This window comes from Helianthus annuus, chromosome 2 (genome assembly GCF_002127325.2).
Source record: "Helianthus annuus cultivar XRQ/B chromosome 2, HanXRQr2.0-SUNRISE, whole genome shotgun sequence".
In the NCBI taxonomy this organism is placed as follows: domain Eukaryota; kingdom Viridiplantae; phylum Streptophyta; class Magnoliopsida; order Asterales; family Asteraceae; genus Helianthus; species Helianthus annuus.
In genome coordinates, this window is record NC_035434.2 from 72455845 (window position 1) to 72527933 (window position 72089).

A 72089-nucleotide genomic window follows, 5' to 3' on the forward strand; every position below is an offset into this window, starting at 1 on the left:
TGATTAGAGTTATTACCCTAATAACGAGCAGAGTTTTGGGAATTTAAGGCGTTGATTGAAAGAAACGGAGATACAAGGAGTAGGACGACGTTTTAGACTGTCGAACTGAGCAATTTGATCAAATGCCAAACCCCTGGCTTTATAGCCAATTTTTGTTGCCTCCCGCGGGTCGCGCCAGGTTCGGTTGTCCCTGGCGCGTGTCGTGGGGATAGTCGGCCTGGTTTTGACCGCCACGTGTCCCACGTAGCTTTGACAAGTGTCGCGTTCGCGTGACGCATGTCTTCGGCCGCTTTTCTCATCCAATCGTGCCTTTTCCTCGATTTTCGTGCCGATGCTTATTGCGTATGCTCGGGTCTTGACTGCACTTGATTTGGTTTTTAATTGCGAATCTAATAGGACTATTTTTATGCGATTTGGTTCGTCGAACGCCAAGATCGCTAAATTTTCCAGATTGAGTATACAAGTTTTATCTCGTGCACTTCTGGCTTTGATTACGGTTTGTTGTTGAGAATATTTTTGGAGGGTTGTTACATGCGAGCTCCACTTTCTTCCCGATACTAAGTCCTTCGACTAATCAACAACCATTATTCATAACGCTAGCACATGTTAACGAGAACCACTTCATACATGTTAAGCTGGAAGGGGATTATCCAATGCCACCAGCACACGGGCTATAATTGAACCACCAAAGACCCCATAATGGGAAGATATGTACTTGCCACATCTAGAATGGTATACATCGATAATGAATCCTCCACCAAGATCAAACCCCAGTCTTAACTACATCGACAGTGATACGGAAGAATGATTTTTGTAATTAATAGTATTTTTTGTATCGATAATTATTCTTATTGTAATTAATAAGATTTTTTGTATTAATTTCTATAATTTTTTATATAATTAAAATTGCATAAAACAATTTAATAACATTTTTATAAAAATTTCTATCATTTTTTTATAATTAGAATTGATTAAAACAATTTTATAATATTTTTGCTCATATTTTTATCATTTTTTTATATTACAAAAAAAATTACAAATATACGCCTCGTATAGACCTAGACGGGTCGTATACGTGTGGTCAAAAGACCATTTTGCCCCTGATATGCCCACAATCTAGGCTTAAACGAGGGGCTAAAAGGTCATTTCACCAAACACAGACACCTCGTATAGAGTTAGACGGGTCGTCTATTTTGAGCGGCATTTTGGGTTTTTGAATTTTTAAAATTTGAATTTCAAAATTTAAATTTAACAAAAATGGACGCCTCGTATAGAGCTGGACGGGTCGTCTTTTTGGGCGGCAAGATTTCTTTTTTTAAAACTTGAATTTTGAAAATCTTTTAGTTAATTACCATTATACACCTGAGAAGCCCCTAGTATAGGCCTTAATCAGGGGCATAAAGGTAATTTAAAACACTAGACGACACGTATAGGTCTATACGCGTCAAATATGGTGGGCGGCAACTGTTGGGGTTTTTTTTTAATTATTAAAAAAGTATTTATTAAATTACCATTTTACCCCTGTAAAGCCCCCAGTATTGGCCTTAGTCAGGGGTAAAATGGTAATTAACCATTCCAGAAATATCTTTTTGGATTGGTTAATTACCATTTTACCCCTGATTAAGGCCTATACCGAGGGCTCTACAGGGGTGAAATGGTAATTACATAAAAAGGCTAGACGGGTCATCTAGCTCTATACGAGGGGTCTATGCCTCGTATAACAAGGGGAAACCTAGACGACCCTGGTTATCACCCCCGAAATACAAACAACACATACATACGGATATACGCCCCGGATCGTATTTGGACCGTTTTTCGAAGATTGAAGCATCCCTGGTACGTATTTCAGCCCGTAGTTTAGTATTCTTGCTTCGTTTTCGCCTTTAGACCATAGGTTTCCCCTGAAATTAGGTTTTTATTGGGTTTGGGGGTTTGAAGTTGAGGTTGAAGATGAAGGACATAGAATAGGACGCCCCGTATACCTCTATGCGAGGCAGATACGAGGCAGTGTTTTTTTTTTGTTATTAATGTTATTATTATTATTATTGTTATTATTATTGTTTTTATTATTATTATTATTATTATTATTTTTATATTAATATTTTTCTTATTATTATTATTATTATTGTTATTATTATTATTATTATCATTGTTATTATTGTTATTATTATTTATAATTATTATTAATATTATTATTATTATTTATTATTTATTATTATTATTATTAATGTTATTATTATTATTATTGTTATTATTGTTATTATTGTTATTATTATTTATTATTATTATTATTAATGTTATTATTATTATTATTTTTATTGTTATTATTATTATTTTTATATTATTATTATTTTTTATTATTAATATTTTTATTTTTATATTATTGTTATTATTATTATTGTTATTATTATTATTATTATTACTATTATTTATTTATTATTGTTTTTATACGTATACGGTATTTATTTGCAAATTGATTATGAAGGACGATGAGATTCAGATTGATATTGATGGGCACCGCCGGGGGATCAGCCGGTGCCGCGGGGTCCGCGACGGAGGCGGCTATCGCCTCCGGATCCGCTGCACGATCACCCGTATCTAGAGTTTCCCGACGGCACCCCTGCCGCCCGTCATTGCCAGAAGCTTAGAAGGATGCACATTGGAGCGCATGTAGCGATCGACTTGGATGCGATAGATGAGATTAGTGAGACAGCTAGAGTGCGTTGGTTTATACCTGTCGATTCCCCGTGGCATCGTCTTTTTGAGTTGGCGCACACACCGAGCTACAGGGAGCTGCTGGTCGAGTTCCTTTCGTCATTCACATTTCACCCTCCTGGGGTCCCAGTGCCGCTTCCGCACCCAGATGCTCCCCCTCCGCCTGAGGTTTCTTTCAGGCTCGCTGGCGTTTTGCGTTTCGATGACGCTAGCACAGTTTGCGGTGCATTGTGGTTTATACAGGCAGGAGGAGATCGAGACTAACTTTTACACAGCGGGGCTAGTGGTGGTTGATAGACCCACTCTTTTAGGGTTTTGGCAGGTGATTGCGGGGCCAAATACTGGGGAGCACGACAAGTCGAAGGGAAGGGTTTCATTTATTAGAGACCCATTGTACAGGTACGTATGTTTATTACAGCAATTATTGTGATTATGTGTATTGTTTATTAATCTTTGTTTCTGTAGTTCGCTAACACTATCTGCAGGTATATGCACCATATGCTCGCTACTTCTATTGCAGGGCGCGACTACAGCCGTGAGTGGTGTACGAGCACAAATCTTTTTTTCTTTTATTGTTTGTTGTACAGGAGGCCGCGCGCACTAGCACACGGTATAGCCCAGTACTACGTCTCCGCCCATCACCGGCAGGAGCGCGGATTTTTGTATGGCGGTGCGTACGTGACCGTCATTTCCCGTTCATTGGGCAACGTACCGGAGCAGGACCCACATTTACGGACGCCGCCAGTCATGCCGACGCGGATGGGTTTTCCATCGCTGAGGGGATGACACCGATCAAGAGGTTCGTCGTTGGCCCGCGGTTCAAAAACCGCAACGGGGGCATATGGACAGAGGAGCCCCTACCAGAGCAGTTCGAGCTAGTCCATCCTCCGCCAGATCCTGCTGCAGTGCCCGTGCCGAACCCTCCGGTGGATTTAGATGGTGCAGCGATGCCACAGTCACCGCCACCTCCCGGGGCGTCTCAGTTTCCACGTCACGTTATTCCAGGTCATGCCCTAGGAGCTGCGCTACATCCGGAGGTACGAGCCGAGCTTGACAGGCTCAACGATTTGGTAGGTTGGTTGGTACGGACCGAGCAGGATAGACGAGAGAGAGAGGGATTACCCACGATACCGCTTCCACCACCTCGAGCACCACATCAGCAGCAGCCGCAGCAGGCAGATCCAGATTCGGAGCCTGATGCGTAGACCAGTTGTAGTTTTTATTTTTGTTATGGATGTACAAACTTATCTCATATATTTTTGTTATGGATGTACAAAAGTTATCTTATATATATGTCATATTTACGTTTGTTTTCAGTTATTCGGTTACTTAATGATTGTTGTCTTAAATTGATATAATACGGAAACAATATATGTTTTGAATATAATACGGAAACAATATTTAAACGAGATACAATTTTAATCGGAAGAATAATATTTAAAAAAGTAAAATGTCAAAAATATTATAATATTTAATCGATAGAATCTATTTAAAGAGTCGATCTCATAAAGCGGTTAAATTTTTTATAGTGTAAAAAACAAAAGTTTTTTTAAAACAAAAAAAAAAAAATCGCTAAAATAAAACTCTTTCAAAAACTATCAAAATAACCACATCAAAACCCACCAAAACACCCCCTCTTTCAACCAAAAAAATACCCAATGCCTGGACGCGTCGTATAGGCCTGTATGAGGCGTCTAGGGTTTCTTAAACTTTGTGCCTAACAACCTCTGAAGACCCCCTTAAATTCAGTGCCTAGACGCCTCGTATAGCCCTATACGAGGCGTCTAGGGCACAAAAAGTGTCCAAATAGTGTCAGAAAGTGTGTGTGAATAGATGCAGCCTTGCTAAAATAAAAACTAAAAGATAGATGTTGATAAACGTACCTCTAAATTACAAAACATAGGGGAAGGTCTACCATTAGAAATTAATATCATTCGGTATCTTTAGCTAGATCCTTAAAAATTTAACAAAACTCTAACCCGTCCCTTCGCTTGATCTTAACCTGAGCGAGAAACCATCGATCGACAAATATACAGTTAGTACCATGAAGGCGATAGCCATGGTCGCAACAACTGACATCAAGTGATTATTGTGATGAAGGTGTTACAATTAAGCCATTAAGACATGAAAAATATACTAATTTTGGCATACTCAACCCGTTGTGGTGGACAGTGATCAAGGTGATCGATATAAGCGTTAGACGTAGAGCTTGAATTGAACTCAAGCATAGCATAAGCTCCGAGTTTAAACCGGTAGTTTGGCCCTTAGATCGTAGAGCTACAAACAAGCCCCGATCAACTTGATTCGGTTCGGGCCAAGTAGGCGTAACCGGTCTCTTGGGCAGATCTATTTGTTTAATATATTTCTTTTATTGTGTATGAAATACTTTTGTTGAGCCGTAAGTAGCATAAAACTTGATTGAATTGAAGTTGTAACTAAAAATTAGTTTTAAACTACATTACATAAACGATAAAAACCATTGACAATAACCCAAAGATTTTTAAACAATACAATAAGAAATTCCATAAATAAAAAACTTACTATAAACTAGAGGTGCACAAGTCATGTTTTTGACCCAAACCAGTTCGGGTTGATACCGAGTCAGGTTGGATCAAAGAAAGTCAAAGCTGGTTTTTGGTGAAATTGGTTCAGGTTCCAACCCAGTTTATAAGAGTGAAATGATCGGGATTGACCGGTTTGAACCGCTTTGGTTTGGGTTTGACCAGGTTCAAATTGGCTTCAAAGTATAGGTTACAACCCTACGGTTCGAGTCGGGTCCAAACCAGGCTCGGTTCCCAACCCAGTTTTTTTTTGCACCGCTACTATACACAACATCGGCCTTTTTGGGAACCGTGCCACACGAGCTGCTAATCGGGCTATAAACCATGAACCGGGCCTAATTAATATCATTTAGGATTATGCATTCCAATACATGGACCGAGTTGAGTTTTGGCGCGGAGCCGGGTCTAAGACTGTGGTAGGCCCGGCCCGTGCAGTTTGTTAACCTCTGCTTAGTAGACAGTGTTAATGGGTGGAAAGTCAGATCAGTGTAAAGGAATGGGAGATAATGACTTTCCATCACTCTTAAACTCTTTGCAAGTGTTACTTAATTTTCACACCTTTGCTTGGTATTTCAGCAAGCTGTAACTCATTGGATAATCAGAACAATCTAAGTAGGAATGCAACAACTGTTAGGTAAGATATCTTCATGTTCTGCACCTTATTAATGCCTCACTTCTGTTGCTAAATTAACTAAAATAAAATAATGGTTCTAAAGTTCAGCTTATGGGCTATTCTTCTTTTTGTGTTTTCTCAAAACTCAGGTATGGTAAATTTATCAAATCTTTTGTAATGAAATAGTATATAAAGTAGGGGTGTAATCGAGACAAGCCGCACGTGACCTCCTTGAGCTCGGCTCACTAAAAGCTCAAATAAAGTCGAGCTTCATTTATCGAGCTCGAGTAGGCTTGCGAGCCTGAACTATTTATTTTTTATTTAATATGTAAAATATACATTTACATAATAACTATTATAATATACACAACTATTATAAAATAACTAAATAATATATATGATGTTATATTTTAAAAAATTAATTTATATATATTTACATAATAGTTATTATTATTATTATTAAACGGGCCGAGTTCAAGATTAGGCAAGCTTGGGCTGTGCTCGGCTTAGCTTGTTTACACCCTGTTGGATAATCTTGATGGTTTGGGTCAAGTACGGGTCAAGTCGGGTCATGAAGCGAATATGGGTCGAGATATGAATTCGGGTCAGTAGTAGATTGGGTCTAAATGGGCTGAAGAAATGGTCTTTGTTGACCGAATTGCATGGGAAGTGACGTTGGAGTGTAGCTAAAAAGAAGGAGAACGTGATTTATTTAGCATGTGTTTAATTTATTTGTTTGCTTTATAAATAGGTCTAGTATTTTATGTTTTTATTCACCCCTTGTAATCATCTTCATTAGTGAGAGATACAATAGAAAGAGTACGTAAAATTAAGTGTGTTGTGTGTGTTCTTGGGCCTGAACCAACATTTGGTATCAGAGCAGAGTGCTCGTGAAGAAGACGGTGTTCGCCGTTTTGAGAGTCGGTTCGGAGAAGAGGGGAGTAGCCCTCTAAACTACTAGGCTGAGAAGAGAAAAAGAGATCGGTGTTGAAGGCGGTGATTACCGTTGAGAGGAAGAAAGAAGAGCAGCAGGTTCTGTGTGAACCGAACATGTTTCTTAGTGAGCCATGTCGAGACGAAATCGAGAGATGAAAAGAGTTTTTAGTGAGCCAAACACGGTCCTGAGTGAGCCGGCAGAGACAATGAAGAAGACAATCTTTGTGATTGCGGAACGGTTCTGTGTGAGCCATAAGAAGAGTTCAGGGGTGAACAAGAAACCAAGAGAAGAAGGGTTCTACGTGAACAAAAGGAAGAAGATGATCTGTGTGATCAAGCGTGCTCTGTGTGTCGTAGGCGTGAGAAAGGAGGACCAGATCTTTGTGATCAAAAAGATCGAAAACCTTAGTGGTGCTGTGTGAATCGATCAAGGAAAAAAAGGAGAATCTTAGTGATTCCAGTATCTATGTGAGAAGTTTGAAGAGATCTGTGTGATCCGAAAAGGAAAAAAATATGTGTGATGCGAAGACGACCGTTGTGGTAAACGGAAGAACGGTGGATCTGTGTGATCAAGATGTTCAAGGTGAACTGACAAGCGTGATGATTTGTGTGATCAGGAGAGAGTTTTGTGTTAGCTATACAAAGAATCTGTGTGATTCATCGAGTCCGTGAAGAAGGTTTCCGGATGGTGTTTAAGAAAGCTGGTTGTGGAGGATTTTGGATGGTGTTTGGCGGTACGAACAATAGCAAACTGACTGACTGAGAAGTGGTGACAGGGATGTCTGGTAACCATGGGATTTTATAGTTGAACTGGGGCTGAATCGATGTTGAATTAGTCTCGGAGGTGAGATGGTGACGAAAACCAAAGCCGGCATAAAGCAAGAATGAAAGTTAGCAAGACACTGGATCCATGCGGTTCGCAAAAGCAAGATCCGAGCCATGTATGGTTTGTAGTTGGTATATAGCAAGATCGAATCTTTGTGATTCGGGTAGCAAGAAGATCAAGAACGGATGCAAAGAAACGAACAACTAGAAAGATCCGAGATCAAGATTATGGGGGTGAATGTTGGATAATCTTGATGGTTTGGGTCAAGTACGGGTCAAGTCGGGTCATGAAGCGAATATGGGTCGAGATATGAATTCGGGTCAGTAGTAGATTGGGTCTAAATGGGCTGAAGAAATGGTCTTTGTTGACCGAATTGCATGGGAAGTGACGTTGGAGTGTAGCTAAAAAGAAGGAGAACGTGATTTATTTAGCATGTGTTTAATTTATTTGTTTGCTTTATAAATAGGTCTAGTATTTTATGTTTTTATTCACCCCTTGTAATCATCTTCATTAGTGAGAGATACAATAGAAAGAGTACGTAAAATTAAGTGTGTTGTGTGTGTTCTTGGGCCTGAACCAACACACCCTTGTATTTTTTAACAGTTTCGTATTGTTATTTCAGTGGCGTTTGACCCGTTGGATCCTTTCGGGAACATAACAATCAAATGGGATGTCATATCTTGGACACCAGATGGTTATGTGGTGAGCTTCATGTAGCTTTTTACGCAACTTGGCAAAATGGACCGGTTAGGGGGTAACACGTTTGGGTTGTGTTGACCAGAAACATTTTCAGTAAAAGATAAATAGAATAATTAAAAAGTTGGTATGCATTAAATATACTTTTTTTATAACTTTCAACGCAACCCATTATACGGTTTTCTTTCTAAAACACAGCTAAAATCAACCCATTTATAAGTAAATTAAACTGTGTTGTAGGCATTGGTCACAATGAACAACTTCCAAATGTATAGACATATAATGACTCCTGGGTGGACCCTGGGATGGAACTGGGCTAAGAAAGAAGTGATATGGTCAATGGTGGGAGCCCAAACTACAGAACAAGGTGATTGTTCCAAGTTCAAAGGAGGAAACGTACCGCATTGTTGCAAGCGGGACCCGGTAGTTGTCGATTTGCTACCTGGAGTTCCTTATAACCAGCAAATCGCCAATTGTTGCAAAGGTGGTGTGGTGTCTTCATATGGCCAAGATCCCTCTGCTGCGGTTTCGGCTTTTCAAGTCAGTGTTGGCCTTGCTGGCACTTCAAATAAAACTGTAAAACTGCCCAAGAACTTCACTTTGCTGGCCCCTGGCCCGGGCTACACTTGTGGCCCGGCTACGATTGTGCCATCTACCGTCTATTGGACTAAGGATCGGAGACGGAAGACTCAAGCTTTAAGTAAGCTTCTATCCCTCTTTTAGACAGTATAAAAGACTACCAACAAAACTAGTTAGGGTAAGCACATGTTATGAGCCTGTTTCTTTTAAGTAGAGGTGGCAAGATGGATGAGTCGGGATGACTTGGTATGGTAACTAGATCAATACAATTTTGGTTAACGGGTCATAATTTTGTACATGTCAAAATGGTTCGGGTCAGTTCTAGTCGTGTTGGCCCGTAAACAACTTTTGTGCATATATTTTTGTAATGCTGTTAGTGCATTGCTTATGATAACAAAGACATATTGAAATGAAGACAACTTTCTAACATGTTTGTGGGGTCGTCTTCGCGGGTTTGTGGGTTGACCCAACATAAACACGAAATGTTGTAGGTTGATACGAGCTGTACCCGTTTAACCTAGAAATTTTGTTTTGTTTTTTTTACATAGTAATAATCTAACTAGAATTTAATTACCGCCAAAAATATCGATGTATATAAAATATTACATTTAAACTATGAAACCGAATGCTAGTTTCTTTTATATCTTTTAAATTTTGGTATAAAACACCCAACCCGTTTATTTGGATGCAGTGACATGGAACGTGACATGCACTTACTCACAGTTTTTGGTATCCAAGCATCCAAGCTGTTGTGTATCTTTTTCTTCCTTCTACAATGAAACCATCACTCCATGCCCATCTTGTTCATGTGGTTGCCACAACAAAGACAAATGTATCAAGTAAGAGTTCGTTTATCAAAATGTGCAAACGCGAGTTATTAAATTATGTCATGATTGATATGACCCTGCTAACGATGGCTTAAAAAATGTAGGAGCGGTTCAAAGAGGGCAACCTCTGTTGGGGTTAACACACCAAGAAAAGATAATGAACCATTGCTACAATGCACTCATCATATGTGCCCCATACGGGTGCACTGGCACGTCAAGCAGAATTATAAAGATTATTGGCGCGTAAAGTTGGCTGTCACTAACTTTAACTATCGACTAAATTATACACAATGGACTCTCGTTGCACAACATCCGAATCTGAACAATGTGACACAAGTTTTTAGCTTTGATTACAAGCCTTTAGTTCCCTATCAATCCATAAGTGAGTCAAACTATCATCCTTTGGGGAATGTAATGGAATTCTAGATGGTTTGGAGAATAACCAAGCATTTTTATAAGCTACTTGTACAAATAGGGAGTTCGCTAGCGAACTCACGCAAAAGCTTTGAAATTTCATGCGAAGCAAGTTTACCTTCTCACGAATCGTTCGAGTTTGCATCCCCCTCCAACATTTCAATGTGAGCTTTTTCATGAGTTCGCTAGCCATGGTAGCAAACTATCTATTTGTACAAACACTTTCAGGAGACGTCTGCAAACGCATAGCCATTTTCCAAACCACCTAGAAATCCAAAAATATCACCTTTTTGAAGTCTTTGGAAATTAAAGATTGTTTTCTTGATGTGCAGATGACACGGCGATGTTTTATGGTATGAAGTTTTATAATGATTTGTTGATGGAAGCTGGACCATTTGGAAACGTGCAATCCGAAGTGCTCTTGCAGAAGGACAAGAACACTTTTACATTTAAGCAAGGATGGGCTTTTCCTAGGAAAGTTTACTTCAATGGGGATGAATGCATGCTTCCTCCTCCTGAGGCATACCCTTCACTACCAAACGATGCTAAAATTGAAGCAATCACGATTTCAGCAATCGTGGCTTCTGTGATTTGGTTGATACATCTTTTCATTTGGTGACAATGTGAGTGAGACTTATGTAGTTCATGCCAGATTTTGATGTCGTTTATGTTTGCATCTATTTTGAGTGGTATGGTTTCATTTTCATGTGTAAACAATGAATGCACTTGTCACCCGGATGTAATATCATAAGCATTTTATTACCCTTGATGTAATATCATAAGCATTTTATTACCCCATGATCGGTTCGATACCGGAAGCTTGTCACCCGAATCTGGTTCAATACAAGAAGATTACACAATAATATTCTTGATAGGCCAAGTTTGGATTTCCCTTATTAGTATATATGTGGATTGTTAAACACCATGAGTGTACTAATAACCTTCACCTCTCAAGGTTATTAACAACGCCGGATCTGATTTAGGGTACGAGAACCTGTACGCATACCTTAGTCAAGTTAAGTTAGGTTAAATTAAGTGGTTAAGTTAATTAGTTTCAAAGGGGTCATGCAATCATGTCACAAAAGATAAAAAACCAAGAGTTAATAAAAGATAAACACATTAAATCAAATAAAGTACTAGATTAATAAGATTAACTCATCCAAGAGTATGAAAAGACATAGAGATTACAACCATATGAAGATTTTAACACTCTCACCGATGGCGATTACCACTCTTCATGATCTTCAAACTCTAGCTCAAGTGCAAGTGCATATACGTGTGCAACAAAGTATCTCTCGTCTCTCATTATTACATTTCTAGTGAACTAAACTACTTGGTTGCTTATTTTGGAGGGATAGTGTAAAAGGGAGAGGCACTAGAAACCTTCGGAAAGAGTTCTGGTCGGACTTAGGAGGCCTCTTAAGAAATGGCACACTTTGGAATAAAGACTTGGGGCTCTATTTATAGGTTGGTTGGGTGCAGGGGAGCACGTGCATGCCTGGGGTAGCACGGTGATGTGCCCTTAGTTATACATATTTTTAGTGCATAGTTACCCCCTAATTCTAAGTACTTTTCTGACCTTATAGTTGGAAATGCTACCTAAATGGTTCATATATGACAAATATAGGTTTCTAAGGTCTTGGGACGAAAGAAGTAAAAAACGAGCATAAACGAGTTGATATAAATTCGCATTTCAACGTAAATTTTTTCTGAAACGAGTTGGGGAAAAGATAATGTGTTTTCATACTTATTTTTATGTACAATTTCAGTCAGTCTATGTTTTGACATTTTAATTTATGTGTTGGTATAAATTCATCACGTTTGAACGTAAACGATAGAAATTCACGTATTGAAATATTTTTTTCTCGGAAACGAGTTCGGTTAAACATAATACATTTTCATGCTTATTTTTGCGTACATTTTCGGTTGGTATATGTTTTAAAGTAAACCGTGTTCAGAAACCAACCAGGACAAATATAATACCTTTTCATTCGATGATATACATTCGAGTTATTGTACATTTTGATACCCTAAGTCTTGATGCAAAGGCAATGGTGTTGTAGGGGTTAGGTGAAAACCTCACTAAACGAACTGACTTGAGTTCGATTACATTTCTTTTGTAGCCGTAATGCTTGGATCAGATACGATGAAACACACATTTTCATATGGTTAACACATCTATAAACAAATAAGACGTCGTCGCTGCAACACGCGATGTGTAGCAACAATCTAGTTTTATATATGAAGAAAAGGGATTTTTGTCTATATAGATTGTACTAGGTTATCAACCCATGTAATAAACGGGTTGAACAGTTCAAATGATAATAGTTATAACTCTATTAATAAAAGAAATATAAATGAGTAACCATGTAAGAATGCAAATTGGATAGATAAACTAGCACAAAGTGATTGATTAGCTTACAAGATGGAAGTTTGAGATAAACACTACAATCGGACAACATAACCTTTAGATAATAATTCTAGATTGGTATACTGAAAGAGGAGATCAACAACACACAACAAAGGAACCTTATATATAGGGAACTCCCATTCACTGGATCTAACCTTGCAAATACTAGCCCATTCGCCAAAACAAACTAGCGAATGGCACATTCGCTAGACACATCTAACGAATGGCAACGGGTTATTTCGTTTAACAACCTACAATCACATATTCAGAAAATGTTTGAATCCAGTTTATTTGTACAGCTTAGGACACACTAATATGCACTAACAAACTCTAAATATAAGAATGCTTAAAACTTACTCTTACATCATAGAGTAACCCCAAGTGTTCGATACCCATAACCCTTAATGTAAAATGCTAAAACCACACGGTGTGGGCATGAAAACCAGCGTGGTTTCCTCTCCACACTCTGCACACTGGCCCGCCAACGGCGTGGAGGGCGTCGTGGGGCTTGAGGCGGTAAGTTTTCCACTAGCGTGGAGGTGTTATGTGGGTTGACGTGGCACATTTTTAGTGGGCGTGGGTGTCACACCCTCAAATTCCACATGCGGGGTTTTACCGCGAGGCGTGCGACTGACCAGAATCTATCCACTAATCATGTTGAACCAATCATTTAAGTTGTAAAATCATCACAATCAACACGATTAGTGATCAGTGTTTAAAAGTCCAAAATACAGTTTAAGTGAGCAGCGGAAAATAAAGTAAACCCATCATAAACTTAAAACCACAAGTTTATTAATTATACAAAGTTTAAGGCTTTACGAGCCACTCACTCCGGTTGATTGCAACGTCCGTCCATAACTGTACCTAACAACCTGCAAAACATGCACTAAGGTGTCAAAATAAAGTTGGCGAGTTCACAGTTTTTCAGTGTTGTTTCAAAATCAGGTTATTAAATTACTTAGTTTATAAGACATGTCATGGGGAGCCACCCCATCCTTAGCTACTAAACTGTGTGGTACCGAAACTTGACCGTTTAAGTTGTTTGTGCCCCATGTCAATGTCTATCATCAATGACCAGTTGTCCACGGCAAAAGTTCACTCCTGTTCTCCTCGACATGGTGTGAGGTTTGTCAAACCTAATAGCGCTGTCAACTAATACCCATCGCCAGGCCCGACGATTAATCGGTATAATGTGTGGGGACTTTCAGATAGAGTTTGTTTAGTCCGCTAAAAACATGAAGTATTTAACAGTGTTTCTAACCAGGAATACTAGGCAATCCCAATCCATGGAAAGTGTAGTCCACCTCCAGTGGATAGTTTGTTCAGTAACTCCAATCTAGAAACGCCCGTGTAGCCCCAAACTAGGGGTACTGTATGTATTTCCCAAACCAGGGAAATAAGTGTGTTGTCCCAAACTAGGGAAGCATGCTTTTAGAAAAAGTTGTGAACTCACCTTAGATTAGCTCGGCAGATTAAGTTATGCAAGCTAGTATGGTCAACCACGTCCTATTATTGTTACCAAGAGTATTAGGGGCCGTGCACGTAATTCACGTAAATCCTACACGTATCTAGCAATTAACATGCGTACAAGTTGTCACATCATATTACCGAGTAGTTTTCAAGTATATGTTCATAATATACACTACGACATGTCATTCATCAGTTATACAACCATTAGGCATATGCGGACACTAAAAGTAGCAAATTCAACACTTTATAAACTCATTAGCATGCATAACTCAATTCACTGAAAATAGGCTGTTTTGGGATGTCCGTTTACCGTACTTACGAGATTGCAAAAATTACGTCCTTTTTGTGTGACATGCCCCTCGGAGGGGTTGGTCTTGTGTTAAAATTTTGGAGTCCAACTCTATACCAAAAATTTATAAAAAATCATTTACTAAGCAGCAATCAGATTCTTCATTTTCTGACTGCAGTTCAAGGAAAAATTCATTTAAAAATGGTTATTCGATTGACGAAATTCCAGTTGGAGGTTCGCACAAACACCAAAGACCATCAACAGTATAACAGTATAAAGTGTATGGTCTAACTCTAAGTATTCATCAAGTTGTGACATAAAACGTAACATGTAAAATCGGCAGAAAAACATAGCTTTAATTGCTGAAACAAAATAATTATTTAAAATAGCAAACAACGTCCAAAAATCATGATTCCTGCGCCATTAGAAGCGTATTTCGATATATCACGTTATAGACTCTAGAAAATCCAGTTTCGTCAGGTTATGACCCGGTTACAGCTGATTATAGTCGGTTGTAACTGTCGATCAGATTCTGATTTCGCTTCCCAAACCCGCAACTGATTATTTAACAAACCCGCGACCCATAAGTATTAATCCCGGAAGGTTACAAGTCATTTATATCAGAGTTAACATGTTCAACATCAAGAATTTAACCCTAATCCATTTATATATATATATATATATATGTATATATATAGGGGACCGCTAAAATGAAAACCACTCCCAGTTGTAAGAACCGCGAGAACCAGTTCCTAACCATTAGATCAAAAATATGGATGGATGAGATTAAAAGTAACTAAAATGAATATTAAATACATTTTGTCTTATTATATCTTTAATATTTTAATCCAAAAGGGTACTTTAGTAAAAATACTCTATTTTGTCTTTTTATCTTTATTATTTTTTATTACTTTTTTGTTTTATTATATTACTTTTTATTTCTTAAAAAGAATTTTTTTATTAACAGAATTTTTAAATTCAAATTTTTTTAACAAGGCAATTTTTTTTGCGCACCGGTTTTTGCACGTCGGGCTTTTTAAAGCGTCGTTTTTTTAACGCGTCGTTTTTACACCGGGCTTTTTCAAGCGTCATTTTCTTAACGCGGCGTTTTTTCAAGCATCGTTTTTTACACGTTTTTTTTAACGCGCCGTTTTTTAAACCTTTTTTACACGCCATTTTTACACGTTTTTTACACGTCGTTTTAAGGCGCCGCTTTTTTAACGCGCCGTTTTTTACACTTTTTACGTTTTACGTTAAACTTTTTAAACTTTTTACGTCTTACGTTAAACTTTTTACGTTTTACGTTAAAATTTTTACGTTTTACGTAAAACGTAAACGTAAAATCGTTTTACGATTTACGTTTTTACGTTTTACGTTAAAAAGTTTACGGTTTTAGAGTTCTCAACCAATTGAAGAAGCATCATGGATAGATACAATACAAGCTAAGTTATCTTATGGATGACATATTGACATGCACTATCTTGTAGATATCTAGTCACTAAGATCCACAACCCTTAAAGACAAGAAAAAAAGATAATCTAGAAAAGCAAGATCCCTCAAAATGGATACATATGTTGTGACCTTTACCCATAATATGATGCCACTTTCAACTATTGTAGCACAGAAGTTTCCGTCTTTGGTTCAATGATTAAGATTGTAGTACTACTAATGAAATGTCTAAAGTGCCCTTTCTTTTATACCAGGACCAGTTTATTGACCCGGAACCGACTGAGCCTCGAAACCCAATCCACCCGAAACTAATCCGAATGCCAAAAATACCCATCACCATTAGCGATGCCGTCGGCACATCGTCGCCGACCGATTGCCGGCAGACTTCGCTGCCACCACGTCTACCGCCGTCAACACCCCATACATCATCGGCCACCACCAAGTTCCACCTGAAACCACCACCCACTGGCCGAAGCATCATCAGATCTTAAAAAAAAATCAAAAGAAAAGAAGAGTTATGAGGAGTTATCGGAAAAAAAAGGAACCGTCGGAGGATTATCACCACCGTCAGCAACATCATCATCATCAGACATACGAAGAAGGGGGTGTTCGCCAGAGAAATGAATGGCCTGTAAACGTGTCGTTGTTCTCCGCCGTCTCCCTCTCTTTCCGAACTACCTCTCTCTCTTCTTATATACTGTGTGCCGCCGTACGCCACCACCGAACCAGGTAAGGCCCCAGCAACCGCACCACCACTAGACTCTGAGCCTCTAACCAACGAACCATTGCGCCCTAAATTTAAAAGAGAAGACAAATCAACAAGTTAATACACAATTACTGATAATATGAGCATACTATTTAAATAAAGTTCAGATATACCTTGATCGGGCACAAGTTGAACCTGTGCGTTCTTTAATAAAGCTGAACTCGATCCAGCCTTTTTCTTTTTGAAATATCCGAAATAAAAGCATCCTGCAAGTAACAGCAGTACAGCTCCGCCGGTCTTGTTGCCGGAGAAGGATGGGGTCGCCGGATTAGGAGGGGGATCGCCGGAGTAGTAGGGTTCGCCGGAGAAGGAGGGTGTGGGTTTCATCAGTGAAGATGATGAAGACTTATGAGTGAGGGTGTGGGTTTCAAAATGAGGAGATAGACAAAGATGAACTTAAATGAATCTGACATATCTAATAGTTTTAAATGTGGAGAGAGGTAGGAATTTCACATTTGGGGTAAATGACCAAATTATCCTTTTGGGTGGCATAATATGATTGGTGGAGAGTGGTTCTCGCGGTTCTTACAACTGGGGGTGGTTTCTATTTTAGCGGCTCCCTATATATATATATATATATAGGGAGAAGATCATGCGAGAACCACCTATTATTGCGAGAACCGCGGGAACCAATGTGAACACAACCAAAAATGCCTAAAAATAGCTAAAAATACACAAAAAATATTTTTTAATATTTTTTATATAAAAATCGCTACTTTTCGAAAAAAAAAATTTGGCCACTAAAGTAGCGATTTGAGCATAAAAAATATTAAAAAAAAAATAAAAAATTACTTATAAAAATAGCTTATACATCTCCTATATAAAAAACATCCATTTAGTTTACAAACTCTCTCATCATTGTGTGCCAACGGTAAAGTTTTAAAATAAAAAATTACTTATAAAAATAGCTTATACATCTCCTATATAAAAAACATCCATTTAGTTTACAAACTCTCTCATCATTGTGTGCCAACGGTAAAGTTTTAAAATAAAAAATTACTTATAAAAATAGCTTATACATCTCTTATATAAAAAACATCCATTTAGTTTACAAACTCTCTCATCATTGTGTGCCAACGGTAAAGTTTTAAAATAAAAAATTACTTATATGAACGACACGTCAGCACGCGTAAGAAAAATAGCCATTGTGTGCCAACGGTAAAGTTTTAAAATAAAAAATTACTTATAAAAATAGCTTATACATCTCCTATATAAAAAACATCCATTTAGTTTACAAACTCTCTCATCATCTTATCTAATTTCCTCTCAATTTTTACAATTTTACTTCACCCAACAAAATGACAAGGATTCCATGGACTGAAGAAGAAGACATCGCGTTGTTTGAATCGTGGGTCGAAGCGCTAACCCACTATACACCTCGTAATCGCTTGAGTGGTCTTTTTTGGGGAGAATTTTCCAACAATTTTGCATTCGTAGGGGTGACACACCCAAACTGTGGATGCACTTTCTTCTCGTTTTAGTACTATCCGTTTGGATAATGAAAGATTTGATATGGTGCACAACGCAGTGGAAAATGGGGTTGGTGACCTTGTGGAAGACGACATCATACAAGTCGCCCTCATCAAACACAGGCACGCCTACAACCATGACTTTCAACATGTTCAGCGTGACCGATAATTAGATTTTTTTTATCTAATTAAGTTTAGGTTTAACGATTTATTTTAATTATGTAATCTTTTTTTTAGTTTTTTTTCATGTGTTTTTTAGGTTTGTTTTTTTAGTTATGTAGTTTTTAAATTTTATAATGTTTTATTATTAATGCTATTTTTTAATTATTGTTAATGTTTTTTTAAATTAAATAGATTTTATATAATTTTAAATAATAAATTAATAATAAAAATTGGGTGTCACGTAACGAATAACGCCTCTCTTTTACGCCCCGTTCCACTCCTCCCGTTTTTGCACCATGCCATTTTTCTTACGCGTGCTGACGTGTCGTTCATATGTTGCATAGAGCCACATTTCCAAGTCCCCACTCAAGTCTAAGAAACAATAAAGGATATTTCCTCATGTAGATATAATAGGCTCCTTGTGTAAGTGCAGCTCTTGCCGGGTAACTGTACTTTATCAATTCTGGTCAAAAAAGTCAAAGGTCTAAGTCAAAAGAAGTCAAAGATGATGAAGCAAGAGAGGAGTCCGAATTTACTTGTAAATTCAAATGTTCTATTATGTTTCATGTTTGAGTTTTTCATGTTTGGAATATTGTTTAGTTTGTCCGAACCTATGTTTATATTCGGATAGAGTTATCAGGACTTAGAGTAGTCTGAGTTTGTTAGGATGTTTGTAAGTCCGAGTTTGTTATTTCCCAGACAATATGTTTTGTCCGGGTTTGGTCCCTAGTCTATATATATGTGTTGATAGGCTAGATTAGGGTAACTCTCACAAACTCTTGTAATCCATCAAATGTATGTGCACATTCTAGATAGGGAAACTATGTGTTAGTTAGAGAAAGCTAGGTTTAGATCTTAGTGATCTAAACCAGCTTGTAGAAGATGTATACATGTTCGGTAATGTAAGTCTGTGTTGATTGTTATGAATGAATGAGTTTCTGTTACATCTTATTCTCCATCTATCTTGTTTTTGTTGTTTCACATTATGAATCAAGTGCAATGTTGATGTTCGTCATCGATCCAGTGGGTCTTGAGGATTTTCAGGTGGCATCAGAGCATGGTTATCGATTCGGAATGGTCTAGCCGCCTTCTGAATCACCATTGCTCTTGATTTGATGTTTGTTTCCGCCAAACATCATGAAGACGTGAAGTTTCTACAAAAACTTGATGAAATTGAAGTTGTTAGTCGACTCAGATGGTTTCTTGTTTTCCAAGTTGCTGCAGATCTGAGGTTTGATCTGAAATTACCAATCCCGAGTTTATGAATTTTGTTAGAGGTCCGAATTTATGCCTTCTGAATTTGTATCTTCAATGTTTATCTGTGACCTTTATTTGACGTTACGTATTGGTAGATAATCCGGAAGAGTTTACGAATTTAAGACACTCCAAATTTGTCCGAGTTTACTCTTGGCCAAATTTGTGAGGTCCGAATTTGAGGGATTATTCTGTCCGAATTTGCTCATATGTTCTCTCTGTCCGAATTTGTTGGAAAATACAAGGTTCCGAATTTGTGTTCTACATTTTTTTGAAATCCCAAATTTGTCCAAGTCGTGGATATTTACTCCGAGTTTGTCAAAACATGGGTATTTACTCCAAGTTTATGTGTTAAACTTGGAAGGTCTTTAGGGGTATATATTTTCTGAGTTCGTATGGTAAAACGAATATGTAGGATCGTATTCTGACCTAAACGAGTCGTTCAGAGGCTTTCTCCTTGGTTTCAGGTGTGGAATTACAAGAAACTAAGGTAGAAATAGCACGCAAATCACTTTAACTACTTGTTTATTGATATGACAATCTTTTACAGCTCAAATCTCACACCGGCAGAGTTTCGGCGTGGAAATCATCAACTCCCTTACTAGATCCGCTCATACATCCCCTATATATAGACAATTGGGTCCGCTTATGTGTCACATGACCATAAGAGCGGACCATACAAGTCCACAAAAGCGGACCACTAATACATGTCACTCGAGCGAACCTAATACATGTCATACGAGCGGACCATGTACCCTGTCGTTCGAGCGGACCCAACATCTTGTCGTTCGAGCGAACCTGATCAATGCTGTTCGAGCGGACCACTCATATGTCCGCTCGAGCGAACCTCACCTAATTGAACCTATGAGCGGACCTATCTATTACATATTTTCTCGTTTTCCGTTCATTATACAATCAGTCGTATTCTAAGACTCGAACGAAGATGTAGTCGACAGACAACTGCACCAACAGACTCCCCCTTGAATATTGACGGAATCTTCAGTGAGAGTCTTCAACATGACATTCTCGGATATTGCTCGGTCTTCTTCAGGAATTCTGCCTGGATCTTTCTTTGGCTATAACTTTCATCAGACTCCCCCTATCATCCTGCTAGGATTGTCGTCTGGGATTTATTACCACCGTTGAAATCATCTCCTGGCTTTTCTCTGTTCAGCTCATCATCTGTACAAATCTCAAACACTTCATAAGAAATAGTTTCAGATTTAACATTTTAAAGACTATGAAGATCAATATGTAGGTTTACATTCATTTTGACGTTTTAATCTTCACATTTTCACTCATTCTCTCCCAAACCACAAGTTCAACATGTTTCGCACTTGAAATGTTGAAAATCAGCTCTTCACACTCAGTTGTCGAAAATCTTTTTGGATTTTTCAAAATATGAAACGTAAATGCAAAGACAGAAATTAAAATACAAAACAAACATGTTTTTGTGAGTTTGTGCAAGAGGATCATATCAGTTTTGAGACACATTACAAGCACCGTTAAGCTTCTAATCGTTTTAAGTTTTAAACGATTCACGTAGATTGACGATATAGTTGTCCTCTTAAATTTTCTTACAATTTTCAATCTATTCAGGATACTATTTAAGTGTTTTATGAACTTAGTTCAATTCATGTGTCCCACCTCTTGAATATACTCCCGTATCCAGAATCCCAATATTCAGTCTTACAGGTATGAATACTACAATGATATCTGTACATAAATTATGGGAAAAATGCGAGAACTGAGGGATCTCAGGTCAGAACTTCCGTTCAGCAGAGAGATATCAGCTTCGACTTAGCAGTGTGTCCCCTTTAGAGGATCTTTTCAGCTACAACAGATGATTATCAATTTTATTGTCTAATCAACTGAGGGCTTTATGCTATGTTTCAAGCATTTTGGATAAAGTATTAGCCAAGGACTAGGTCAGAACTACCGTTCAGCAGAAGTCCCGGAATAATACCCCAGACATCATAGAGTATTAACACCTAGTATATCAGAATATGAGACCTTTCAAACGAGATTTCAGGGGTTACCTATATATCCAAGTAGTGTTCCCCATGAATTTCACAAGTTTGAAATTTTAGATTTATATCCCGAATAAATCTACTAAATGTATGAAAACCTATCGTCACATCACCAGTGAGACCATTTATCACATTTGACATTACATTTCTTTAGCATGCTGTGATAGTCCAACTGATTTACTATCATTTCCTCTTTTTTCACAACAAAACTCATTTTTCAGTTTTATCATGTTTTTGTCTTTTTCAAATTTTCTGATTTTTTAAAATTTTTCTCCCCCTGAATCAAAATATGTTTCAATTTTGATTTTTTGGGAAAATTTGAAACAAACTGTACAAAGTTGACAACTTGATGAAAATCACATCAATTCTCCATCCACATGGCGTAAACAATCAGAACTCCCCCTCACAACAAACTATTTTCCCATTGTGATCTCAAAACACTTAAGTTTGTTTTAATCAAAATGGTTTTTCCGGAAAACTTAGTTTGTTTACCAATCATTTGTAGATTCTGGGGATCAAATCATGTAGTTAACTCAAGTTCAATTTAATGACCTTGATTAACCACTTGTAACACTTGAATAAATCACAAACAAACCTTTTACCTTTTGAATGAATGACGTTACCGAATACGAATTTTAGAAAGATGCCGATTCATGCTCCACGCTTACCAACCTGGGAGCTCCGGCAAGTCAGGTTTTTCTATTTGAACAGATTCACCCAAGCCTGACGGTCCATGGGTGATTTCGAATTCTTGTTCAACAATGGTGGAAAATTTGCATCATCTATTGTTAAACCAGAATTCTCCTTTTTTACCTCAACCAATGGCTCCTCTGGTTTTGACGAACCAGAATCATTGCCCGCAGGTGGCTTGTCTGACTTTGACCTGTCAGATTCATCGCCGACCATTTTCTTCTTCCTCTTTTCCTCTTTTGTCCTCAGATTTGTATCTGATGAACTCATCTTGCTTGACTTTGCAGCCGAGGAAGCTGATTCATCAGACCTCTTATTCTTTCCAACGGATGAACCCGAGGACAAAATCTTCTCGAGATACTCTCGCCTTCTTCCTCTTTTTCCTCAGTCTGTCTTTCTGCCCCTGTGAAAGTTTAACTTTCTTTTCTTGACTTGTCTGATCTTGAACTTTAGGTTTTAGAACCTTCTGTTCATGGGGCTTAACCTTAACTATTATCTTCTTTGCCATTTTCTGAGAATTAACCCTCAATCTGTCATTCGATCTCCTTGGGCAATCTTTGGCAATGTGACCTCTGATATGACAATGATAGCATCTTCTGGTCTCATAATACTGACTCTGGTAGTTAACAGCAATGTGTCCTTGATAACCGCATCTGTAACACATCCTGTTATCGTACCAGTTATCACCTTCGTACCAAACATTCAAGTCATAACACTGTTTGGCCTTGTGATAGTCGTTTCTCCTCTTCTTAGCTGGATTTGACTTTTGAGCACTGTGGTCTGACCTGCACCACTTATTACCAACAATTTTTGAATTTTCAATTTTGACTTTTTGTAATTTTTCATTTCGATTGGATGATCGATCTGATGAGCTTTTATTATCTTTTTGTTTCTGTTCCACTTTCTTCTTCAAAGGTTTTTGCTTAGAGCATTCACCTTTTTCAGTTGACTGCAGAACAGTTTTCTGAAACTTTTCTTTTAATTTCAAAAACAATTTTTGTTTTTCAATTTTATCATTTTCATCATCAGATTTCACATTACAATCTTCATCTTTGACATTGTCAAAGTTTGTGACATTGTCATTTATTGGAATTGAATTGATTGGTTTTGGACAAGGAATATTCAACTTATCAGATTTAGTCACAAAACTGATCAATATATTCTCAAGTTCATCTATCTTGATCTTGGAATTCTCAGCTTTTTTCTCAAGCTGAGATATTCTCTCAAGATGAGACTTGATAGAATTTTCATTCTCAATCTTCAAATTTTCAAGAACAGATGTTTTATTCTCCAGAACTTTTATCTGTTCTTGAAATTTTGATTCATTCGCTTTCAAATTCTTGTTTTCCAACTTGATCCAGAAATCTTCATCTTCTGATGATTTCTGTTTGCTTTCAAGCTCTTTTTCCAACTTTTTGATTTTCATTTGAGCACATTCACCTTCTTTTTCAAGTTCGATAATTTTCTGAAGATGGGAATTTATCATTTTCTATTTTTCAATGTTGTTTTTACTGAACACATTTCTCCCATCTTCAAGAATTTTCATTTGCTCTTCAAATTCTTGATTTTTCAATGTTAAACTGTTAAAATCATTTAACAGTTTGTCATTTTCTGCTTTTAGGTTCTCACACTTTTCATGTAACCAAAGAATCTGGTTTTCAGCAGTGTGCTTCTCGTCTTTCAACTTTTTGACTTCAGATGCCAAACTTCCCATGTCTTTCACGAGTTTGTCATTATTAGTCTTGACGTTATCGCATTTTGAGCACATTGTTTCATTCTTCACCGATTCTTCAGCTTTTGGAGCTTCTTCTTCCTTTGCTATGAATGTACCTGCACAAAAGATTTTAACGAAATCAAAAGGATTTCCATTATTATCAATATAACAACCTCGTTTGAAATCATATTTCAGCACATATTTTTCCCTGACACATTTAGCAACCCTTTTGTGCATTTCTTCAATCACATCTGAACTCAGATCTAGCACATTATTCTCCAAAATCTTGATCATTTCTTTCTTTTTCTTTCTGGTTTCAAGTTCATGAGCTTTAAGTTTGCTGATGAATTGATTTAGAGGTAGTTTTGAAAAACTTGAGTCCTCCCTTAAATTTTTCAAACATTCACCCCATTCAATCGGTAATGCATCTGCAAACTTCTCTAATTTCTCAGCATTTGACGGATATATCTCATGATCTTTCAAATAATTCAGTAAGACAGTATATCGGTCTTTAAGATCTTCCAACGTTTCGTCTTTCAGACACACAAAATATTTAAACCTTTTTGCCCATCCATCTTTGCTCACTTTTCTATAACCCTCATCTAGAAATCCGTGATGCCATTCATTAAATCTTTCAAGATAATAGTTCTCCTGTTCATCAAACACCATTGCTATTTTTCACAAAAAACCCGACACGTGTTTGTTGACTGATAAGCGAACCAGGATGACAGAAAAGCGGACCAAATAGTCAATCGAACACAAAAGCGGACCAGACGGGTCAAAAGAGCGAATTGGTCGTATATGCGGACCGAACAAGCTGATTTGGAGCAGACCGGACAGATAAGCGGATCAGACGAGTTGATCTTAAGTGGACCGGACGGATAAGCGGACCAGAGAAGTACTTGGAGCGAACCGATCAGACAAATAAGCGAATCTGTTCTTTCGACCGGATAAGCGAACCACAATTCGACCAAATAAGCGAACCGAACGATCTGACCTTGGAGTGGACCGTCCGAATGAGCGAACTGGACGAGCGGATCTCTATCCGACTGAATAAGCGGATCTCCTGGTTTGACCCATTTTTCTTTCGAATTTCAACACCAAACTTTCCAGGGTTTGTCTCGATACAATTGCGCACAATCTGTGAAAATTTGGACCAATTTTAACCGTAAAATCTTCTCGAATCAACAAAAGAAGGTGTAGAAGTAAGAAAAAGTGACAAAATCCGGCTATTTTCTGCAGAGAACCTCCTCCTGAGCTCTGATACCAATTGTAGGATCGTATTCTGACCTAAACGAGTCGTTCAGAGGCTTTCTCCTTGGTTTCAGGTGCGGAATTACAAGAAACTAAGGTAGAAATAGCACGCAAATCACTTTAACTACTTGTTTATTGATATGACAATCTTTTACAGCTCAAATCTCACACCGGCAGAGCTTCGGCGTGGAAATCATCAACTCCCTTACTAGATCCGCTCATACATCCCCTATATATAGACAATTGGGTCCGCTTATGTGTCACATGACCATAAGAGCGGACCATACAAGTCCACAAAAGCGGACCACTAATACATATCACTCGAGCGAACCTAATACATGTCATACGAGCGGACCATGTACCATGTCGTTCGAGCGGACCCAACATCTTGTCGTTCGAGCGAACCTGATCAATGCTGTTCGAGCGGACCACTCATATGTCCGCTCGAGCGAACCTAACCTAATTGGACCTATGAGCGGACCTATCTATTACATATTTTCTCGTTTTCCGTTCATTATACAATCAATCGTATTCTACGACTCGAACGAAGATGTAGTCGACAGACAACTGCACCAACAGAATAACACATGTTAAATTCGGATTATAAATGGCCAAATTCGGACTACTAATGGCCAAATTTGGAATAGGGGTAAAAAAATACGAATTTGTTGAATTAAATTCAGAATAAATTGCTAAGTTCGGACAAGGTTAAGTTCGGACATGGTAAAAAAATTCCGAATTTATTTATTAAATTACGAATTTAAGTGTTATTGTGAATGCACTATGTCTGTAGCTTTCATCTACATTGAGTCTTTGTTTATCTTGTTTAGTGTCTTTGTAATGTTTATTATATGTTTTGTATGACATCCGGGATGAAACATAGGTTTTGTATTTTGTATGAATCCATCCGGACGGATGAACAGACCCCATCCGGACGGATGGGCTATAGGTGGTTTCATCCGGATAGGCTACCTCTATAAATAGAGGAGCTTGGGTCTTAGTTTAGCAGGAACTTTGTGCAACCTAGGCGAAGCCCTGTCAAAATTTTTCCAGGTTCTGTAATCGTTCTAATATCAATGAGAAAGGTGCTTAACGATATCTTTTGTGTTATTCTCTCTACTACTATCATGGATTCTACACACGTTAGTAGGTGTTAAGATCCGGTCGGAGCATTTGAAGACCCGAACTCACGGTCCTCACAGTTATACTTGGAACTTTTGAGTTAAATTCGGTTACTAGTTCCTCGGTGTTCGGATTTGGTTCATACTAGAGTTTTTGGGAAAATTTGGGACTTCTATCGGGCATTCGAGGAGAACGAAGTTGACGTGGCTTGGACTTTGAAAATTTACAAAGAAATAGGGGGAGTAAAAATTCAAAATATCTTATTTTCTTTGTAAATTTCTAAAAGCTCGTTGTGCGACAGTGAAACAAGTTCGTATTTACAATCTTTAGATTAAATGAGGTTTAATCTCGGTAGTGCAGAAAAGTTAAAGACATGATACAATTCTGAGCGAAGTGTGAGACCGGGTTTCGTCGAGTTTGTTCGAGGTTTGATCATGTGTTAACGTGATGAAGCTAATTGTGCGTTCGGTGCGATATGATTTTATGATTTTTAAAACACGATATTATACTAACACTAAACACATACTTGGGCAAGTGCACCCATCATGAGCGTAGTATAGTGTTGGTAAGATATCGAGGTCGTCCAAGGACACAAGAGCTTTTAGTACCGGTTTATCCTCAACGTCTAATCAATCTAAATATTTGAGAAAAGTTTTGAAACATGAAAAGATAAATAAAATAAAAATAGATAGACAAGATAGAATCACTTGGATCTAACTCGTCTTTAATGTATCCTTTGATGATTTCGCACTTTCGGACTTTTTAAGAGATTATCTTAGTTATAGTACCCTCAACCCAGTGCTTTGAGTCTGCAGGGATACAATCCTAAAAGGGTCGGAATATTGAAAGATAATTAAGTAAGTTATTAATGCAAAAAGTGGTAGGCCCCTCTTTTGAAGGTGACGTTACCCTCGGCTAAGTGGTTTGAGTCAGCAAGGATACAATCCCAAGAAGCCGGTTTAAAGTATTAATAGTAGTTTACATATGAGGGATTCAAGCTATTCGCACCCCCACCATCCAATACCAGTGGGTATTAAAGGAGGTCCTAGTAAGCTTAAACTAGGTCCTCGCAGGATCTATACACTGAACGAAGCAAGAACTTTACCAAACCATTCCCTTAACCCTCGACCAGGTAGTCAACGTGCCTTTATATAGACCGTAAAGACACGAATGATGTAATCTTTTACTTTATACAGACAGCAAAGTAACCTCAAGACACCACGGAAAAATGATAAAGAAAATTCACCTTCAACATAAGAAACTAGTTATTAAAGTCATTAATACAAACCCAAATAAAAAGTGCCGAAAGATTAAAAATCAAAAGTAATACAATAAAGACTTGTCTTCTCCAAGTGATGTAAGAGGCTTAACCAAACATGGCCTTTGATTGGCAAGAACCCTTACAATCAATCTTGGATCCCGAGACTACTACACACTCTAAAGATGGATGATGGATGATGGTGGTGGGTGTTGGTGTTGTAGTGGTGGCGGAGTGGTGAAAGTGGGAGAGTAGTGGTTTGCTAAGGGATGTCTTTCAAGTAAACCAAGCACCCCTATTTATAGCTAGTACAGAGCTCTGGCCACGCCCCGTTTCCAACGGGCACGCTCCGTGGCCAGCCTTTTCTCTTCCTTCATTAATTGCAAGTGTCATCAGAGGCCCCACATGACCCCGTGTCTCCTAGGCACGTGTTGGGATTGAACCCTATCAGAGAAACAGATAATTAAAGCCAAAACTGGATCAGGGCAGTGGATCCAGAATAAGCAGATGTGATGCTTCAAATCTCTCCCCTTGAAAGTGGTTTCAACATTTGTTGACCTCCAATCTACTAATCTTTACAAATTGCTGACCAACAACTGCTGCCCAATCTACTGATGGAAGACTAAAGCTCTGCTGTTCAATCTACTGCTATGAGTCAAGCTCTGCTGGATATGTAAAGTGTTGCTGGGTTCACATCAGTGGAAGGATGCAGTAGTAGTTTAGTTTACTTTATGAATTGTATTGTAATAACAGTTGTTAGCATAGCAGAGTTTGTATAGGTCAGATGTTAGAGTTTGTTAGGAGATTAGATGTCACTTTCATGGTGACGTCAGCAAAGATGCTTAGTGGTTTGTCCGTGAGTATAAATAGAACAATGCTCTGTACTGTTCTATTAGCTCTTCACCATCTTCTTCCTGTACGAACAAATCACTGAGCTCAGGCTGAGGGGGAGTTTGTAGCATACATGCAATTGTAATCAGTGTTTAAAATAAATTTAAGCATTCGGTTCTTTGTTGAAATGTACGTTGAAAGCAATTATCCTGTTTGATTGTGAAAAGTTTGTTTCCATCTAAATTCCGCTGCACTACTCTTTCATTGTTCATCTTAATTCAAACATAAATCACAATCAATCCAAACTCAGATCCTAACAATTGGTATCAGAGCTCGGACAGTCAAATTTGATTTAACAATCATTTTGACATAAATAGTTCAGCTCGTAATCGTTGATACTGATAGTTTGTTCGTTTTGTTGAAAAACAGAGTAAGGTTTAATCACCATCAAAGTTGATTAATCAGTGCCTGTAAAACAACCAGGATGACGTCGCAATCACAAGATGATAAAAATAACATTGGCTCTTTGTTTAAACCACCCATGCTTAAACGTAATGAATATAACATCTGGGAGAGAAGGATGGGTCACATCCTTGCTCAACGGAATATTGGATGTTGGAGATCTGTTGTTTTTGGTCCACATGTTCCCATGGTGCCAAGTGTTGAGGATGCAAAGAAGTTCGTACCTAAACCATCTGAAAATTATACTGAAAACGATTTTCAAAAGTTCGAACTCGATGCCAACGCATTTAGCATCATTGCATCTGCATTACTCAACGAAATCTATGCTGGGCTGTTACATTGTAACAGTGCCAAAGAGCTATGGGATGCATTGAAGGAACAATTTGGGGGGACGAAAGAGGTTATCGAAAATAACAGGGAAATTCTGAATCAGCAGTATGAAACCTTTTGTCACATCAAGGGTGAATCATTGACCCAACAGTTTGAATGATTTAGTTGTCTCATTAGTGAACTAAGGCTTGTTAAAGTTACATTTCCTAACTCAACACAAAATAGCAGGTTCCTTAGATCACTACCTGAAAAGTGGGATACAATTGCTTTTGTGACTAGAAATTCAGCTGAGTTCAAAAATCTGACCCTGACCCAACTTCATGGAAGACTCCTGACCTATGAAAGGGAGTTAAACCAGAAAAAGAAGTTGCAAGAAATTGGCAAAGTTGCTGATGATTATTCATTTGGCAGCACAGCTCTGTTTGGTTAGGAAGAATATGGTAGCAGTAGTAAGGATCAGAGTTATGATCATTTTATTGACATAACTGCTGGTAGAAATTTTAACAACGCTGATTCTCACTCTGCAAATTATGCTTTCACTGCAAATTGTGAAAACCAGATGTCAGATAATTTGTGTTTTAAACTCAATGATTTGCAACACTTTGATCCCACTGACTTAGAAGAGATGGACATTTTGCATCAATTAGCTTTGCTTAGTGTTAGAACAAGCAAATTCTACAAAAGAACAGGGAGAAAATTCCCAGGGCTACATGGGAATTTAAAAGTGGGGTTGGATAAGTCAAAAATTAAGTGCTACAAGTGCAATAGGCTAGGTCATTTTGCTAGGGAATGCAGGAGTAAAACCACTGGTCCAATAATTACTCATCCTAGCTCACCCAAGGCTTTGTTGACTGGAGCATCATGCCTGATGAGATTGGTGATGAAAATTTTGCACTCTATGCTTCTAATGAGACTTTTAATGATGAATTTTGTTTGATGGCATTAGAGTCAATATGGGGTAAAAACTGAAGGTGAACAGCTAAGTGCTGAAACAGTGGATGAAGTTGCTGAAGCAGTGGTTACTGCAGTTGCTGGTGAACTACTGCTGGGAGAAAATTCAGAAACCCTGATTGAACCACTGTCTGACCCCTGGTCCAAAGAAGACAAAGAGAAAGAGGAAGAGAAGAAAGCAGGTGAGGAAGAAGTTAGAGCTGATGAAGAAGGTGATCATCAATGTAATTGTGCCATGATGGCTGCTGCTAAGGTATCACCTCAAGTTCTTGAAAAATTGTGTTCAGACAAATGTATTATTGCATTTGCTAACATTAAAGAGGTAAATGAAAACCTTAGGGATAAAATCTTATCTGATGAAGTCAAGTTTGAAAAGTCACTGAAACAACTTAAAAACAAATTGGCTGAAAAAGACAAAGAAATCAGTAGTCTAAAAGAAGAACAAAGCATAACCAAGACTCAACTCCAAACTATGGTAGAAAAATACCAAGTTTGTAAAAAGGAGTTGGAGTCCACCCAAATCACTTGTGAAAGATGGGTGGAATCTTGCAAAGGTTATGAAGTCATGCTTGAGAAACAGCTTGAAAGCAATGTCAAGTTTGGAATAGGATTTAGAAAATATGATGAACTTGAAAACAATGCTATCAAACAAGCTGGTTCAACTGAAGTAAAACCAACCAACAAGAATGGCCAAGAAGTTAAAATTACTGACAAACTTTTTAACAAAATCACTCTGGAAAGACCATCTGTGGGGTCCTCGACTTTTGAGGAAATTGAGAAATACCAATTCAAACCCACATGGTCTGATGAGTGTGACATTCTTGAAAATTTCAAGCCCATGGATTTTACAACCATTGATGGTGTGACAGCTCCAAAAGCAAAGGTCATTCCTATCAAAGATATCCCAACAGTGGTTCAAAAGCATATGATCTAAACAAAACAAGTGTCATTGTACCTGCTGAAAGCTGCACCATCTGTGGTAAGAATAACCACAAAACTAAAGAATGTGTGTATCTCAAAAACTTTGATGAGAAAAAGAATGAGTACACTGCAAAAACATTCTTAAGTTCATCAGCATCATCTGTCAAATTCACCAAGAAACAACCACTGTTTGTGCCAGTCCAAACAACTGTCACAAAACAGCTGAACCAAACATCTGTCCAAAGAGATGTTCAAGTGACTGATGCACCCCCTGCCAATTAATTCAGGAGAGGTAAGGGACAACCATCATACCAAAGGATCCCACATGTTTATGAGGCTTACAAAAGCCCTCTAAACTAAGAGTGAACATGCATCCTTTTGGTTACCAACAGGTGATTGGTCAAAACCCCCAACAGTGGTTAGAGAAAAACTTTCCCAAAAATGTTTAAACCCCTGAGCTAACCACTGTCCATGCATCTGCAACCATCCTAGACACTGTTGAGACCCCATCCAAAGCCTTATTGGCTTTGGAGACCTTAATGAACTAATCCTGTTACTTCATGTGTAGGGAGCTTCTGCATGCTTAGATAGTCTTTGGTATGTAGATAGTGGAGGCTCCAGGCACATGACAGGATGTAAAGCCCTTCTTCAAGATTTCAAAATTCATGGAGGGGGTGATATATCATTTGGCAATAATAGTAAAGGGAAAGTTCTGGGTTCTGGTACAGTAAAATCTGGAAATGTAAAATTTGAAAATGTTAATCTTATAGACAATCTAAAATTTAACCTCCTGAGTGTGTCACAAATGAGTGATAAGGGGTATGGCTCATTCTTCACAAAGGATTGTTGTAGGATTGTTGGACCAGAAATGGTTGATAAAATTGAAGCAATAATAAAAAATGGTAAAACTAAACTTGTTGCTCAAAGAAGTGGCAATGTTTATGTTGTTGATATGTCAAAAGAGTGCCCCAGAACTGATGCCTGCCTGTTCTCAGCTGCATCAAACAAAGAGACAGAACTATGGCACAGAAGATTGGGGCACACAAATCTTAAGACAATCACTGCCATTTCAAAACAGGGGTTAGTAAGAGGTTTACCTCAAAAACTGTTCACCTGTCCTGAGCATTGTGTTTCCTGCCTAAAAGGAAAACAACATAAAAGCTCCTACAAATCCATTGATGAGTCCAAAACAACCAAATGTTTGCAAATGCTTCATTTGGATTTGTTTGGCCCAGTTAAAGTCGTGAGTCTTAAGAAAAAGAGATATTGTTTGGTTATTGTTGATGACTTTTCTAGGTTTACATGGACTTACTTTTTACACTCAAAAGATGAGACTGCAGGCATTCTGCAAGACATTGTGAAACAGGTTGAAAAGCAGTTTGACCTTCCAGTAAAAATCTTCAGAAGTGACAATGGCACAGAGTTTAGGAACAAGGAGTTGGATGATTTCTGTGTGTCAAAAGGAATTCTAAGGCAATACAACATTCCAAGGACACCAGAACAAAATGGGGTTGTTGAAAGAAAGAACAGAACTTTGATTGAGGCTGCCAGAACCATGCTTGCAGATTCAGGTTTGCCATTAACTTTTTGGGCAGAGGCAGTAAACACTGCTTGCTATGTCCAAAACAGAGTTTTAATCAACCCCAGGCATCAAAAGACTGCCTATGAACTGCTGTATAAAATAAAGCCATTAATTTCATATTTCAAAGTTTTTGGTTGCACATGCTTCATTTTAAACTTAAAAGATTCTATCTCTAAGTTTGCAGCCAAAATTGATTGTGGTTATCATCTGGGATACTCAACCACTGCTAAGGCCTACAAAGTGTTTAAAACAAGGACCAAAACAGTGGAAGAGACTTTGAATGTAAAGTTCAATGAACTTTCATCACTGAAAATCCCAGCAAATCCTGCAAAATTGTTTGATCTTGATAAATTTACTTTTGAAAATACTGCTGTCAAGACTAACAGTGCAGGTCCATCAGAGAATTCATCACCAGACTATGGGTATGAGATCATCATTCCTCAACAAAAGTCTGCCACAATGGGAAGAGCAGCAGGTGTTCAAAACAGTTGTCAAAGCTCAACCACAGCTACCTCAACAGTTGTTGACCAAAGTAGCCCTTTAACCCCTGCTTCCACATTATCAAACACTGCTGACAAAAGTCCTCAAACAGTGGATCAAAGTCAGCATGTGTCCTCACCATTACCTCCTATTCCACCACCTTTTGAAGCCACTGCTGGATCATCAAAGTCACCAGCAGTGGCTAGCTCAGATGAATCACATCTGCAGCCCTCACCACTTAATGCCATTATTCCATACCAAGGAGAGTTAATCTTCTTGAAATCTCATCCACCAGACCAAATTATTGGCAACATCAATGAAGGGGTGCTCACAAGAAGTCAATCCCAAAACATTTGTCTTTTTGCTGGTTTTCTATCTCTCCATCAGCCAGTCAAGTACCAAGAGGCACTGAAAGACAATAGCTGGGTAGAAGCCATGCAAGAGGAGCTCCAACAGTTCAAAAGACAACAAGTATGGGAGCTTGTACCACTGCTAGAGGGTGTAAGTCCTATTGCACAAAATGGGTCTTCAAAAACAAAACTGATGAAAGGGGCATTGTTGTCAAGAATAAAGTCGGGCTTGTGGTTCAAGGGTTCAGACAAGAAGAGGGCATTGATTATGATGAAACATTTGCCCCTGTAGCAAGACTTGAAGCTATCAGATTATTTCAGGCCTTTGCTGTCAACCACAACATCAAGGTGAATCAAATGGATATAAAATGTGCATTTCTCTGTGGTAAGATTCAAGAGGAGGTTTATGTTTGTCAACCTCCAGGCTTTGAGGATCCCTGTCACACCCCCAAAATCCACCCGCGGAGTACCACTGCTTGGAGGCGTGACATGACCAGGATCAAGCCATCAATCATATCAAACATAGTGTATAGTAGTTAAAGTAATTCATAAAACCCAGTTCAATACGATTGATGTTCAAACCAAACTTTGTTTAAGTAGCGGAAGCATGTAAGTAACATCCAACATAAATAATAATGTATGAAATGTCATAAGTGTTTAATAAACATTCACGTTCCATGCCCACAACGACCTGCTCCTCCCTGTGCAAGCTCCATAAGTACCTAAGGTCCTGCAAGGCATGCAGCAGAGAGTCAACAACTAGTTGAGCGAGTTCACAGTTAACAGTTCAGTAATAGTATAGTGTGAGTAGTAGTATGTTCGTTCGTTATGTCATATATCGTATCAGTTTCCATCGCGGCCTCCCAGGCAGGTGTGCGAAGATTAGGGGATGTTCTTCCCAAGTATTCTAGACTAGGTTTATTCGTATCGCGGCCCCCCAGGCAGGTGTGCGAAGATTAGTAAATTTAGTTCGCGGCCTTCCTAAGGCAGGTATGCGAAGTCAGTCATAATATCGCGGCCAACCCTTGGCAGGTGTGCGAAGATCAGTTCAATAAGTGTTACTAGTCTAGTCGTATCTTGTCGTTAGGTTCTATCATCTGAGTATATACAATAAATCATCTAATCCCATTCCCACCCCGGAACCCATGCCTTGGCTGTGTGAACTCACCTTGGTTTGCTCGGCAGATACACAGAAAGTTCAAGTAAGCTATAGGGTGATCAACCACGTCCTAGCATGGTTATCATACACGTCAGGTTCGTATTCGAATATAGCACGTATGTTCTACACGTAATGTACACAAGTAAAATCGTGGCATACACAAGTATTCATAGCAGTCCAATAGCAATCACGTAACCAGTCCAAGTATCCGGCCCAAACAGTTGGGCTCGTAACAGTGCAAGGTCCAAACAGTGTGCATGCGTAGCCGGTCTCGAGTCGAGACTAGAGATCTCGAGTCGCAACAAAGGAGGTCTCGAGTGGTCATGGTCAAGTCGAGACTACACGGTCTCGAGTCGCAACGGGACTCGCAAACGCTGGTCTCGAGTTGTGCTGTTTGTGTGCGAGCGTTGTGGTCTCGAGTCGAGACTAGGAGTTCTCAACTCGCAACCTGTGTCGAGACTAAGCATGTAACAGACTTCCTGATTTCCATAATTTGCAGCTCAATCAGTTCCATAATATTAGCAAACAGATTTAGCAGTTTCACAATTCAGATCAATCAACATAATTTTCAACTATCCATCTAGCATACCATCGATCAAACAGGGCAATCTATTCGTTAATTTACATGAACTCTATTCACATTCGAGTATAAACAATTACTTATCAAATCATACTTGGTTCGAATACATGAACATACAGCCGATTACCAACATTCGATACTAAATCATCATGCAAATAAATCCGAAAACAAGACATGATAACCGATTAACATCATCGTACAAATCCGGTTCACAAGAACATCATTACATAAACATTATTATTCATCATACCATTATATCGAATCATGAAATCATAACAACATGTGACCAAGCATAAATAGTGAAATACTAACCGATTAAGAGTAGGAGAGGGTGATCCGAATAAAGATCTCCGATAGCACGGGTGTGCTTGCCGTCGGGTATGTGAGGGAGAGAAAGAGGGCACTAGGGTTTGAGTGTGTTATTGCTTTACAAGTTGTGAAAGGTAAAACCTTTTCCCCCTAAGTGTTATACGCTCAAGGAGAGTGGGCCGACCCATCATGGGCTGCCCCCTTCGGTCCGAATACAAAGAATACGGCCCCTAGTGGGCTTGTGCGATTGGGTGTAGTGTTGTGCGATTCAGTTCATGTAACACATATACACATTCAAATATCACATAATCATGCATTCATTTAATTAGTATAGTTCACATAAGCACGTAACGTTACACGAAAGTTGGTTCGAAATACGAGTTGTCACATTATCCCCAACTTAAAAGAAATTTCGTCCCGAAATTTGGTACGCACTCACTGAGGAAGCTAGGTAGGTTATATAGTTCACTGGTTTTCCTGGGGTGTCACATCCTCCCCCCGTTGATCTGGAATTTCGTCCCGAAATTCCGCAGTAGTAGCTTCAGCCTCAGTAGTGGTTGCATTGGTTTCGAATAACTGGGGATACTTTTCTGTCATCTGGTCTTCGCGTTCCCAGGTGTACTCTGGGCCACGTTTGGAGTTCCAACGAACTCGGACAAGAGGGATTCTCTTGTGCTTGAGGACCTTAACATCCCGGTCCGTGATTTCTACAGGTTCTTCGACGAAGTGCAACTGTTCGTCGATAGTGAGCTCTTTCAAGGGAATTATGAGGGTCTCATCTGACAAGCACTTCTTCAGATTCGACACGTGAAAAACGTTGTGAACTGCCCCGAGTTCAGCTGGTAGGTTCAGTCTGTAGGCTACTTTGCCTATCTTCTCTATAATCTCGAATGGTCCGACATACCGTGGATTGAGCTTGTCTCGTTTCCCAAAACGAACCACACCCTTCCAGGGTGAGACTTTAAGTAAAACCCGGTCCCCGACCTGAAATTCCAATGGCTTCCTACGCTTATCCGCGTAGGCTTTCTGACGGTCGTGTGCTGCCGCCATGCGTTGTCTTATCTGTGCAATCTTTTCCGTGGTGTCCACTATAAGTTCTGGACCCGTGATCTGACTATCCCCCACCTCTGCCCAACAGAGAGGTGACCGGCATTTACGCCCGTACAATGCCTCGAATGGAGCGGCTTGTATGCTAGTGTGATAACTGTTATTATATGAGAACTCCACCAAAGGGAGATGCTTTTCCCAGCCGTTGCCGAAATCGATAACACATGCCCGAAGCATGTCTTCTAGAGTTTGAATCGTGCGTTCAGACTGTTCATCCGTCTGAGGGTGATATGCTGTGCTCATGTCTAGTTGTGAGCCAAAAGCTTTGTGCATTGCTTGCCATAGTTCTGAAGTGAATCGTGCATCGCGATCCGAAATAATAGAGGTGGGCACCCCGTGCCTTGAGACTACTTCCTTCAAGTATATGTCTGCTAGTGTGGAAAACTTGTCCGTTTGTTTGATTGCCAAGAAGTGAGCAGACTTGGTGAGTCGATCCACGATCACCCAAATAGTATCGTTCCCACGCTGAGATCTAGGCAGGCCTGTAACAAAATCCATGGAAATTTCCTCCCATTTCCACTGTGGTATCTTTGGTTGCTGAAGTAAGCCTGCTGGTTTCTGATATTCTTCCTTGACTCTTGCGCAGGTCAAGCATTTGCCGACATAAGTGGCAATGTGGGCCTTCATGCTAGGCCACTAATAAGTAGTTCTGATGTCGTGGTACATCTTATCCGAACCTGGCTGTATAGAGTAGCGAGACTTGTGTGCTTCACCCATCACAAGCTCTCGTAAACCGCCATAAAGTGGGGCCCAAATTCGCCCCGTTACATAGTAGGCGCCGTTTCCCTTCTGTTCTAATCGTTGCCTTGAGCCGCGTAGGGCTTCAGCCTTTACGTTTTCTGGTTTCAATGCTTCTACCTGAGCATCTCGTATCTGTGCAGGAAGACTAGACTGAATCGTAAGCTGTAAGGCTCGTACGCGCCTAGGTAGAGTGTCCTTTCGACTGAGAGCGTCAGCCACAACATTGGCTTTGCCTGGATGGTACTTGATAGCGCATTCGTAATCATTCAGTAACTCAACCCATCGACGTTGACGCATGTTCAATTCCTTCTGCTTGAAGATATGCTCGAGACTCCTGTGATCGGTGTAAATAGTGCACTTGGTACCGTACAGGTAGTGTCGCCATATCTTAAGCGCAAAAACAACAGCTCCCAGCTCTAAATCGTGTGTCGTGTAGTTCCGTTCGTGAACCTTGAGTTGGCGCGAAGCATAAGCAATGACCTTGTCGCGCTGCATTAATACACATCCAAGACCCTGAATGGATGCATCACAGTAAACCACGAAGTCGTCTGTGCCCTCTGGCAATGAGAGAATAGGTGCGCTGCAAAGCCTATCCTTTAAGTGCTGAAAAGCAGTTTCCTGAGTATTACCCCAACGGTAGGTGACACCCTTCTGTGTCAGTAGTGTAAGTGGCTGTGCAATCTTTGAGAAATCCTTGATAAACCGTCTGTAGTACCCCGCCAAACCCAAGAATTGGCGGATTTCCGTTGGTGTACGCGGTGCAGGCCAGTTCCTGATCGAGTCTACCTTGGATGGATCAACATGAATCCCATCCTTGTTTACCACGTGGCCTAGGAAATGGACTTCACGAAGCCAGAAGTCACATTTCGAGAACTTGGCGTACAACTGTTCCTTTCGATGGAGTTCCAAGATAAGACGTAAGTGCTGCTCGTGTTCCTCCTGACTCTTGGAGTAGATCAGAATGTCGTCGATGAATACAATCAAAAACTTGTCAAGATACGGTTTGCATACTCTGTTCATTAGATCCATAAATACGGCTGGCGTGTTCGTTAACCCAAATGGCATGACAAGAAACTCGTAGTGACCGTAGCAAGTTCTGAATGCTGTCTTGGAGACGTCCTCCTCGCGGACTCTCAGCTGATGGTAACCCGACCTTAAGTCTATCTTGGAGTAGTAGCACGAACCTTGCAACTGGTCGAATAAGTCGTCTATGCGCGGAAGAGGGTAACGGTTCTTCACCGTCACCTTGTTGAGTTCCCGGTAATCAATGCACATCCTGAAGGTACCGTCTTTCTTTTTCACGAATAACACTGGAGCTCCCCAAGGCGAAGAGCTAGGACGGATAAAGCCCTTTTCCAAGAGCTCTTGCAGCTGCTTAGACAGTTCTTCCAGTTCAGTTGGAGCTAAATGATACGGTGCTCGAGCTATGGGTGCTGCTCCTGGAGTGAGCTCGATCTGAAATTCGACTTGGCGATGAGGCGGTAAGCCAGGTAAGTCTTTAGGGAACACCTGAGGAAAATCGCGTACTACTGGAATATCCTCCAACTTCTTTTCTCTCGCTGATGTGTCAGTGACAAGTGCCAAGATAGCAGTGTGCCCCTTTCGTAACCACTTCTGAGCCTTCAAGAAGGAGATGATGCCAACCACAGCACCACTCTTGTCGCCTTGAACTTCGAGAGGTTCCTGACCAGAACGAGGGATGCGAACAATCTTCTCTTTGCACAAGATCTCTGCGTGATGTTGGGATAACCAGTCCATCCCTATAACGATATCGAAGCTTCCCAAGACTATGGGAATAAGGTCGATGGAGAACGCTTGACCGGCTAAGACAATCTTACAACCCCTGACTACTTGCGTGGCTTCTAGACTCTTACCATTAGCTAATTCTACTACATGTTTGGTGTTTAGGGGTCTTGGTGCAAGTTTTAACACATTACTGGCTTTCACAGATATATAACTTGTATCCGCACCCGAATCAAATAAAACATTAACATAAATATCGTCGAGAAGAAACTTACCCATAACCACATTGGGATCATTCCTTGCGTCGCCCTGACCTAGCACGAAAGCACGACCTCGAGCTTCGTTGCCATTGTTGTTGTTATTTCCTCCATTGTTGTTGTTCCCATTGCCCTGGTTATTGTTGTTGTTGCGATTCTGGTTCTGGTTCAATTGAGGGCAATCATGTTTGAAGTGGCCTTCAGCCCCACACTGGAAACATCCCCGGTTTCCACGCTGTGGCTGCTGCTGCTGGTTCTGTGGAGCTGGCGGTGGGAGTTGCTGGTTCTGATTTGCTGGTCGCGCACTCCTGCAGTCTTTAGCTTCATGACCCATCTTGAGGCATCTTTGACAACGTTCCCTGCGACATCTTCCACTGTGGTGTTTGTTGCACCTACTACACCATGGGTGAATTCCCCGATATCCACCCTGTCCCTGACTGCCTGATGATTGCTGATTCGGACTCTGGTAGTCATTTGTCTTGCGCTGCTGTGCCTGAGACTGAACAAAAACTGATCCCTTGCTGGAATCCCCCTCCCATTTTCTCTTGTGGTCACTGGGAGTAGCAGAAGTAGTGACAGCAGTAGTGGTAGCACTGATGCGTTTGGGCAGCTTGTTCTGTTCCACCGCCTGATCCGTAAGGCGATGAGCAAGACGCTGAATGTCTTGGATGTTGTCGAGGTTTGCCGATGTAACATGGCTCTGAATCTCTGAGGCTAGACCCTTGAGGTACAATTCGATACGCTTGATTGGAGGGTCCACCATGGTTGGACACAAGATGGCCAGTTCGTTCGACCGTTTCGTGTAGGCTTCAATTTCTGACCCCGTCATTTTCAGGTGGTAAAACTCATCTTCCGACTTGTGGATGTCATCCCGCGTGCAGTATTCACGTTTGATGAGTTCCTTAAAATCGTTCTAAGGGGTGGCGTTAGCAGCTGCCAACCCTAGAATCTGAACTTGCGCGTTCCACCAGGTTAGCGTGATTCCTTCCAACGTACCAGTGGCGTACTTGACCCTGCGAGCCTCAGGGCATTCACACATCTCTAACACTGACTCGAGCTTCTCAAACCAATGGAGTAGTCCCACTGCTCCTTCCGTGCCACTGAACGTACTTGGACGACAGTCCATGAAGTTCTTGAAAGTGCAAACTGGTTGCGGTGCATGTTGACCTATTGTGTACGAGTAGGACAAAGTTAAACACAAGAGTTGGTTTAGGAGTGTAGGATCTAAAGATCCTAGTGTGAGTTATGACTACAGGGTATACCTCCTGCTTGTGCGACTGCAAATGCCACAGCAACTTGTTCGTTAATGAGAGCCGTCAACTGGGCTTGAGTCATGTTAATTCTTCCAGACATGATCTTCATATCAAAGATAACATCGGTAAGAGAGAGGTTCACGTAAAGTGCGATGACAGAAGAGTGTAAACACATAGGTATTCTCATGTAATAGGGTCATGTGTATCTAGGCATACTACGAGCAAAGTTCTATATAGTTCTAGCATGTAGGCAATAAACATAAACCATATTACCTAGGATGTCGAGTCTTGCACGTGGAGCGAAGCGTCGTTGTGGATCGTTGAGAGCACTGTTCTGGTTATAGTCTGGTTTTAATAAAACGTTTTCCCCATATTAAAACCAAGTTCTCTATAACCAATGGCTCTGATACCAATCTGTCACACCCCCAAAATCCACCCGCGGAGTACCACCGCTTGGAGGCGTGACATGACCAGGATCAAGCCATCAATCATATCAAACATAGTGTATAGTAGTTAAAGTAATTCATAAAACCCAGTTCAATACGATTGATGTTCAAACCAAACTTTGTTTAAGTAGCGGAAGCATGTAAGTAACATCCAACATAAATAATAATGTATGAAATGTCATAAGTGTTTAATAAACATTCACGTTCCATGCCCACAACGACCTGCTCCTCCCTGTGCAAGCTCCATAAGTACCTAAGGTCCTGCAAGGCATGCAGCAGAGAGTCAACAACTAGTTGAGCGAGTTCACAGTTAACAGTTCAGTAATAGTATAGTGTGAGTAGTAGTATGTTCGTTCGTTATGTCATATATCGTATCAGTTTCCATCGCGGCCTCCCAGGCAGGTGTGCGAAGATTAGGGGATGTTCTTCCCAAGTATTCTAGACTAGGTTTATTCGTATCGCGGCCCCCCAGGCAGGTGTGCGAAGATTAGTAAATTTAGTTCGCGGCCTTCCTAAGGCAGGTATGCGAAGTCAGTCATAATATCGCGGCCAACCCTTGGCAGGTGTGCGAAGATCAGTTCAATAAGTGTTACTAGTCTAGTCGTATCTTGTCGTTAGGTTCTATCATCCGAGTATATACAATAAATCATCTAATCCCATTCCCACCCGGGAACCCATGCCTTGGCTGTGTGAACTCACCTTGGTTTGCTCGGCAGATACACAGAAAGTTCAAGTAAGCTATAGGGTGATCAACCACGTCCTAGCATGGTTATCATACACGTCAGGTTCGTATTCGAATATAGCACGTATGTTCTACACGTAATGTACACAAGTAAAATCGTGGCATACACAAGTATTCATAGCAGTCCAATAGCAATCACGTAACCAGTCCAAGTATCCGGCCCAAACAGTTGGGCTCGTAACAGTGCAAGGTCCAAACAGTGTGCATGCGTAGCCGGTCTCGAGTCGAGACTAGAGATCTCGAGTCGCAGCAAAGGAGGTCTCGAGTGGTCATGGTCAAGTCGAGACTACACGGTCTCGAGTCGCAACGGGACTCGCAAACGCTGGTCTCGAGTTGTGCTGTTTGTGTGCGAGTGTTGTGGTCTCGAGTCGAGACTAGGAGTTCTCGACTCGCAACCTGTGTCGAGACTAAGCATGTAACAGACTTCCTGATTTCCATAATTTGCAGCTCAATCAGTTCCATAATATTAGCAAACAGATTTAGCAGTTTCACAATTCAGATCAATCAACATAATTTTCAACTATCCATCTAGCATACCATCGATCAAACAGGGCAATCTATTCGTTAATTTACATGAACTCTATTCACATTCGAGTATAAACAATTACTTATCAAATCATACTTGGTTCGAATACATGAACATACAGCCGATTACCAACATTCGATACTAAATCATCATGCAAATAAATCCGAAAACAAGACATGATAACCGATTAACATCATCGTACAAATCCGGTTCACAAGAACATCATTACATAAACATTATTATTCATCATACCATTATATCGAATCATGAAATCATAACAACATGTGACCAAGCATAAATAGTGAAATACTAACCGATTAAGAGTAGGAGAGGGTGATCCGAATAAAGATCTCCGATAGCACGGGTGTGCTTGCCGTCGGGTATGTGAGGGAGAGAAAGAGGGCACTAGGGTTTGAGTGTGTTATTGCTTTACAAGTTGTGAAAGGTAAAACCTTTTCCCCCTAAGTGTTATACGCTCAAGGAGAGTGGGCCGACCCATCATGGGCTGCCCCCTTCGGTCCGAATACAAAGAATACGGCCCCTAGTGGGCTTGTGCGATTGGGTGTAGTGTTGTGCGATTCAGTTCATGTAACACATATACACATTCAAATATCACATAATCATGCATTCATTTAATTAGTATAGTTCACATAAGCACGTAACGTTACACGAAAGTTGGTTCGAAAAACGAGTTGTCACATTATCCCCAACTTAAAAGAAATTTCGTCCCGAAATTTGGTACGCACTCACTGAGGAAGCTAGGTAGGTTATATAGTTCACTGGTTTTCCTGGGGTGTCACATCCTCCCCCCGTTGATCTGGAATTTCGTCCCGAAATTCCGCAGTAGTAGCTTCAGCCTCAGTAGTGGTTGCATTGGTTTCGAATAACTGGGGATACTTTTCTGTCATCTGGTCTTCGCGTTCCCAGGTGTACTCTGGGCCACGTTTGGAGTTCCAACGAACTCGGACAAGAGGGATTCTCTTGTGCTTGAGGACCTTAACATCCCGGTCCGTGATTTCTACAGGTTCTTCGACGAAGTGCAACTGTTCGTCGATAGTGAGCTCTTTCAAGGGAATTATGAGGGTCTCATCTGACAAGCACTTCTTCAGATTCGACACGTGAAAAACGTTGTGAACTGCCCCGAGTTCAGCTGGTAGGTTCAGTTTGTAGGCTACTTTGCCTATCTTCTCTATAATCTCGAATGGTCCGACATACCGTGGATTGAGCTTGTCTCGTTTCCCAAAACGAACCACACCCTTCCAGGGTGAGACTTTAAGTAAAACCCGGTCCCCGACCTGAAATTCCAATGGCTTCCTACGCTTATCCGCGTAGGCTTTCTGACGGTCGTGTGCTGCCGCCATGCGTTGTCTTATCTGTGCAATCTTTTCCGTGGTGTCCACTATAAGTTCTGGACCCGTGATCTGACTATCCCCCACCTCTGCCCAACAGAGAGGTGACCGGCATTTACGCCCGTACAATGCCTCGAATGGAGCGGCTTGTATGCTAGTGTGATAACTGTTATTATATGAGAACTCCACCAAAGGGAGATGCTTTTCCCAGCCGTTGCCGAAATCGATAACACATGCCCGAAGCATGTCTTCTAGAGTTTGAATCGTGCGTTCAGACTGTTCATCCGTCTGAGGGTGATATGCTGTGCTCATGTCTAGTTGTGAGCCAAAAGCTTTGTGCATTGCTTGCCATAGTTCTGAAGTGAATCGTGCATCGCGATCCGAAATAATAGAGGTGGGCACCCCGTGCCTTGAGACTACTTCCTTCAAGTATATGTCTGCTAGTGTGGAAAACTTGTCCGTTTCTTTGATTGCCAAGAAGTGAGCAGACTTGGTGAGTCGATCCACGATCAGCCAAATAGTATCGTTCCCACGCTGAGATCTAGGCAGGCCTGTAACAAAATCCATGGAAATTTCCTCCCATTTCCACTGTGGTATCTTTGGTTACTGAAGTAAGCCTGCTGGTTTCTGATATTCTTCCTTGACTCTTGCACAGGTCAAGCATTTGCCGACATAAGTGGCAATGTGGGCCTTCATGCTAGGCCACCAATAAGTAGTTCTGATGTCGTGGTACATCTTATCCGAACCTGGCTGTATAGAGTAGCGAGACTTGTGTGCTTCACCCATCACAAGCTCTCGTAAACCGCCATAAAGTGGGGCCCAAATTCGCCCCGTTACATAGTAGGCGCCGTTTCCCTTCTGTTCTAATCGTTGCCTTGAGCCGCGTAGGGCTTCAGCCTTTACGTTTTCTGGTTTCAATGCTTCTACCTGAGCATCTCGTATCTGTGCAGGAAGACTAGACTGAATCGTAAGCTGTAAGGCTCGTACGCGCCTAGGTAGAGTGTCCTTTCGACTGAGAGCGTCAGCCACAACATTGGCTTTGCCTGGATGGTACTTGATAGCGCATTCGTAATCATTCAGTAACTCAACCCATCGACGTTGACGCATGTTCAATTCCTTCTGCTTGAAGATATGCTCGAGACTCCTGTGATCGGTGTAAATAGTGCACTTGGTACCGTACAGGTAGTGTCGCCATATCTTAAGCGCAAAAACAACAGCTCCCAGCTCTAAATCGTGTGTCGTGTAGTTCCGTTCGTGAACCTTGAGTTGGCGCGAAGCGTAAGCAATGACCTTGTCGCGCTGCATTAATACACATCCAAGACCCTGAATGGATGCATCACAGTAAACCACGAAGTCGTCTGTGCCCTCTGGCAATGAGAGAATAGGTGCGCTGCAAAGCCTATCCTTTAAGTGCTGAAAAGCAGTTTCCTGAGTATTACCCCAACGGTAGGTGACACCCTTCTGTGTCAGTAGTGTAAGTGGCTGTGCAATCTTTGAGAAATCCTTGATAAACCGTCTGTAGTACCCCGCCAAACCCAAGAATTGGCGGATTTCCGTTGGTGTACGCGGTGCAGGCCAGTTCCTGATCGAGTCTACCTTGGATGGATCAACATGAATCCCATCCTTGTTTACCACGTGGCCTAGGAAATGGACTTCACGAAGCCAGAAGTCACATTTCGAGAACTTGGCGTACAACTGTTCCTTTCGATGGAGTTCCAAGAAAAGACGTAAGTGCTGCTCGTGTTCCTCCTGACTCTTGGAGTAGATCAGAATGTCGTCGATGAATACAATCAAAAACTTGTCAAGATACGGTTTGCATACTCTGTTCATTAGATCCATAAATACGGCTGGCGTGTTCGTTAACCCAAATGGCATGACAAGAAACTCGTAGTGACCGTAGCAAGTTCTGAATGCTGTCTTGGAGACGTCCTCCTCGCGGACTCTCAGCTGATGGTAACCCGACCTTAAGTCTATCTTGGAGTAGTAGCACGAACCTTGCAACTGGTCGAATAAGTCGTCTATGCGCGGAAGAGGGTAACGGTTCTTCACCGTCACCTTGTTGAGTTCCCGGTAATCAATGCACATCCTGAAGGTACCGTCTTTCTTTTTCACGAATAACACTGGAGCTCCCCAAGGCGAAGAGCTAGGACGGATAAAGCCCTTTTCCAAGAGCTCTTGCAGCTGCTTAGACAGTTCTTCTAGTTCAGTTGGAGCTAAATGATACGGTGCTCGAGCTATGGGTGCTGCTCCTGGAGTGAGCTCGATCTGAAATTCGACTTGGCGATGAGGCGGTAAGCCAGGTAAGTCTTTAGGGAACACCTGAGGAAAATCGCGTACTACTGGAATATCCTCCAACTTCTTTTCTCTCGCTGATGTGTCAGTGACAAGTGCCAAGATAGCAGTGTGCCCCTTTCGTAACCACTTCTGAGCCTTCAAGAAGGAGATGATGCCAACCACAGCACCACTCTTGTCGCCTTGAACTTCGAGAGGTTCCTGACCAGAACGAGGGATGCGAACAATCTTCTCTTTGCACAAGATCTCTGCGTGATGTTGGGATAACCAGTCCATCCCTATAACGATATCGAAGCTTCCCAAGACTATGGGAATAAGGTCGATGGAGAACGCTTGACCGGCTAAGACAATCTTACAACCCCTGACTACTTGCGTGGCTTCTAGACTCTTACCATTAGCTAATTCTACTACATGTTTGGTGTTTAGGGGTCTTGGTGCAAGTTTTAACACATTACTGGCTTTCACAGATATATAACTTGTATCCGCACCCGAATCAAATAAAACATTAACATAAATATCGTCGAGAAGAAACTTACCCATAACCACATTGGGATCATTCCTTGCGTCGCCCTGACCTAGCACGAAAGCACGACCTCGAGCTTCGTTGCCATTGTTGTTGTTATTTCCTCCATTGTTGTTGTTCCCATTGCCCTGGTTATTGTTGTTGTTGCGATTCTGGTTCTGGTTCAATTGAGGGCAATCATGTTTGAAGTGGCCTTCAGCCCCACACTAGAAACATCCCCGGTTTCCACGCTGTGGCTGCTGCTGCTGGTTCTGTGGAGCTGGCGGTGGGAGTTGCTGGTTCTGATTTGCTGGTCGCGCACTCCTGCAGTCTTTAGCTTCATGACCCATCTTGAGGCATCTTTGACAACGTTCCCTGCGACATCTTCCACTGTGGTGTTTGTTGCACCTACTACACCATGGGTGAATTCCCCGATATCCACCCTGTCCCTGACTGCCTGATGATTGCTGATTCGGACTCTGGTAGTCATTTGTCTTGCGCTGCTGTGCCTGAGACTGAACAAAAACTGATCCCTTGCTGGAATCCCCCTCCCATTTTCTCTTGTGGTCACTGGGAGTAGCAGAAGTAGTGATAGCAGTAGTGGTAGCACTGATGCGTTTGGGCAGCTTGTTCTGTTCCACCGCCTGATCCGTAAGGCGATGAGCAAGACGCTGAATGTCTTGGATGTTGTCGAGGTTTGCCGATGTAACATGGCTCTGAATCTCTGAGGCTAGACCCTTGAGGTACAATTCGATACGCTTGATTGGAGGGTCCACCATGGTTGGACACAAGATGGCCAGTTCGTTCGACCGTTTCGTGTAGGCTTCAATTTCTGACCCCGTCATTTTCAGGTGGTAAAACTCATCTTCCGACTTGTGGATGTCATCCCGCGTGCAGTATTCACGTTTGATGAGTTCCTTAAAATCGTTCTAAGGGGTGGCGTTAGCAGCTGCCAACCCTAGAATCTGAACTTGCGCGTTCCACCAGGTTAGCGTGATTCCTTCCAACGTACCAGTGGCGTACTTGACCCTGCGAGCCTCAGGGCATTCACACATCTCTAACACTGACTCGAGCTTCTCAAACCAATGGAGTAGTCCCACTGCTCCTTCCGTGCCACTGAACGTACTTGGACGACAGTCCATGAAGTTCTTGAAAGTGCAAACTGGTTGCGGTGCATGTTGACCTATTGTGTACGAGTAGGACAAAGTTAAACACAAGAGTTGGTTTAGGAGTGTAGGATCTAAAGATCCTAGTGTGAGTTATGACTACAGGGTATACCTCCTGCTTGTGCGACTGCAAATGCCACAGCAACTTGTTCGTTAATGAGAGCCGTCAACTGGGCTTGAGTCATGTTAATTCTTCCAGACATGATCTTCATATCAAAGATAACATCGGTAAGAGAGAGGTTCACGTAAAGTGCGATGACAGAAGAGTGTAAACACATAGGTATTCTCATGTAATAGGGTCATGTGTATCTAGGCATACTACGAGCAAAGTTCTATATAGTTCTAGCATGTAGGCAATAAACATAAACCATATTACCTAGGATGTCGAGTCTTGCACGTGGAGCGAAGCGTCGTTGTGGATCGTTGAGAGCACTGTTCTGGTTATAGTCTGGTTTTAATAAAACGTTTTCCCCATATTAAAACCAAGTTCTCTATAACCAATGGCTCTGATACCAATCTGTCACACCCCCAAAATCCACCCGCGGAGTACCACCGCTTGGAGGCGTGACATGACCAGGATCAAGCCATCAATCATATCAAACATAGTGTATAGTAGTTAAAGTAATTCATAAAACCCAGTTCAATACGATTGATGTTCAAACCAAACTTTGTTTAAGTAGCGGAAGCATGTAAGTAACATCCAACATAAATAATAATGTATGAAATGTCATAAGTGTTTAATAAACATTCACGTTCCATGCCCACAACGACCTGCTCCTCCCTGTGCAAGCTCCATAAGTACCTAAGGTCCTGCAAGGCATGCAGCAGAGAGTCAACAACTAGTTGAGCGAGTTCACAGTTAACAGTTCAGTAATAGTATAGTGTGAGTAGTAGTATGTTCGTTCGTTATGTCATATATCGTATCAGTTTCCATCGCGGCCTCCCAGGCAGGTGTGCGAAGATTAGGGGATGTTCTTCCCAAGTATTCTAGACTAGGTTTATTCGTATCGCGGCCCCCCAGGCAGGTGTGCGAAGATTAGTAAATTTAGTTCGCGGCCTTCCTAAGGCAGGTATGCGAAGTCAGTCATAATATCGCGGCCAACCCTTGGCAGGTGTGCGAAGATCAGTTCAATAAGTGTTACTAGTCTAGTCGTATCTTGTCGTTAGGTTCTATCATCCGAGTATATACAATAAATCATCTAATCCCATTCCCACCCGGGAACCCATGCCTTGGCTGTGTGAACTCACCTTGGTTTGCTCGGCAGATACACAGAAAGTTCAAGTAAGCTATAGGGTGATCAACCACGTCCTAGCATGGTTATCATACACGTCAGGTTCGTATTCGAATATAGCACGTATGTTCTACACGTAATGTACACAAGTAAAATCGTGGCATACACAAGTATTCATAGCAGTCCAATAGCAATCACGTAACCAGTCCAAGTATCCGGCCCAAACAGTTGGGCTCGTAACAGTGCAAGGTCCAAACAGTGTGCATGCGTAGCCGGTCTCGAGTCGAGACTAGAGATCTCGAGTCGCAGCAAAGGAGGTCTCGAGTGGTCATGGTCAAGTCGAGACTACACGGTCTCGAGTCGCAACGGGACTCGCAAACGCTGGTCTCGAGTTGTGCTGTTTGTGTGCGAGTGTTGTGGTCTCGAGTCGAGACTAGGAGTTCTCGACTCGCAACCTGTGTCGAGACTAAGCATGTAACAGACTTCCTGATTTCCATAATTTGCAGCTCAATCAGTTCCATAATATTAGCAAACAGATTTAGCAGTTTCACAATTCAGATCAATCAACATAATTTTCAACTATCCATCTAGCATACCATCGATCAAACAGGGCAATCTATTCGTTAATTTACATGAACTCTATTCACATTCGAGTATAAACAATTACTTATCAAATCATACTTGGTTCGAATACATGAACATACAGCCGATTACCAACATTCGATACTAAATCATCATGCAAATAAATCCGAAAACAAGACATGATAACCGATTAACATCATCGTACAAATCCGGTTCACAAGAACATCATTACATAAACATTATTATTCATCATACCATTATATCGAATCATGAAATCATAACAACATGTGACCAAGCATAAATAGTGAAATACTAACCGATTAAGAGTAGGAGAGGGTGATCCGAATAAAGATCTCCGATAGCACGGGTGTGCTTGCCGTCGGGTATGTGGGGGAGAGAAAGAGGGCACTAGGGTTTGAGTGTGTTATTGCTTTACAAGTTGTGAAAGGTAAAACCTTTTCCCCCTAAGTGTTATACGCTCAAGGAGAGTGGGCCGACCCATCATGGGCTGCCCCCCTTCGGTCCGAATACAAAGAATACGACCCCTAGTGGGCTTGTGCGATTGGGTGTAGTGTTGTGCGATTCAGTTCATGTAACACATATACACATTCAAATATCACATAATCATGCATTCATTTAATTAGTATAGTTCACATAAGCACGTAACGTTACACGAAAGTTGGTTCGAAATACGAGTTGTCACAATCCCTTTAATCCAAATCATGTTTACAAGCTAAATAAAGCCTTGTATGGCTTGAAACAAGCACCAAGGGCCTGGTATGAAACTCTTTCCACCTTTCTACTCTCCATTGGTTTCACAAGAGGAAGAATTGATAAAACACTGTTTTTAAAATGGAGAGGGAAGGATTTGATAATTGTCCAAATTTATGTGGATGACATCATCTTTGGAAGCACATGTAACAAAATGTGTGAGGAGTTTAGGCAACTCATGACAGCTGAGTTTGAAATGAGTGCAATGGGTAAACTCCAGTGTTTTCTTGGTCTCCAAGTAAGGTAACTGCAAAATGGCACTTTCATCCATCAAGGAAAATATGCCAAAGAACTTTTAAAGAAATTTGACATGGATGATTGTAAGCCATGCAGTACACCCATTGCAACCAATAAATTAGTCATGTCTGATGAGAAGGATGATTTGGTTGATCAGACCTTATATAGAAGCATGATTGGGTCTTTATTGTACCTAACTGCATCTAGACCAGACATCATGTTTGCAACATGTGTCTGTGCAAGATCCCAATCAGCCCCTAGAAAGTCAAACCTTATTGCTGTAAAAAGGATATTCAGATACCTCAAAGGTGCTCCCACACTTGGTATCTGGTATCCAGCTGATGGTAAAATTGAGCTTTCAGGTTTCTCAGATAGTGACTTTGCTGGATGTGACAAGACAAGGAAGTCCACTTCAGGAGGGTGCCAATTTCTAGGCAATTGCTTAGTGTCTTGGCAAAGCAAAAAGCAAGCAACTGTTTCAACATCCATTGCTGAGGCAGAATATATAGCTGCTGCAAGCTGTACAGCCCAACTGCTTTGGCTTCAAAATCAGTGCTGGATTTTGGTATAACTGCCTTGAAGACACCACTCATGTTGGACAGCCAGGCAACAGAAAATATCATCAAAATTCCAGTTTCCCATTCAACCACCAAACACATTGACATCAGACATCACTTTGTGAGGGATTGCTATGAAAAAGGTTTGATTTCTCAGCATCATGTTCCAACTAAGGATCAGCTGGCAGATGTGCTAACCAAAGCATTAGACACATCCACCTTTGAAAGCTTGATCTCTAGAATTGGCATGCTAAACATGGAATAACAGGCAAAATCCTATTCTTCTATGAATAAAATCATTAAAATGTTTTCAGAAAATCAAAAATCCATCCTTAAAAATAGCTAATAATGATTTTTTTTTCATTAAATCCTTAAAAGTCTGCCATAACCACTGATGGGTCAAAAGTCTGTTCTACTTCAAAGTCTGTCCACTGCTGAAAGTCATCCCCTGTTCTCTCATTCTCTTGATAAGCATTGTTGTTCAAAATCCGTGTTGTATCCACTGATGTGCTATCTACTGATAGTAAAAATCATCCATTGCTTCCATCTGTTACCGTTGCAACCACTGCCTTCATCAGTAGTTTTCATAAAAAGTATTGTCCTTAATTTCATCAGGGGATGGCACGTGGTCAGTACATAGTGGTCAGACCTTTTGTAACCGCTGCCACGTCAGCATTCACTTTTTCTCCATAAAACCCCCTTTTTCAAACCCCAAACAGGGTTTTACTGTCGAATTGAATTCATAAAAATTATCTTCTTAAAGCAGTTTTCATCTCATTTCCTCAAATTCCTTCACAACTTTCTTCGATCGTCTTCTCCAAAATGACTAAATCAAAGTCCTCCACAAAATCCACTTTAAAATAATCTCCCAAAGAGGCCTCTCAAAAGGCTAAACACATCGAAATCCCACACAAAACTTCTCACAACCTTCTGGGTCCCCTCACAAAACCCGGCTCCACCGATGCTTTCGACTCCATCATTGATATCATGTCTGCATCAAAGTACAAAACTTTGTTAATAGCAGATGCACCAGTTTACTTGGCGACCCAAAGAGAGTTCTGGAAAAATGTAACACTTGACAAACAAGGTGAGACTGTCATAGCTATAAACTCTTCTCTAAAGGGTAAAGCTGTCAAAATCTCACCATAATCCATCTCGGAAGTCTTTCAACTCGATGATCAGCAAGGTAAAACTTTCTTTCCTAAAAAAGAGTTAAAAATTAACTTTCTTGATAAAGGGTATGCAGATACAATGATGAAGAGGGATACCTTACAAAAAGGTTTCTTCCCTCCTGTAACAAGGTTTTTGTTTCATACCCTCCTAATGTGTGTTTCAAGCAAAACCACTGATTTTAATGAAATACCATTAAAGATTCAAAATCTGGGATATGCTATTCTTCAAGAAGAAAATTTTAATTATTCTCAGGAAATCTTTAATTATCTGGTTAAAAATGTTGAAACAAAGTCATTCTTACTGTTTCCAAGATTTCTAAGTTATTATTTTGAAAAGAAACTTGGTAAGGATGATGCTTCTGCAATAAAACAAGGTGAATCTTTTCAAATGCACAGCTTAACTACTGAAACTTTTACAAGAATGTCAACACCTTGCAAATCACAAGCAGAGGTGCATGAGCAGAGTTTAGTAGTTACCACTGCTCCTTAGGTATCTGCTGCTGAGCCCACTGCTTAAGGTGATCAAAGCAGCAAAACAACTGCTTTGAAACCCACACCTACAATCCACAAAAAGCCAAAACAAAAGAAAATTCAAACAACCCCCAAACCTACCAAAAAGGCAACTCTGGAGGATGAGAAACCAGAGCAACTGCCTGTGACAACAAAAAAGTCACAAGAAACCACTGCTACTACTTCCTCACAGCAGTTGGTAGAAATATCTCAAACCATGGCTGAAGCTCCTCCTACTTCTTCTCAAAAAGAACAGGTTGTACAAATAGGGACACCACAATATGATGCTCTGGAATCACTTGTTTCCATCATCCACAGCCCAATGCCTGGGGCCAATTCTCTTTCCACACCCAACCTCACATCCACACTTCCACCACAAACAAAGATTTTGTTGGATGCAATTGATTTGAACCAGGCACAAACCAGTCCTTCTAAATCACCTGTCAATGAGAATATGCCTCAACAAATGACTGGGCCTGATGTATCAATCCTTGCTAACCCACCAACACAACCTGAGCAGGTTACACCCCTTGAGTTACAAGTAAATCTTGGTGGTAGTCCAAGTGAAGCAGCCACTACAAGTGTTGAACTCACTGGTTTACATTTGGACAGTGGTTACATCAATAAGACTTCCTTGGAGGCAATTCCTTCTATAGCACCTCTGATATCCACTAGTGAGTTTGTTTGGACCACTGGTACCATCAAAAGGTTATCAAGTGCTGAAGGAAGAAGACCCCAGTACCAAGAAAAAGGGGCATCAGAGGATAATGTTTGGAGTACACTCCCTGCATCAACCACTGATACAACCACTGGTAGTGGGAAATCAGATGATCCCATTAAGTTGGGTGATGATTTAAAGTACTTAGAATTGACAGACAGAGTTGAAAAACTGGATACTTCTGTTGCAGAAATCAAAGAAATGCTGCATCAGTTGTTGAAAGTACCAAAGGTACAACCCACTACTGTTCCACCTCAAGCACCCGCTCCACCACAAGCATCTGCTGCAAATGAGTTATGGAGCTTATTTCAACCTTTTCTCCAACAGCAAAAACAAATGGCTGATCAGCAACATGATATACATGTACAAGAGCTGAGAAACATGCTAGAGTCCAGGTTTAGAAACACTCAAGATGATATCAAGGCTATAAAAGGCCCATATCTTGAACACCACTGGCACTACTCCTCCCACTGTTCTCTTCATCGATCAACTTGTCACACCCCCAAAATCCACCTGCGGAGTACCACCGCGTAGGAGCGTGACTGACCAGGATCAAGCCATCAATCATATTGAACATAGCATAATATAAATAAAGTAATTCGTAAAACTCCATTCAATACAATTGACGTTTCAAAACAATCATAGTATCAGTGGCGGAAGCATAAGTAAATAACCCAAGTAAACCATAAGTTCAATTATTCGAAATGTTTAAACATAGCGTTCTTAACCCACTGCCCACAACGTCCCGCTCCTCCAGTGCAAGCTCCATAAGTACCTAAGGTCCTGCAAGGCATGCAGCAGATAATCAACAAACTAGTTGAGCGAGTTCACAGTTTATAGTTTAGTTTGGGTAATAGTGCGTTTGTTCAATTAAGTTTCGTATCGTATCAGTTCCATCGCGGCCTCACAGGCATGTGTGCGAAGATTATGTTCGTTAATTCGCGACCGTAGTCTTTACCGACCAGGGTGTGTGCGAAGGCAATTGATCAGTTCGTTCGCGACCATAGTCTTTACCGACCAGGGTGTGTGCGAAGGCAGTTAAGTAGTTCGTAAGCATCAACAGTTTAATCGTTCGTTACAGTATCAAAGTATGCACAAGTAATCATCCAACCCATTCCCACCCTGGGAACCCATGCCTTGGCTGTGTGAACTCACCTTGGTTTGCTCGGTATGCTAAGTTATGCACTCACAAGTAATTAATCACGTCCTATTGTATACACGTATAGTAAATCAGTTCATGGTCGAAATGTTACGCATGCAATTAATTGTTCACATAGCAGTTAGTTTGCATATCGGCACAGCACGTAGTATGGCACGAATACGTTCATCACTAAGCATAGCATGTCAATTAAATCAACATATGTTCTATTGTTCCAGACATTATTCAAAACCCTAATATCTTTCGAATCAAATCATTATCTTTCGACATCAGTAATCATAATCATCAAAATGATCCTTCGGTCCGAAGGTTATGTTTCGAACTAACACTATCTTTCGACCCAAGTTATCTTTCGGTCAAACTAGGTTTCGGTCAATTAATGGTTCGGTCAAACTATCTGTCGGTCAAACTATCCTTCGGTCACTACTACTATGATTCGAAGGATAGGTATCTTTCGGTCCAACAGTGGTTCGATCAATAAGTATCCTTCGGCTAGTAACAGTTACGTTTATCCGATTAACCCTTAACACAATTTTCACAAATCTGCTAACATCAACAAGATCAAACAAGCATACTTCTCATGTTTATCAAGAACCCTAATCTGAATAACCAGATCATTCAAGCTACAAGATTATTCAAACCATCCGATTTACACATATGTTTTGATTACATAAACTTGTCCGATTACAATATCCAGCCGATTATTAATCTGGTTAACATACATATCCAATTCGTATACAAATCCGAGGAACATCCAAATTCTACCAATCATTCACAACCGAAAAACATGCAACCCTAATATCTTTCAAAACATACATACTATCCGATCACGATATGAACAATTTGGTTAACATATATCCGACTAGTATACGTATCCGATAAATCATACAATCCACATATTACAAGTAAATCGGTAAATCATATAATCACATACACCTTAAATACTAACCGAAATTGAGAGCAAAAAGGGAATTGTTCAGCAAATAATCTCCGGGTGTTTGTAATTGCCGTCACACACGAACTGAAAACTAGGGTTTTTCTTTGAAAATAACCATCAGTTTACATGCATCCTTATATATACGTATCACAGTAATGGGCCAAGCCCAACAGAACAACTGGGCCGAAACATATCGAAGGATATGTTTCGAGCGCGAAGGATATGTTTCGAGCGCGAAGGATATGTTTCGAGACTTCATATGTTTCGACATCCTTCGATTCATGCATCATGTTTCGTGGAACATCCTTCGTAGGTTGGGCCATGATTCACACTAACTAGCTAACATACAGTACAAGTTTCACAATATGGAACCCATTATACACAATCAAACAATTATGCACAATCAAGCAATCAAACATATATATATACTTTCATATCAATCAAATGTGAAATTAAGTAATTAGTCAAACACATGCTCTTGTAATACGTATGAAATCAATCTTAGAAATTCGAGTTGTCACATTATCCCCAACTTGAAAGAAATTTCGTCCCGAAATTTGGTACGCACTTACTGAGGTAGCTAGGCAAGTTACATAGTTCACCGGTTTTCCTGGGGTGTCACATCATCCCCCCGTTGATTTGGAATTTCGTCCCGAAATTCAGTAGTAGTAGCTTCAGCCTCAGAAGTGGATGCATTGGTTTCGAATAGCTGGGGGTACTTTTCTCTCATCTGGTCTTCGCGTTTCCATGTATACTCTGGGCCACGCTGGGAGTTCCAACGAACTCGCACAAGAGGGATTCTCTTGTGTTTGAGGACCTTAACATCCCGGTCCGTGATTTCAACTGGTTCCTCGACGAACTGCAACCGCTCGTCGATAGTGAGTTCCTTAAAAGGAACTATGAGGGTCTCATCTGACAGGCACTTCTTCAGATTCGACACGTGAAATACATTGTGAACTGCACCGAGTTCAGGAGGTAGGTTTAATCTGTAGGCTACCTTGCCAATCTTTTCTAAGATTTCGAACGGTCCGACGTACCGCGGATTCAGTTTGCCTCTTTTACCAAAACGAACCACACCCTTCCAGGGTGAAACTTTCAATAAAACCCGGTCCCCGACCTCAAATTCCAATGGCTTTCTACGCTTGTCCGCGTAGGCTTTCTGACGGTCGCGTGCTGCCGCCATGCGTTGCCGTATCTGTGCTATCTTTTCTGTGGCGTCCACAACAATCTCTGGACCCGTAATTTGACTATCCCCCACCTCTGCCCAACAGAGAGGTGACCGGCATTTACGTCCGTACAATGCCTCGAATGGAGCGGCTTGAATGCTGGTATGGTAACTGTTATTGTACGAGAACTCCACCAAAGGGAGGTGCTTTTCCCAGCCGTTGCCGAAATCGATAACACACGCTCGGAGCATGTCTTCTAGAGTTTGAATAGTTCGCTCAGACTGCCCATCCGTCTGAGGATGATATGCTGTGCTCATGTCTAATCGTGAGCCGAAGGATTTGTGCATCGCTTGCCAAAGCTCTGACGTGAATCGTGCATCGCGATCCGAAATAATAGAAGTGGGCACTCCGTGCCTCGAAACAACTTCTTTAAGGTAAACATCTGCTAGGGTGGAGAACTTATCCGTTTCCTTGATAGCCAAGAAGTGAGCAGACTTTGTGAGTCGATCAACGATTACCCAAATAGTGTCATTCCCACGCTGGGATCTAGGCAAGCCCGTAACGAAATCCATGGAAATTTCTTCCCATTTCCACTGCGGTATCTTGGGCTGCTGAAGTAGACCAGCTGGCTTCTGATATTCGACCTTGACCCTCGCACAGGTCAAACATTTTCCAACGTAAGTAGCGATGTGAGCCTTCATACTAGGCCACCAATAAGTAGTGCTGATGTCGTGGTACATTTTATCCGACCCTGGATGTACCGAATAGCGAGACTTGTGAGCTTCATCCATTACAAGTTCGCGTAACCCGCCATAAAGTGGGACCCAAATACGCCCCGTTACATAGTAAGCACCGTCTTCCTTTTGTTCCATGCGTTGCCTTGAGCCGCGTAAGGCTTCAGCTTTGACGTTTTCGGGTTTCAGTGCTTCTAACTGAGCAGCTCGTAACTGTGCAGGAAGACTGGACTGAATGGTAAGCTGTAGCGCTCGCACGCGCTTAGGTAGAGTGTCTTTCCGACTGAGGGCATCAGCCACAACATTGGCCTTGCCTGGATGATACTTGATGGCGCATTCGTAGTCGTTCAGAAGTTCAACCCATCTTCGTTGACGCATATTCAAATCCTTTTGCTTAAGGATATGCTCGAGACTCCTGTGATCGGTGTAAATCGTGCACCTGGTACCGTACAGGTAGTGTCGCCATATCTTAAGCGCGAAAACAACAGCTCCCAGCTCTAAATCGTGCGTCGTATAATTCCGTTCATGAACCTTGAGTTGCCGAGAGGCGTATGCGATAACTTTATCCCGTTGCATCAATACACAACCAAGCCCTTGTATTGATGCGTCACAATAAACCACGAAGTCATCCGTGCCCTCGGGCAGTGAGAGAATAGGCGCGCTGCAAAGCCTATCCTTTAAGTACTGAAAAGCGGTCTCTTGCGTATTACCCCATCTGTAAACGACACCTTTCTGTGTAAGCATAGTAAGTGGTTGCGCGATCTTTGAGAAGTCTTTAATAAATCGCCTGTAGTAACCTGCCAAACCCAAAAATTGGCGTATCTCTGTCGGTGTACGTGGTGCTGGCCAGTTTCTGATCGAATCAACCTTGGATGGATCGACATGAATCCCATCCTTGTTTACCACATGACCTAAGAAGTGGACTTCACGAAGCCAGAAGTCGCATTTTGAAAACTTTGCGTACAATTGCTCTTTTCGAAGAAGTTCCAAGATAAGGCGTAAGTGCTGCTCGTGCTCCTCCTGACTCTTGGAGTAGATCAAAATGTCGTCGATGAAGACGATAACAAACTTGTCGAGATAGGGTTTGCACACCCTGTTCATAAGATCCATGAAGACTGCTGGCGCGTTTGTAAGCCCGAATGGCATGACCAGAAACTCGTAGTGACCATAACGAGTTCTGAAAGCAGTTTTGGAGACGTCCTCATCCCGGACTCTCAGCTGATGATACCCTGACCTCAAATCGATCTTGGAATAGTAACACGACCCTTGCAACTGGTCGAATAAGTCATCTATGCGTGGAAGAGGATAACGGTTCTTCACCGTCACCTTGTTGAGTTCACGATAGTCGATGCACATCCTGAACGTACCGTCTTTCTTCTTCACAAATAACACTGGAGCTCCCCAAGGCGAAGAGCTTGGACGAATAAAGCCCTTTTCCAAGAGCTCTTGCAGCTGTTTCGACAGTTCTTCCAGTTCGGTTGGAGCTAAACGATATGGTGCGCGGGCTATTGGCGCTGCTCCAGGAGCCAATTCAATCTGAAACTCGACTTGACGATGAGGCGGTAAGCCTGGTAAATCTTCAGGAAACACCTGAGGGAAGTCGCGTACAACTGGGAGATCCTCCAGCTTCTTTTCCTTTGCTGATGCATCAGTAACGAGGGCCAAAATGGCAGTATGCCCCTTTCGTAAACATTTCTGCGCCTTCAAGTAAGAGATGATGCCAACCACAGCACCACTCTTGTCGCCCTGAACTGCGAGAGGTTCTTGACTGGAGCGAGGAATACGAATAACCTTTTCCTTGCATAAGATCTCTGCGTGATGTTGAGATAACCAATCCATGCCGATGACGACGTCGAAGCTACCCAAGACTATGGGTATAAGATCAATCGTGAAAGTCTGACCCGCTAGAACAATGCTACAACCCTTGACTACATGAGCGGCTTCTACACTTTTACCATTCGCTAGTTCTACGACGTGTTTAGTGTCTAGAGGTGTTGGTGTACGTTTTAATAAGTTACTCATTTTCATGGACATATAACTTGTATCAGCACCCGAATCAAATAAGACAGTAACATAAATATCGTCGAGAAGAAACTTACCCATAACCACATTGGGATCATTCACTGCATCTCCTCGACCCAACACAAAAGCACGACCACGAGCTTCATTGCCGTTGTTGTTTCCCCCGTTGTTGTTGTTACCATTACCCTGATTGTTGTTATTCCCGTTGCCCTGGTTGTTGTTGTTATTGCGATTCTGGTTCAACTGGGGACAATCGCGTTTGTAGTGACCTTCAGCCCCACACTGGAAACACCCCCGGTTTCCACGCTGTGGCTGCTGCTGCTGATTCTGTGGAGCTGGCGGTGGAAGTTGCTGGTTCTGATTCACTGGTCGCGCGCTTCTACAATCTTTGGCCTCATGGCCCATCTTGTGGCATCTTTGACATTGACTCCTGCGACATCTTCCACTGTGGTGTTTGTTGCACCTGTTACACCACGGGTGATTTCCCTTATAACCACTATGTCCCTGACTGCCCGATGACTGCTGACTCGGACTCTGGTAATCGTTGGTGCGACGTTGCTGAGTTTGGGACTGAACAGACGCTGATCCCCTGCTGGAATCCCCGTCCCACTTTCTTTTATTCTCGCTGGGTGTGGCAGAAGTAGCAGCAGTGGGAGTGACTGAAGTAACAGCTGTAGCAGTAGCGCCGACACGCTTCGGCAGTTTATTCTGATCCACTGCCTGATCGGTGATGCGGTGAGCGAGACGCTGTATTTCCTGGATATTGTTGAGGTTAGCCGAGGTAACGTGGCTCTGTATTTCTGGCACCAAACCTTTAAGATACAACTCGATACGCTTGTAAGGAGGGTCCACCATAGTTGGACATAACACAGCCAACTCATTTGATCTCTTGGTGTAAGCTTCAATTTCCGAACCAACCATCTTCAGATTATACAACTCGTCCTCCAACTTGTGAATGTCTTCTCTAGTGCAGTATTCCCTCTTGATCAGTTCTTTGAATTCATTCCAGGGTGTGGCGTTAGCAGCTGCCAACCCTAAAATCTGCACTTGTGCGTTCCACCAAGTGAGCGCAATCCCTTCAAGTGTGCCAGTGGCGAATTTCACCCTGCGAGCCTCAGGGCATTCACACATCTCGAAAACTGACTCGAGCTTTTCAAACCAGTGGAGGAGTCCAACTGCTCCCTCCGTGCCACTGAACGAGCTAGGACGACAGTCCATGAAAGTCTTGAAGGTACACGCAGGTTGTTGCTGAGCGGGTTGACCTGCTTGGGCGGCTGCAACTGCCGCAGCAACGAGAGCCTCTAGCTGGGCTTGAGTCATGGTAATTCGTGCGGCCATTGATCTTCACATCAAAGGCAACATAAGTGAGAAAGGTTCGCGAATAGTGCGATGACAGAAGAGTGTAAGCACATAAGTATTCTCATGCAATGTCAAGTTGTGAGCAAGGTAATGTAAGCATACTACGAGCAAAGTTCTATGCAAATTCTAGCATGTAGGCAATAAACATAAACCTTATTACCTAGGAAGTTGAGTCTTGCACGTGGAGCGAAGCGTCGTTGTGGATCGTTGAGAGCACTGTTCTGGTTATAGTCTGGTTTTAATAAAAACGTTTTTCCCATATTAAAACCAAGTTCTCTATAACCAATGGCTCTGATACCAATCTGTCACACCCCCAAAATCCACCTGCGGAGTACCACCGCGTGGGAGCGTGACTGACCAGGATCAAGCCATCAATCATATTGAACATAGCATAATATAAATAAAGTAATTCGTAAAACTCCATTCAATACAATTGACGTTTCAAAACAATCATAGTATCAGTGGCGGAAGCATAAGTAAATAACCCAAGTAAACCATAAGTTCAATTATTCGAAATGTTTAAACATAGCGTTCTTAACCCACTGCCCACAACGTCCCGCTCCTCCAGTGCAAGCTCCATAAGTACCTAAGGTCCTGCAAGGCATGCAGCAGATAATCAACAAACTAGTTGAGCGAGTTCACAGTTTATAGTTTAGTTTGGGTAATAGTGCGTTTGTTCAATTAAGTTTCGTATCGTATCAGTTCCATCGCGGCCTCACAGGCATGTGTGCGAAGATTATGTTCGTTAATTCGCGACCGTAGTCTTTACCGACCAGGGTGTGTGCGAAGGCAATTGATCAGTTCGTTCGCGACCATAGTCTTTACCGACCAGGGTGTGTGCGAAGGCAGTTGAGTAGTTCGTAAGCATCAACAGTTTAATCGTTCGTTACAGTATCAAAGTATGCACAAGTAATCATCCAACCCATTCCCACCCTGGGAACCCATGCCTTGGCTGTGTGAACTCACCTTGGTTTGCTCGGTATGCTAAGTTATGCACTCACAAGTAATTAATCACGTCCTATTGTATACACGTATAGTAAATCAGTTCATGGTCGAAATGTTACGCATGCAATTAATTGTTCACATAGCAGTTAGTTTGCATATCGGCACAGCACGTAGTATGGCACGAATACGTTCATCACTAAGCATAGCATGTCAATTAAATCAACATATGTTCTATTGTTCCAGACATTATTCAAAACCCTAATATCTTTCGAATCAAATCATTATCTTTCGACATCAGTAATCATAATCATCAAAATGATCCTTCGGTCCGAAGGTTATGTTTCGAACTAACACTATCTTTCGACCCAAGTTATCTTTCGGTCAAACTAGGTTTCGGTCAATTAATGGTTCGGTCAAACTATCTGTCGGTCAAACTATCCTTCGGTCACTACTACTATGATTCGAAGGATAGGTATCTTTCGGTCCAACAGTGGTTCGATCAATAAGTATCCTTCGGCTAGTAACAGTTACGTTTATCCGATTAACCCTTAACACAATTTTCACAAATCTGCTAACATCAACAAGATCAAACAAGCATACTTCTCATGTTTATCAAGAACCCTAATCTGAATAACCAGATCATTCAAGCTACAAGATTATTCAAACCATCCGATTTACACATATGTTTTGATTACATAAACTTGTCCGATTACAATATCCAGCCGATTATTAATCTGGTTAACATACATATCCAATTCGTATACAAATCCGAGGAACATCCAAATTCTACCAATCATTCACAACCGAAAAACATGCAACCCTAATATCTTTCAAAACATACATACTATCCGATCACGATATGAACAATTTGGTTAACATATATCCGACTAGTATACGTATCCGATAAATCATACAATCCACATATTACAAGTAAATCGGTAAATCATATAATCACATACACCTTAAATACTAACCGGAATTGAGAGCAAAAAGGGAATTGTTCAGCAAATAATCTCCGGGTGTTTGTAATTGCCGTCACACACGAACTGAAAACTAGGGTTTTTCTTTGAAAATAACCATCAGTTTACATGCATCCTTATATATACGTATCACAGTAATGGGCCAAGCCCAACAGAACAACTGGGCCGAAACATATCGAAGGATATGTTTCGAGCGCGAAGGATATGTTTCGAGACTTCATATGTTTCGACATCCTTCGATTCATGCATCATGTTTCGTGGAACATCCTTCGTAGGTTGGGCCATGATTCACACTAACTAGCTAACATACAGTACAAGTTTCACAATATGGAACCCATTATACACAATCAAACAATTATGCACAATCAAGCAATCAAACATATATATATACTTTCATATCAATCAAATGTGAAATTAAGTAATTAGTCAAACACATGCTCTTGTAATACGTATGAAATCAATCTTAGAAATTCGAGTTGTCACACAACTGCCCCCAGATAATGACAAAAAGGGGGAGAAAATCAAGGAGTGGAAGAAGAAGGGTATAGATGATGGTCTGTATGTTGAACCAGAAAAGGATGCTATGAGCAGAAAAATTCCTTTGCCAGATGGTAGCAAAAATATTGATGTTACCCAAAATGCACTTCATGAAGTTGTAGCTAGTGTAAAAAGGGACAGAGCGGCAAAGGATATGTCAAGGTGGAATGAGGAGAAAAGAGCTTACATGGAGCTGAATGCGCAGGGTTGTTCTAAGTCAAAGGATGTTCAAAATCCTGTGCTAAAAAGAAATCCCACTAGAAAAGTGAGGGAACCCAAATCCATACCATCCAGACCCACAAAGCATACTCCAAAACCACCGTCCAAAAGCCCCCAACATCAAACTTCCACCCAAACATTGTTGTAACACCTGCTGTGTCAACAACTGCTGATACTTCAGTGGTTTCAACAACTGTCAGCCAAACACCTGCCATCACTTCAACACACACCACTACCACTTCCTTACCACCATCACCACCAAAAATCACTTCACCTCCAAAAACAGCCACTCCACCATCATCACCTCCTTCCAAAAAGCAGAAGACATCAGATGTTACAACATCTGTTGTAATGGCAACAGTGGTTGAAACATCAGTTGTTTCAACAACTGTTAGTCAATCAAAAATCACTTCCTATCAAATCACCACCATTGATCCACCCAAACAATCATCAACCTCTCCTCAACGAAAAAGGAGAAGGTTAATCTTGAAAGATGATGACATTTCACCATCACCAACATCTTCAAAACCTCTATCACTTGTCATAATTCCAAATCCCATTCCTCTCTCTTCAGCTCAAATTCCTCCTGCATGTGTTCAATTTCCTCTAGAACTTATAGCAGTTAGAGAAGAAATCAAATCTTTCTATTATGAGGATGACCCTGCTAAAAGGGGTTTGCCATCAGTTGGAGGATATCCCAGGCCTAACAATATTGAGGAATATTTGAAAATCAAGGCTCAGCAAGCAGAGGATATCTAAAAAAGAAATACACAAGGGAAATCTGATAGAGAAATTCAGCAGAACTATCAATTCTTGCTCACAGAAGTCAGAACTTTGGAACAATTTGCAAAGAATGTGTGTAAGTAGATATTAGAAAAGGCAGATGAATCCCTAAGAAAAGATTATGTTGAAAACATCATGACCCACAAGAAATACAAAGAAGAGAAACACATGTATAAAGACTGGACCATTCCTGAGCTTGAAAGTGAAGCAGCCAGGATTCAAGAAATAATAAAAAATAAGGTCAAACACACTCCTCCTGAAAAATTCAAAAAGAATGTACCTGACAAGGCTTTAGAGTTGAAGAGAATGAAAGAGGAGATGATAGCAGCTGACTATGGGTCAAAGAATTCTGTGTCAAAATGGAGAGAAGATAGGGTCAGGGCCACCTACAAAAGGTTGGAGGAACTAAGGAAGAAAGATCCAAAAGTTCCACAAAAACCTGACTATTCCAAAGCAAAGGTCCCAACAAGACCACCAAAGTTGCAAGTCAAAAGAGCCACTACTCCAGCTGGTGCTTCCATCTATAAAAGAAAGGATCAAAATCAGTTGGATGCTGAAACAATCCAAGAGTTAATGGCTGGTGATGACCTTGTAAAAGAGGGCATTAAGAAGATGATTGAAGAAACTCTTAGATTGAATCAATCTGCAAGTACTGCTCAGTCAGTCATGAATAGGCCTGCATCACCAAACACCTCATCCAATAAAAATCTCCCAAGAAACCCACCAGACTCAAAAGTACTAAAGTTGAAAACTGACAAACAGACCCATGTACTGATAGTGATCAAGTCTAGTGGAGAAGTGAAGAAAATAACAAGGGAACAAGCACTTGGACTAAGTCTTGAAGATTTGCAGGATCTCCTTGATCTTCCACTTAGCAGGGATGATGATGACACATATGCCTTAGCCTTTGAATTACAACTCAAAGGGCAAATAAGGGAACTGTTGATGAGGCAATAAAGATCTATCAATAATGAAGAGTTTTGGCATTATCTGTTCCAGGGGGAGATTGTCGGGATTGAACCCTATCAGAGGAACAGATAATTAAAGCCAAAACTGGATCAGGGCAGTGGATCCAGAATAAGCTGACCTCAAACCTACTGATCTTTACAAACTGCTGACCAACAACTGTTGCGCAAGTTAAAGACTGATGGAAGACTAAAGCTCTGATGTTCAATCTACTGCTATGAGTCAATCTGCTGGATATGTAAAGTGCTGTTGGGTTCACATCAGTGGAAGGATGCAGCAGTAGTTTAGTTTACTTTATGAATTGTATAGTAATAATAGTTGTTAGCATAGCAGAGTTTGTATAGGTCAGATGTTAGAGTTTGTTAGGAGGTTAGATGTCACTTTCATGGTGACGTCAGCAAAGATGCTCAGTGGTTTGTTCGTGCCTATAAATAGAACAGTGCTCTGTATTGTTCTATTAGCTCTTCACCATCTTCTTCCTGTACGAACAAATCACTGAGCTCAGGCTGAGGGGGAGTTTGTAGCATACATGCAATTATAATCAGTGTTTGAAATAAATTTAAGCATTCGGTTCTTTGTTAAAAATGTATGCTGAAAGCAACTCTCCTGTTTGATTGTGAAAATTTTGTTTCCATCTAAATTCCGCTGCACTACTGTTTCATTATTCATCTTAATTCAAACATAAATCACAATCAATCCAAACTCAGATCCTAACAGCACGGCCTCGTGGTCAACTCTTATCTGTACTATCAAGATTCTGTGTATCTTTGAGTTGACCACACCCCGTGTTGAGTTGGGCACGCCTCCGTGGTGGGCGTGGAAGCTTCTACAGGTTTGTCTTTTGTGCAGGCCTCTGACCACGCCCCATGCCTAGCGGGGCACGACCCCGTGGTCAGGATTCCTTGTTTTTGCTTTGGGAATGCTGCCGAGGGGTCGGGCATGTCACCTTTATTCCTTCTATTTGTAATTATGTTGGTTTTGGCTGCTTATTTGCTCCTTTGGTTCTTTTAAGCTCGTTTTCTGTTAATTCAAAAGGAAGATAGAAACACGCTTTTCCAACATTAGTACTAAAAAGGGTTAGTTTTATGCCTCATTTGATGTAATTCATATGTTGCATTTTACACACATCAAATACCCCCACACTTGAATCTTTGTTTGTCCTCAAGCAAAACTCTTTAATATGTGGCTTACACACCCAAATGGAAGAGGTAGAGGAGAAGTTTTGGGCTTATCTTGAGTGTCGGGAATCTAGGATCTTTATTGAGTTTTATTTTTTTCTTATTTACAATCCTATTCGTCATGATTTATTTAGAACAATTTATAAGAAAAATTATTTATTTGGGCATAACATGCCTCTTTAAAATTCCATTTATATATAAGTTCACATACCTCATGGGAGATCACTCAACACTCGGCCGATTTGTGTATTTTTGTGAAACACTCGAGACCGGCATGGAACTTACTTCTACCATATGCTTGCCAAGCGATCAAACCTCCTCCTTTTTAACTATAAACAGTCGTAAATATCAAGAGGACTTGGGGAAGGGTTAGGCTTGGGCTAGGGGTAGGTGGTTTTCTGTTAGTGGTTAGTAAAAATGGCGAAAGCATAAAAAGCTTCGGTCGTCGTAAAACTTTTTGTTTTTGTGACTTTTATTCAAACTAAGTACATTCAAACAAGATTTCTTTGAGGAACTTGTTTGTTTTATTGCAAGACTTTCATTGTTTTCCGTGTCACAAGATAACCGAGCTTTTTACTAAAATAAAAGAGTTGAAAAGAAAAAGGTTTTGGTGGTTGATGGGTGTTTGTTTTGTGGGTTTTCAAATGAAAAGGTTTAGGCTCAAAGGGGTTAACTAGGGGGATTTTGGGTAGGTGATAAAAAAGATGAAAATAGTGGTTTTGAAAAGAAAATGGGTTAGTCCTAATGCCTCTATTATTTACTTACTTGGGTTCAAGTTGGTAAGGACCGGGAATGTATCGTCGTGGCAAGTTGTAGAGTCGTAAGAACCAAGCGGTTATTCACACAAGAAACGAAAAATGAGAATTTAGTTTTGTAGGATCGTATGCTGACCCGAACGAGTCATTCAGAGGTTATCTCTTGCGTTTCAGATGCGGAATAATAAGGAATACAAGTAGAAGTAGCTTGTTCTCCTTTCTAACTGCTTGTTTTATTGATATCAAACGTTTTACAGCTCGATCGTCACACCGGCAGAACTTCGGCGTGGAATTTCACATACCCGTTATGAGGATCGCTCAAGCAACACCTATATATAGGCATTCTGGTCCGCTCATGTGTCACATGTCCATATGAGCGGTCCAGACATGTACACATAAGCGACCCACACTTGACACATAAGCGGTCCTAACACCCTATGTCCATATGAGCGGTCCTAGCCTATAAAACTCATACCGACTCCTGTTTTCTCGTATTTCGTGCCCTATGCTATACAATACAATGTAAGACCTGATTCTAAACACCTAGACGGAATCAACAGATGTAGTGCACTAACAGACTCCCCCTCAGATGTTGATGGAGTCGCCAACACACCTTTACTGTAAAACTGTGTCTTCACTTCTGCAGTCTAGATCAGTCTCTGAGCTTTCTCTTCTCTCAATCTACAGACTCCCCCTCTCGATTTACTGGTATTCTTTTGTTCTTCAGTAATATCTTCAGGATCTTTGTCTGATCTTCACAGGCTTTCAAAATTGAATAACCTTGCTCTAAAAACACTTTAATTCTCTTGATCAGATCTCTTGATTCCTTAAATTCATTAGCATCAACAATAAACGTGATCTTCAGTTCAGGATCAGAATCTGTCTCTACTCATTCTTTCAGGATCAATCAACCTGGTTCTAACAGATCTTCAGGAATCGAAACTTGGCTACCTGTACAATCTCATCCCAGACATAAATTTTCTAATTTCATCATATATCAAATACCTGTGCTCCAACACATGACTCTCTCTCAACAATCTATGATGAACCACTTGAAGAAGGTTAGAATTAACAAAAACAGTTAGGTTTATACAAACACTCCCCCTCAAATGCTGTTCATCATGTTTAGCACTTGGAATTTTGAAAATCAGTTTTTCAACATCAGTTGTCGAAAATCTTTTTGACTTTTTCAAAAATTATGCTAAAACACACACAAAATCTTTTTGGATTTTCTGAGAGATATTATCCGACACCACATGAAAATACAAACATATAGAAATGTAATATTTACAATCAATATTTTTGTGAGTTCGTGCAAGAGGATCATATCAGTTTATGAGACAAATCACCAACACCGTTAAGCTTGATTTCATTTTAAGCTTTAAACAATTTACCTAGATTGTCAGTATGTTTGTCCTCTTAAATTCTCAACACAAATTTCAATCAATTCGAGATACGATATTAATGTTTTAGAGACTTAAACTTAATTGTGTATCACTCCACATGAATATACTCCCGTATCCAGATCCCAAATATTCAGTCTTACAGGTGAGTATACCACAGCTGATATCTGTAAAGGGGTTAGGTGCGAAACCGTGAGAGCTCAGGTCAGAACTTCCGTTCAGCAGAGAGATGACGGCTCGACTTTTGGTGGGTCCCCTTTAGAGGATCTTTTGCATTTCAACAGCAGCGACTATCAATTTTATTGTTTCATCAGCATGCTGAGGGCGGTGCTTTTTCAAGCATATGCAAAAAGTATTATCCGGGGACTAGGTCAGTACTTCCATACAGCAGAAGTCCCGGGATAATACCCCAGATATCACTGAGTATAAAGACCTAGTATCTCAGAATATGGGACCTTTCAAACAAGATTTCGGGGGTTACCCATATATTCAAGAATAGTTACCCACGAATCAAGCAAGTTTGAATTAGGTTTATATTTCGTTTCAATTTACTAAATGTGCGAAAATCTACTGACACATCCGCAATAAGATTGTTTAACACTTTTTAAACTTTTCAATTCTTTAGCGTGCCGTGATAGTCCACTGATGTACTATCATTTCCTCTTTTTCGCAACAAAACTCATTTTTGAATTTTATCATGTTTTTGGCTTTTTCAAATTTTCAAATGTTTTTGGATTTTCTGAAATTTCCCTACTCCCCCTAAAATGCAAACACATTTTAAAGAAAATTTGAAAACTTCTAGACTCTTGACCCACTAAAAACATAAAAAGTAAAACAAACTATACAGAAACTTGACAACCGACACTGAATCACATCAAATCGCCATTCACTAGGCATAAACAATCTGAACTCCCCCTATCACAAACAATTTTCTCATTTAGATTTCAAAACACTTAAGTTTGTTTTAATCGAAATGACTTTTCCGGAAAATGAATTTGTGTTGATAACAACCACTTGTAGGTTTATCAATTTTAAGAACGAGGATGTGGTTCATCATCTTGTCTATCTTTTGCCATGAATAGTAAATCAAGTACAATTTAATGTCCCTGATTTACCATTTTCATTTAATAACCTTATGTACCACTTGTAAATGTAATTACTTCAAAGTATCCAAACATCTCAAAATTTAACCACAAATACCACTTGTGGGATCAAGATTACCACTTGTAGATACCCAAAAACTACCACCTGTAGGAATGTTACGTCTACATCACCATTTTACCAATCAAAATGCCGATTCCTGCTTCGCACTTACCAACCTGGAAGCTCCGGCGTAGTCCTTCAACCTGCAAAACATTCAACATTAATCACAATCATTCAAACAAATACATCAAAAACTAGAATGATGCCGATTCCTGATCCACGATATAAACTTGGGATCTCCGGCGTAGTCCTTCAACTATCATGGAAAACAAACTTCCAACCAAGTCTTTTCAGACTTGATGGCCTTTAGTTCCTGAGCTGTAGGGTTGTATGTTGCCTTTTTAGTTGCATAAAAATCTTTAACCCCTTTAGCTCTCCCACTCAACATCTTCCCAAATATCTTCTTAACATTCCCGTTGAATGTTTTCTCGACATCAAATTCAGTCTTTTCTTTGTAGAACTGATTTGAAATATCAGTTTTTCCAACTTTCTTTTTCACTTCTTTAAACTTCAATGATGGAAACTCCTCATCATTCACTGAAATCTTCTTCTTCACCTGTGGCTCTTCTGGCTTTGTGGAACCAGATTCATCGCCGACAATCACTTCACCTTTCTTCGCAACCCACACCTGGTTGTCTTTTCCTTTCTTTTTGTAAAAATTCTTTGAACACTCACCAACCTCGAATTTTGAATTCTCAAAAATTTTAGGTCCATTGGTTGGTGTATCAACATCAACAACTTTCTCTTTCAACTTCTGAGAAACTTCCTGTTTTGATTGAACACTTTTTGAGCAATTCCATGCAATATGACCAGCTTCATTGCATCTATAACAGGTTCTTGTCTCTCTTAGATAACATATATCATCTCCATTCTTCTTTTTCTCAGCAAGAAACTCTTTGTTCGACTGTCTCCAGAACGGTTTCTGCTGTTCCTCCTCAGCACTTCCACCTGACACAAATTCAGATTTTGTTTTAGAATTTTTTATATTTTTATCATTTTCTGATGGAATAAAACCAAGACCCTTCTTTTTGTAGCTACGATTCTGATTAGGTTTCTTTGGAAAACCAGGACCAGAGTTGTAACTTTTTTTTCTTGTTTAAACGTTGCTGAATTCTAGAAGTATATTTTTTAGATTTTTCAAAACTTTTCAAAACCTTTAATTCTGGAATATTCACCTCTATAAGTTTGAAAGTTTTGTTTATTAGTTCCGTTTTAATACTCATTATTGGGAACTCCTTATTATAATATAATTTGTCCGAACCATTCAATGTATAACCTACTTCGAATGTTTCATCATTCAAATCTGCCTTTGACAGTAAAAATTCTTTACTATAAGACTGTTTTTCCGACGAATTTTGACTGTTGACAGACGACTTTGACTCTCCAGACCCAGATTTCAACTCAGACTCCTCATCAGTATGCAACACCTGATCGACCACCTTTTTGATTAGAACAGACTCATGATCAGTATCTGACGAGGTAAACGTGACATTGATGTTGTCTGGTAAAACATCAGTTGTGTCGGTTTTTAACTTTATATTGACTGCTTTCTCAAGTTGCTCCTCATTTGGTTTCCTAGGAGAATACCCATCCCAAATTGGAGGCGGACACTTGTTATAGCTAACAGTCGGTTTCTTACCACAGTCTTTCTTCTTCTTTGGCTTCTCGTCTTGAAAAGCTTCCAAACCTGCAACAGTTGAGTAAACACGATCAATGAGATAATCAGAAGTAGTATAGCTTAACAATAATCGTCTAATTCTCTCATTTTCGATCTTTTCAGTTTCCAACTCTTGCTTCCATTTGGCACTCTCTTCAATGTAGAAATTTATAGCTTTTTGCTTTGACATCAAAGTTGCATTCACCATTGTCAGCGCCTGTTCTCTTTCTGAGTTTGTCGTTTGGAGACCGGTTACTGTTTTGTTCAACACGTCATATGATTCCTTCACAAAATTGAGGTTGAACAATAACTGCTCCTTCTTCTTTTCATACTCAGCTATGATGTCATCTTTAGATGCACAATCCTTACAGGCTTCCAAGCACTTCTCACACTGCTTGACCACTTCAACAATCTTCTCAACTTCGATTGTTTTAATAACTTCAATCACTTTTTCTTCTTCAGTCACCTTTTCTCTTTCTTTCACATCCTCAGTAATCTTCTCAGCAACATTCTCAGCGTTTTGAATATCACCTTCAGATTCAGCTTGTTGTTCCCTAGCAGCTTGTTTCTCTTTCAGTTTCTCCATTTGTTCTGCAAAATAGAAATGAAAACATTTAGGAGAAAGATGAGTTTTTGAAATATTTATATGTTTTTCTTCCTCATCATCACTGCTGCTGTGATCAGGTGATTGATCAAACTGTACAGATTTTTCAGAATCATCATC

At 40.6% G+C, this 72089-nt stretch overlaps 2 protein-coding genes across 4 annotated transcripts; one reads left to right on the forward strand and one right to left on the reverse strand.

Moving 5' to 3' along the window:
* The first annotated feature begins 5673 nt into the window (after positions 1–5673).
* LOC110916303 (COBRA-like protein 4) lies at positions 5674–10960 on the forward strand. Of its 3 annotated transcripts, none has more exons than XM_022161055.2 (7): positions 5675–5910; positions 5993–6038; positions 8274–8353; positions 8588–9047; positions 9618–9765; positions 9858–10135; positions 10500–10960. In XM_022161055.2, the coding sequence occupies exons 4-7, from the start codon at positions 8600–8602 to the stop codon at positions 10784–10786; spliced, it is 1161 nt and encodes a 386-aa protein (XP_022016747.1). In that variant the 5' UTR covers positions 5675–5910; positions 5993–6038; positions 8274–8353; positions 8588–8599; the 3' UTR covers positions 10787–10960. The 3 variants fall into 3 exon arrangements, with proteins under 3 accessions (XP_022016742.1, XP_022016747.1, XP_022016751.1); XM_022161059.2 differs by having other exon boundaries at positions 5806–5910; positions 5998–6038; XM_022161050.2 differs by lacking the exon at positions 5993–6038 and having other exon boundaries at positions 5674–5910.
* Positions 10961–15915: 4955 nt separating this feature from the next.
* LOC110903975 lies at positions 15916–16903 on the reverse strand. The gene is made up of 2 exons (XM_022149782.2): positions 16665–16903; positions 15916–16577 (listed from the first exon to the last, which is right to left on the reverse strand). Exons 1-2 carry the CDS (start codon positions 16876–16878, stop codon positions 16273–16275), a joined length of 519 nt encoding a protein of 172 aa, XP_022005474.1. The 5' UTR covers positions 16879–16903; the 3' UTR covers positions 15916–16272.
* Positions 16904–72089: the final 55186 nt, after the last annotated feature.

What these genes read in the sequence shown, in the direction of transcription:
- LOC110903975 (XM_022149782.2), bottom strand. Translation starts at nt 16,878, where the DNA reads ATGAAACCCACACCCTCCTTCTCCGGCGAACCCTACTACTCCGGCGAT. An exon ending in TCAACTTGTGCCCGATCAAG is followed by an intron (nt 16,578 to 16,664) that starts GTATATCTGAAC and finishes TTTTAAATTTAG; the next exon opens with GGCGCAATGGTTCGTTGGTT.
- LOC110916303 (XM_022161050.2), top strand. An exon ending in AACAAAGACAAATGTATCAA is followed by an intron (nt 9,766 to 9,857) that starts GTAAGAGTTCGT and finishes TAAAAAATGTAG; the next exon opens with GAGCGGTTCAAAGAGGGCAA. An exon ending in AGTTCCCTATCAATCCATAA is followed by an intron (nt 10,136 to 10,499) that starts GTGAGTCAAACT and finishes CTTGATGTGCAG; the next exon opens with ATGACACGGCGATGTTTTAT.